The 72,089-nt window shown below is 42.9% G+C and overlaps 3 protein-coding genes across 5 annotated transcripts; 2 read left to right on the top strand and 1 right to left on the bottom strand.

Moving 5' to 3' along the window:
- Nucleotides 1-13,057: 13,057 nt before the first annotated feature.
- Nucleotides 13,058-18,126, bottom strand: ccnb3 (cyclin B3). Of its 2 annotated transcripts, none has more exons than XM_063900298.1 (11): nt 17,958-18,126; nt 17,642-17,793; nt 17,343-17,426; nt 16,031-16,312; nt 15,852-15,950; nt 15,620-15,712; nt 15,184-15,321; nt 14,801-14,956; nt 14,550-14,699; nt 13,735-13,865; nt 13,058-13,643 (listed from the first exon to the last, which is right to left on the bottom strand). In XM_063900298.1, the coding sequence occupies exons 2-11, from the start codon at nt 17,723-17,725 to the stop codon at nt 13,574-13,576; spliced, it is 1,287 nt and encodes a 428-aa protein (XP_063756368.1). In that variant the 5' UTR covers nt 17,726-17,793; nt 17,958-18,126; the 3' UTR covers nt 13,058-13,573. The 2 variants fall into 2 exon arrangements, with proteins under 2 accessions (XP_063756368.1, XP_063756369.1); XM_063900299.1 differs by having other exon boundaries at nt 17,642-17,764.
- A 2,419-nt stretch (nt 18,127-20,545) lies between these two features.
- si:dkey-171c9.3 (A-kinase anchor protein 11) lies at nt 20,546-24,280 on the top strand. 2 transcript variants are annotated; one of them, XM_063900326.1, is made up of 2 exons: nt 20,546-20,639; nt 22,932-24,280. In XM_063900326.1, exon 2 carries the CDS (start codon nt 23,081-23,083, stop codon nt 23,717-23,719), a length of 639 nt encoding a protein of 212 aa, XP_063756396.1. In that variant the 5' UTR covers nt 20,546-20,639; nt 22,932-23,080; the 3' UTR covers nt 23,720-24,280. The 2 variants fall into 2 exon arrangements, with proteins under 2 accessions (XP_063756396.1, XP_063756397.1); XM_063900327.1 differs by lacking the exon at nt 20,546-20,639 and adding an exon at nt 20,748-20,767.
- A 4,467-nt stretch (nt 24,281-28,747) lies between these two features.
- tnfsf10l (TNF superfamily member 10, like) lies at nt 28,748-69,356 on the top strand. The gene is made up of 7 exons (XM_063900903.1): nt 28,748-29,210; nt 47,801-47,953; nt 64,727-64,763; nt 64,862-64,969; nt 65,954-66,117; nt 66,284-66,394; nt 66,476-69,356. The coding sequence occupies exons 1-7, from the start codon at nt 28,989-28,991 to the stop codon at nt 66,659-66,661; spliced, it is 981 nt and encodes a 326-aa protein (XP_063756973.1). The 5' UTR covers nt 28,748-28,988; the 3' UTR covers nt 66,662-69,356.
- The last annotated feature ends 2,733 nt before the right edge of the window (nt 69,357-72,089 follow it).

The following is a 72,089-nucleotide window of genomic DNA, read 5'->3' as shown; positions in this document are numbered from 1 at the left end:
TGAAATGTGGTCATTGTTACCGAGGCAGTAAACAGCAGATGTTATTTGATCACACAAAGGGAAGAGCTCGATGATAGAGAACGACGTCAGTCCTGGTCCGGACCTTTTTAAGAACTATTTTTAAAATGTGTACGTCTGCACATGAAGACGTATTATCCAAATTCACCAAGGTGGAAAATGACCAACGAAACTGAAGATTATATTGTTCTGTAGTCCGTCAAACAATAGCATGTGAAAGATGAAACCCTTTAAACCAAGATGTTTGTAATGACGAAGGACTCTTCACTAGAAGCATCTTTCCAGTAACTTCAGAGGAACGCACACACACCAGAAAAGTTAGCCAGATCATTTTACATTGAAATACCAACAAACAAGGACTACACAAGCCAGGACTTCCAGGAAACAGTGGCTTCAAGCAGGTCTTAGAAACATAAAGAATATAAGACTAAATGGGGATAAACACGAGTCAATAAAGGAAGAAAAACAAGGCTTGAACACTAGCAGATATCCGACTGAAACCAGTGAATTGGACATGAATAGTTGGGACTAGAAGGACTAAACACCAGTCAACACTACACAAAAACCAGACTGGATCAATGAAAAGAAGGACCAAACACTTTGGAATATGAGACTAACAGCTAGCTTCCTCTTTACAAAACCAGTGCTACAACACAGGAACACATTGTCCTATAACTGGGAATATTGGTAGGTAATATTGGGTTCAATGGGGCGAAACATTAGCATCCCATCGGTTCCTTCAACAAAAAAATCGATAGGAATTCTCCATTGGATTCTGGGTTATCGTAGAGACTCAACTTTGAGCTTGTGTTAACCACACATCCTTATTTCAGGCGTTTAACAAAAAGACATCAAAAGAAAAGTCGAATTTGAGGCGAGAGAATAGGAAGTTGAAAAATGCAAACCCACATTCAGGTTTGAGGACTCTAGTAGGAGTACTAGAACTTGCAGAACTTTCCAAACCAGTGTCCCAGTAGCGGTGCACATCCCATTCCCTGTACTCTATTCAGGATGGTCTCATGAGAAGAAAAAAATGGCGTCTTCAGGGCATCAGATCCTTCCTATCCCTGCAGCAGAATCTGACTCTGAGTCACTGCTACAGCCTGTGTGTGTGTGTCTGTCTGTCTGTGTCTGTCTGTCTGTCTGTGTGTCTGTGTGTCTGTCTGTCTGTCTGTGTGCACATCTACATCTTTGCCTCAAATGTGCACTTTAAAGTAAAGTTGCATGTGTGAGATTGAACTGTGTTTTACACTTTCTTCTAACCCTCTCTTTGTGTCCTCAGCCATAGGCTAGCAAAACAAAAACTGCAGTCAGCATTTCATTTCTCAGTGAACCTGGCGAGTGTATATGTGTGTGTGTGTGTGTGTGTGTGTGTGTGTGTGTGTGTGTGTGTGTGTGTGTGTGTGTGTGTGTGTGTGTGTGTGTGTGTGTGTGTGTGTGTGTGTGTGTGTGTGTGTGAGAGAGAGAGAGAGAGAGAGAGAGAAAGGGTGTGTTTGAAAGACAGTGGAGTAAATTGCTTTAATCTTCCTCTGTGCAACCTCAGCTACAGTCCTGAGCAGGATACTGTTTGCAGTAAGACACAGACACACACACACACACACACACACACACCTCTTAATGTTGCTTTGTGATGAATCATACCGATGCATATTATCTACGTTACCGGAGTAGGGCTAAAGTGTTCAGGTATGCAAGCTGACTCAGAGACCTTTTAGCAAACACCCATTCAAGAAAGGCTCACACACAATTCATGCAAGCCTCTGCAGGGAATTAAACGGATTACGGTGCAGCTGACTTCCCCACACACACACATTTATGCCTCTGCGCTTTTGTTTTCTCCACTTAAAGGTACACACAATTCAAAAGCATTACTTTGTCATCGTAACATCCTCTTGTATCCATTCCGCTTCTTTGACTGCAGCTTTCATTTCGTTTCTTGCAATAAAGATAAATATATAGGGACGCAGATAGTGCAGACAATGCTCTGTAGCCCAGCAGACTAAAGACCATAAGGCAAAAGCATGTCAAATACTCCTCCAGTGTTTTTAAATTATACTCCCTACAGTTTATAACGAATCTTCTGACAGCAGCAAGTGAGGAAATCACACCGTGGAAACAGCCAACTAAACTTTTGATTTCCAGAAAGTCGTCCGATCGTTGGAATATTAATCCCCGTCACGACCCCTCTTCCAGTTCTCAAGCAGCCCTCTTCACCGCCCTTTCCCTGGCATTGCCTGTGTGATGGACAGGTTCATTAATCAGGGATGGAGATTCATATGCACGATGCACTACAGTCACTGGAAGTATTGCCCTACCGTTCTGGTTGCCCTTCATTTACATCGGAGTAGATTAACGTCTTCGTGATTGATTGACTGAAAGGGTATAATCGTGTGGTTCGCCAAATGACGTCTAGATACAACATTTGCCTACACACACACACACACCAAGACCATGGCTTACCACTTTGTTTTGGCACAATATCACAAATATATGATTACATGTTTTGTCTTTAATCCAGGGCAATGGTGTCGACTGACTTCAGTTATCCCCTGACTTTTCTGCTAGCTCCACCAGCAGGTCAAAGAACGAAAAGAAAAGAGCAAATCTAAGGATTCACTGTAAGGGTTTTAAATGAAGAAAATAGAGAACAGGAAGCCAGGAAGAAGAAGAAGAAGCAGCAGAAGTAGACAGGGAGGAAGAAGCATGTGAGAAGAAGAAGCAGCAGAAGTAGACAGGGAGGAAGAAGAAGAAGCAGAAGCAAGCGAGGAGAAGAAGAAGAAGAAGAAGAAGAAGCAAGCGAGGAGAAGAAGAAGAAGAAGAAGCAGCAGAAGTAGACAGGGAGGAAGAAGAAGAAGAAGAAGCAAGCGAGGAGAAGAAGAAGAAGAAGAAGAAGAAGAAGAAGAAGAAGAAGCAAGCGAGGAGAAGAAGAAGAAGAAGAAGAAGCAGCAGAAGTAGACAGGGAAAAAGCCAGGCAGACACCTTTTCTAACCACTATCCCCGTTTATCTCCACCTCAATGAAACCCTCAGATTTTAATCCTCCTCTTCCTCAAATTCATTTAGTTTATTCTCCTTTCCCACATTTCCTTGGCTTGTGTTTCAGTGTCAAATTAATCCACTTGCCTCTGTCTCTGTGCAGTCAGAAACCATCTCACACACACACACACACACACACACACACACACACACACACACACACCACACACACACACACACACACACACACTCTCTTTATTAAAACAGATAAGTGTCAGTCAGAAAAGGAGAAACCTCCCCGAGTCTCGCTTTTCCATTTATCGTGGAGAGAGGGAGATGGATAACATTTAATTCCCCGCTTCTGTGGAATTTGTGGCATGTTCCTGGAAAATCAATTTCATGTGAGATAAGACGGCTGCGGGGACGATTTAAGGGATTCAAAAGGAAATATTTCTTATGAATCTCATCTTTTAAAAACGCAGATCAGCGGCTGTGATATCGGATATTCTTTGGCGCCACACGGCTCTCGTTACTGACACTACTGGGGTTCACAGCATCAGAGGAAGCTGACTTCATTATTCCTCCCTAATGAATCAGATGTATATATATCCCCTCGAGTCAGGTCTTGACTAATTGGTCCAGAGGTTTTTAAACATTGGTTTCTCTGTCTTAGTTTGTGTCTTGCGTTGTCCACTCAACTACCTTTCATTTCCCATCTCTTCTACGGTTATATATGTTAATTCTGAGACATTTTAAGAATGTACTTTATACTCAAAGCACTCCACATATAATTGGAGTAGAGCTACATATTAATTCACTTTAATTTTAAGAGATTTTATGCAGTTATACAACCTTTCTTTGCCACTATAATGAATTTCTGTGCTGGTCAAATTTAAATGAAACCCACTAAAGTTTTGCCGTTTTCATTTTTTCCTCATTTTTCGCAGCAAAACAACCTGTAAAAATATAATCTGTGACATTTAAAGTTCACACAGGCGAACAATTTGGACTACTTTTTTAAAAAATGTACACACTAACCCTTTCAAAGACATGTTTCCTTTCCTAAACGTGTGGGTTTCAGTAGGAAAGACCCTTTTAGTCATTAAAAAGGCTTTGATATTTGCGCTTCAATTCATGCTAAAATGCTGCGTGAATGTACCTATACAGGTACCACTTTAAGAGGCAAATGAACTCCTGGACTATGGGTTAAGTCCTTTCCATCTCCTTCATTCATCCTGTAATCTTCCCCTCCTCCTTCTAAAGCACAGAAATCATCCTGTTGCTCTCCAGGAAGCTGTTCTCGTCCACAGATTTAGCTCTTCAATTTCATTCGTGTCTTTCTCAGCCTGCAAAGCGGAGGCTTCCTATTCATGTCTCTTGCTCTTTCTTTGGAAGGAATGAACACAAGAACACTCAATTATCTCCCAATTATTCCTTGAAATATCTGTTCCATGAACATCGTTGGGTTGAATAGTCGGTAGTGTGTGTGTATGTGTGTGTGTGTGTGTGTGTGTCTGATTGTTAGTCCTAAAATGACAGATGACTTCAAGCCATTTGATTTGAACCAATAGGATGCTTCCAATGCAGAGTTTGAAGGCAGGAGGTATCAGTGTGCATGCATGCACTGCAGACCATATTTTTGTTGTCAGCCAACTCACGTAGAATATCGACAGAGGATTGAGCGGCTTTTTATTTTTCCTCCCAGGAAAACTAAATGTGCTGCTGCGGGTGGAGCGGGGGTTAAGGCTTTGGAGACACTTAAACTGTTGTTGTATATTTGCTTCATTATTCATGTTATTGCATGCACCCCCCATGCACGCAGCAGTAAGCTGAAGCTGCAAAACTGTAATTTATGGGATGCATTAAAGAAATGTGAAAGCATATAAACTTCTGTGACATTTTGGCATGGATTTTATTTAATTTTACTGCCACCTTTTCCCTTTCAAGCTCCGTTGTGTGATGTGTTGCCCTCACCATATAACAATAAGAATCATTAGGTGTATTTATTGTTGCTTAATGTTAGAATAATTCAAGATACATTTAAAAAATAATTAGAGAAATATTTCTCTGAACACAAGAAGTTAAAGTAAAATAAAAAAATGAAAGATAAATAAAATAAAAACATTTAAATAAAAATAAATCATTAAAAAGTCCAATAAAGATCAAATCAAATAAAGACAAAATATATATAAATAAACATGAAACATAAATGTACAATATAAAACATGGTTGTGGTTATAAGATATTAGTGCTGAATTGCGCTTTTCCCAACTGGATGGTTCATAGCTCCAAACTTCCTGATCCTGTAGTCTCATTTCAACACTCAAATGTCCTTGTTATGCAAATTTCTGTCTCTCGTTATCCTCCCCATGTTTTAAAAAGGCTGACACTCATAACTCCGTCTTTATTCCCCTGTTCATTAGTTTGTGTTGTCAGCAGTTTCCTCGCTGCTCTTTAAACTTCCAATAACAGCGACTGTGTTTGTCTGCGGCTCACTGGATAAAGCCCAGCTCTGGAGAGGGTGTCTACGCTTCGTCTTACCTACTTCAAGCTTCTTGCACCGTTTGTCTGGCTGATTGTCGATGGATCAACACAATCACACGGTGAGCCATTACTGAAACGTACAGAATGTGAAACAATGGATCTTAAGGTTTGGAAATATGACTAATTTATGAGCGTTAGTGCTGAGCAGCTCGAGAGGTAGAAGTCAGAAGAGGATGAAATAATTCACGCTGACAAAGAAACACAACAGCGTCGAATCAAATATTGAAGAAAAGTCATTCATGTTACAGGAAAGTTTACAATACCTATAGAAAGCCTAAAATGTTTCAGAGTTTACAGATTATAGCTGTGTAAACTGGCTTTATCTCCAAATAAAATCCACACACACTACAGTGTCTGAACCCAAATGTACAGCAAACACTTTGTGGGTCAGACGCGAGTCGAGCACCGAGGCTTCGGGGACACGCATCACTCAGGAAGCTGATGTCACATATCAAACCGTTTGATGCTTTTATGTCCAAAAACTCAGGCACATCTGACAGCTGGCTGTGATGAACACTACTGAGGAAGACGGATGGAACAAAGGAGAGGAGGAAGAGCAGGGACAGGAAAGAACGAATTCCCAAAATGGAGCAGGAAATGGACGGTCGCAAGAGGCAGCTAAAAGGATAAATTACATAACAATTTACAGTATTAAAAAACTATGGGCAATTCTGTCAACTTTTTGGGGATTATGACACCAAAATGTAATTCTGCATCTATGGGCATAACTTTCAATTCCTTGTTGACAACGATAGAACAAGATTTTCCTCAATTAGGAGCTAAGGGTGCATCCCATTAAGTGCTGTTCCCAACCAACTAGTGGGGAGTTGGAGTTATGAGACCCTATAACAGGAAGTGTACATCGGCCCTGACCGAACCAGCTACATGACTGGGAACATGGATGTTTGGAAAGACAATTGAAGCCGGAGATGTCAACATTTTCCCCCTTGTGTTCCTCCAAGTTTCCCATCTTGCCACCTCCAGCAGCCCCTCTCGATGTGAAGAACCAGCAGAGGTCTTCTTCAATCGCTCAGCTCTTCACCCCGGCATGAAATCAGCCGTGCAGAGAAACCTCATTTCCGCTCATTTTTAAAAGCTGTGGTGTCATTGTTTCAGCCGCTGACCGTCAGAGAGAGTCAGGATGATGCTGACCTCTAAATCCAGGCTTGGTTCTCACTTTGAAGACATTTGGCACACGACCCCCTGCCTCATAATGTTGGAGAGACTTTTCCAAACATATTTTTGTTGCAAATCAACACAAACCACTCATGTGCACCAAAACCATGCAGCCAGAAGTTGATTCTCTCAGATGAGGATCCAAAATATTAGATTAAGCTTTGTTTAGCAGCATTTTTTTAGCAACATCTGTCTCTGTAACTCACCTTGAAACAAACAGAGCTCATTAGAAACAAAACACCTTCTAATATTGATAAGAACCCACTTTTCAGAATCTTTAAGGCGTCGTCTATCGGATATTTTTCTACCAATGCCTTCAGTATCATATCCCCTCACTTTCATTCACACTCACACAGGGTTTGAAATCCATCACGGTAGAGGCTGGAACACCAATTTATCCGGCCGCATCGGCAGAAAATAACCCAAAATTCAATTCAGCCACGAGACGGGGACACAGCTGCAATCACACCGGCGGCAAAATGATCCTGAACGGGTGGCAGCGGGCTTTATTACCCAGCCGTACACAGCCCCGATGGAAAACAATAGGTGAACGTTGATGAGGAGCATCCTGGGAATTTAAGTGAATCATGCATCACAGTGTTTGATATGTTTACATTGAAGACATTGTAATACATCAAGCTGAATCTGGAAATGCATCTGTATTCTTTGTTGTGATTTTAACAAGATCATTAACAAGCAAGGGTTTTACTCAGATAGGAAGAGAAATTGGAGGTGGATTAGTGTTGAATAAAAGTCAGTGGGAAGCATCTGAGGCGCTGCTTGAGGAAAGCAACGCATTTAGATTAAAGTGACTGGGAGGAAACAGTGTGAATAACTTGAATTGACGCTCAGTGGGATCCGAATGCGTTGCCAAGAGGAGGAACGTGCAGCACGACAAGTTCTGAAGGGACGAAAGAAGTCAGACGGAAATGTGCGATTACTTTTAGAAGAGTAAATCTCATTCTTTTGATCAGACAACACAGAAGAAAGGTCAATAATGTGCCAGAGTTTGGAGAGGCAATAAAACTGTCCCACGTTGAAGAGTGAAGATGAGGCTGGAAATGAAAGGGAGATGACAGTGGAGGGATCTGCACGGCTGGAATCACCTTTCAGAGGTGGTTACAGTACAGGCGGGGAGGAAGAGGAAGCACCGTGGTTGGGTGAAGAAGAGCGACAACAACAGATGAGATGAATGTCCAATTTACTTCAGAGAGTCCAGAATAACCTCTCTGCTCGCTCAAATATAGATCCATAGATGCAGTGAAATTTTGAAGCAATGTGTGTAACAGCTGTTGAAGCAACCTCTCAATGAACAGAGTGGTAGATAGCAAGGTAACGATAGCTCTGAGGGGAAATTAAAATGTGACAATTTTCCCTTTTAGGATATTTTTAACATGTAAAATGTATGAAATTTAAATAACAACATATAGGGGGCTTTTAAAAACATATTTGATGAGTGAGGAATAAAATAAGCTCAATACATAAGTTGTAGCTGGAATTGAAGCACTGACAAATATTAATATGCACAATATTTATTAAATGTACGTAATAGCATTTTAAGGCATTAAGTCTAAATCATTAAAAGGTAAAAGAGTCTAAAGTGAAAGCTGACATATCTGCAACAACATTGAGTGCAGTGTTTATTGAACCAAATGCTCACGATCAGGAGGTATATCATACTTAATAAAAACCTGTGTTTACAATCCTCATAAATGCATAACCAAACTCAGTATTGTTTCAGTGTTCTTATTTCAGATCTAGCCTAAGTTACAAAAAGGTCAGGAAATGATCCTCTTTCAGCTTCCTGTAGTCTTCGTTTTACACACACAGCAGCATTGAAGTGACCTTTTACAGATATTGCTGTACTTTAAACTGCTGTGTGTCTTCTGATGTATTTATTGGCTCTGCAGCCTCGGCCCCTGCATCATAATCATGCTACTCTAAAACGTTTGGCGCACGCACACAATCAAAACGACCGGGAGCAACAGCAGCCAAGAATCCAAGAAGCTCCAATGTTTTGGCTCATCCATTTTTTCCCCCGACAGGGTGAGGATGCCCTTTCCTCTCCGTGCAGCTGGGGAATGCTAATGGAGACTAGCAGGGCCAAGACAATGAGCCAGACACACACACACACACACACACACACAAGCAGAGCCAGAACACAGAGTATCCGTGGACGCATATACAGATGCATGGAGACGCACAATGAGAGACAACCGCTGGGGTCTAGCTTTTGTTTTGTGACACTACAGTCCAAGAAATGGTGACAACAGGAAGCGAGGGGACAAAAACAAAATGAGTCACTTCTATCGACAGATTGCAGAGTATTGACATCACCTCAGGCCATTTATCAGACTTCACACAGTTCTCCCTCTGGGAACAAAAGCGTGTGCAGGTTTCTTTTTAACTGGGCTCAGCCCATTAAATAACAGACGTGTCTCTCGGAGGTCTGCACAGATAAAGAGGACGCTCAGATCTCACTAATCAGTCAAGGTCTTTGCCGGTTACAAAGAGAGAGGACTGCACACAGAGAGGGAAATAAAACTCAACAATTATCAGTTTGAGCCGCTGGGTTCAGAACAAGTTGAAAGGTATTATAGAGCTGTGTTCGTAAATGGTTTTCGAGCAACAGGAAGTCAGAGACAGATGAAGCTCCTGACTTCCTTTATAGGCCAAAAAACATCCCTGAGCACAGTGTGAGCTTCTCTTCAAATATTCATCAAGGTTGGAGAGATTACTTTAAAAAAGGGAGAAGAATTGATACCTAAAATAAGTTTCACTCAAGCCCAAATGAAAATGCACTTCAGTTAAAAGAAACGTTCAAGCATACAATAATGGTGTAAAATAGATATTTATGCTTAAAAAAAAGAGGAATTCTGTCAGAATATAAGCCTAAATAACACCATAGGCTACATTGATCCCAAAGTAGATTAAATTAAAACAATTGTTACCTAAAAATAAGTTCACTCAAACTCAAGTAAAATGATTACAGATTTACATGTATAAAAGGTGGGAAAAAATGTATGCTATAATGTTGTAAAATAGACATATTAATGTAAAAAAAAAATAATAAAATACATTTATGCTTCAAAATAAAATGGAAATGTCAAAATTAGAGTCTACACATCACACCGAAGATGTGTCAAAACTAGGTTGACGAGTTGATTGCAGAGCAGCTCCCATCAAAAAAAACACTGATAAAACTGGACAAAAAATACTCAATAGGCCTACTGATAAACAATAGCCTAAAAATAACTATTAATATACATGTATTTGAATACAGGGACTGTGAACACAAGTCATTATCAATGTTATAACCTGTTGCCTCAGTGTTACCTTATTCAAATGAACTATAAATGCGACAACTCATAATTAAGCAGACATTTGTTCACAGACAATACAGAAAAGGGACACCATGGCAGGTGCAAACACATAAATAAACAGCCCGACACGTGTTATACAACCAAGAGCAGAACAAAGCATTACAATAGAGATGTAAGCCGATTAAAAAGACTCAAAAACACACACAGGCGCATCCAGCAGCCTGGAGGCCATTTTGGGATGTAAGGCCTAGAGTTCTCCTTGTGTTCTCCAGTTGTACTGGTCTTTTATCCCCAGATAAAATATATCCAGTCCAATGTGTCCCTTGAAGAGTTTAAACAGACCTCACGTCTCCATCTGAAGGTAAAAAGTTCCGCAGGAGGTTCCCCACCATGGCCATGTTATTAGCATGTTAGCACGTTAGCATGCTACCTAGCCGCAGCCGTTGGTAGCATCGTTTACGAGTGTGCGTTTGATTTGTGACACTTGGACAGGTGGTGCTTTAAATCACTGCTTAAATATGCTTTATACAAACTAGCTTTTACCTTTTCTATGCCTGGGTACAATAATACTAACCAGTAGCATAACGTGGTTAGCCTTCATTAGCCTGTAGCATGTAAACAGCAGAAGCAGGACAGACAGGTGAACACACAGACAGGTAATCAGACTTACCTGCAGCTTCTTCTCCGACGCAGCTGCTAATTATCGCATTCCTTTCTTCCTACAAATACATTTACTTTATAACCTTAAATGTAGTGAATAACAACTTCCTTATATCTACCCTTGATATCCATTGCTGCAAGTATGTGGGAAATATTTCTCAAGCCAAATGAAATATGGCAACTTCAATATGAGTGTTTATCTGTAAATCCACTTTTCTGATTGCTTTCTTCAACAGAAAAAATTGTGGAGCCAGTTACACACTCATGACTCTGCATGAAGTCTGAACCATAATAGTAGCATCGGAGCTCAGTAGAAATAAACAGACCCAAGTAAATGCTTCAAAAGTACATTTACAGAGACTCGGAAAGCCTTCATGTGACTGTGACTTAATTAGAAAAATGGAAAATCCCCCAAAACAAACTCTCTCTTTTTCCTGAGTTCAGAGCCTTGAGCAGCAGCTGCACCTCAGAAGTGAGAACTGAAGCTTAAATAGTGAAGTGAAAACCCTTTCCCCAGCATGCCGCTGATCAATAGTTCATATACAGCATTGCAACGCCAGTTCTGGCCGGGCAGAATGGGCACTATCTCCACCGACACACTTTAATCAGACTGAGTTATTAGGATCTGTAGCCCTAAATGAACTGAGGAACAACACACACACACACACACACACACACACACACACACACACACACACACACACACACACACACACACACACACACACACACACACACACACACACACACACACACACACACACACACAGATGGATCCCTGCCAATTCAATTCAGGGGCCATCATCTGGAATAAACACCCCACTGCTGCATCTGCGCCTGGAGACTTCTGAGCCCATTTTTGCTCTGTTATTCACTCAGTCAATTAAAGTGATTGATAGGCTGCTGTGTATGTGTGTGTGTGTGTGTGTGTGTGTGTGTGTGTGAGAGAGAGACAGCAGTCTATGACGTGTGCAGCTCATATTCAGGGTCACTATATGGTTTCTCCATCTTCCTATTCATATATTCCTATTAAATATCTCATCAATGCTAAATTGTAGAGACGTGGTCCAGATGTTCGGTGGTCTGCTGAACATCTGTGCAGGTAAATAAGTAAACCTTCCTTTCTCCAGACCTTTGAGTGTTAAAGGAGATGTTTCAGGGAAGTAAAAATGACCTTAAACCCTTCAAAATGGCTAGAAAAAACAACTACATGGGCCCAAATGTTGTATTTCAATTATTACCTTAAATAACGAGCATTTCCAGAAGAAGAGCTGCAAACAGTTATTCATTTAAGAGCCGATATGCTACTTTAACAGTTATAAAGTCAAATGCAGATGCAGAGCAGTGTGCAGAGGAGCGTAATGCAATGTCAGGATGTTGTGGATCAAGGATAAAGTGGCTCCATCGTGGCCACATATAGCTGAATGCAAAACCGTTGAAGTGTCTAATTCACTGTGGAAAGTTATTCTGGGAAATGTAGGAGGTGGGTAGAAAACATGTCTGTAAGCAAACATCTAGTGAAGCATACTTCGTGGTGGTGAAAGGGAAACTTTAAGCAGTTGTGTTGAAGTTTAATCCGATGACACAAAATCAATGTCCTCCTCTCTCTCCCCCCGACTCTCAGACTGTCACTCGGCAGGTTTCTGTGGACGGGCAGCAGGAGGATTTAGGAATCAGAGCTGTCATCTGGTCAACGTATTGATCTGTACAAATCTGTGAAGGGGAGTTGGCAACGGCTGGCACCGCTGACTGTCAGCCGGGGATTTCAGAGGGAAAGCCTCAAGAGAAAGTGTAACTTCCAGTAGGAGTTCATCAAAGTTTGGCTAAAAATGTCTTTAAAAATGTTATGGAACAGAGTTAAAGATGGCCCCTGAGTTTACCTGCTTTATTTTTCTCTTCCATTTACTGAGTGAGAAGGCCCTTTTAACACCTTGAAATCCCCTGATAAATCATATAGTGACACCTTTTATGAATCGATAAACAACCAGCTACTTAAGATGCACAACGAGGATTAGCTTTAAGAACTGACTGAAATGCAGGGATCTTATCCATCTACATTTAATCAAAACCCTCAGTCCTTTATTCAAGAGTAAGATTAGATTTCAGTGGAGTTAAGACTTTTACTTCCAACTATTCTGTCTTGAAAAAGTCAACAATAAAGCTTCGGGGGGTTAGGGAACAGTATTAACAACATGGTTTGAGTAGAATTGCAAGAGAATTTGAAGAGAAGGAGATCTGATGGTAGAAATATTTCAAGTGTGAGTTTGTAGGGTTATCACACGGAGCATTACTGACCTCCAGTGGCCACACTCCGGTATTACTCCCATTACATTTGACAGAAATTATTAAATAAATCCAGCAATTATATCAAACACATAACAAAATCATGTCTTTATTTTAAGAGTGCGAATTGACAGCCATTTAAAGAATAGCACAGCATCATCCGGTCGTCTTTTATACAAATAATTAGCACAGGGACAAACATGATACACACTGTACAATGCCTGGAAATACACACAACTGCCAACTCTAACAACTTATAAAAAACACGCAGTTTCTCAAACTCAGCATCATCTTAAAACGGACTTTTAAAATTACTCACAAAAATGGCTGTTTTTGTTGCTTATAAAAACCTATAAAATGAATGCCAAAACTACAGGATTGCAGCGCTTAAATGCCATTATTAACAACCGTAACGTCGCACACATGAGGACTATGTCCATCAGAAACCGGAATTTATATAAAATATAAAAAAAGACAAGTGAAGACGACACGTATAAATATTACACATATTAACAACTATGTACAGGGTTGGAGGGAACCTTTTTTAAATACTTTCACTCACTGGCAAGATTTTATTTTTGAGGTGGGCGGCGTCTCATTGAGATAAACCTTCCTCCAGGATGTCGGCGCTGACCAAAGGAAGGGATGCAACCTCGAAAAACACCCTGAGAAAATAAAGAAAGGATTAATAATGTGAATATTTGAGGATATAAAGCATATTTCTCATTAGAGCTGTGCTGGTGTATTTGAACCTACTTGTGTGAGTATTTGTTCCTGATGGCCTTCAGTTTGTCGTCCGGAGGCGCTAACAGCATCTCGTACAGTTTCCTGACGACGGGCGACAAATCTGACGTCTTGTACCCGGAGTGGAACTGCAGGATGGGACACTGCGGGGACAAGACACGCATCAGTATGCAGCCATGTTGGATCCTTAGAGCGACTAAAGTATCTGCAGGTTCTCAAACATCATTTCTAACTTAGAGCAGATCCTGGAGTCAGCGCGGGAACACAAATGAAATTACCCGCAGCACCGGTAACTCACATTCACACGGGAAAAACAATTTGCATTTAAATTGAACGGCGGAGGATTGTTCTCCGTAGAGCTGCAGTGTGTTCATCGTGCAGGACGGGGAATATAGCCAGCCAGAAAGTTCAGATAGAGCTAACTAATCACCACAGAAACTAAATCGAGTTACGGTCCTTTTGTGCTTTTAGAAGACGGACATAAATGCAAACTTTGTGCAAATTATAACTAGTTATTTATACAGTTCATTTTCTATGTTCTAACTGACTTTTTACCCCTAAATTAAATGCAGTTTGTTATATTGGACTATATAAATTAATCTGATTCCTGGTAAGCAACTGTGTGCCAATTCCATTATTGTGGAATATTTTTATTTATTTATTATTAATTTTAAAAGCATTTGAGACAGAAATGCTTATACCAAATCATAATGCTGGAAGTGGACCCTGAATCTGCCAGAAACATCCAATTAACAGCTAAAGCCATGACAATTAAAGAGGAGTTTGAAGAACAGCTGAAGTGAACAGGAGTGTTTTAATAAACCCACCCATCCTCCCAGGTCTTTGGTGATGAGCGCCAGCAGCAGGCAGGCGGAGGCGAGCAGCGAGCCTCTCTCCGCCACCAGCTCCATCTCCATCAGACTCATCTCACAGAAGAACCGCGCCAGGGTCAGCGTGTCCATCCCCGCGTTCACACACTGCAGAGAGAGAGAGAGAGCACCACACAAACACTCAGGTTAGCGAGGAGCAAGCTGATGTCTTTGCCAGTTGAGGGAAGAGATGGAAACATCACACACACCTTGGCATAGCGTCTGAGGAAGCGGTATGGAATGGGGATGCTGATGTCGAAGGACAGCGCCTGCAGGATGTTGGCCTCCATGGAGATGAGCTCCTCCCTCTTGTAGGCGTCGTCGCAGATGTAGAGGAAGTCGTCGACGCAGGGGGGACTGCGCTCCTGCAGGGCGGTCAGAATAAAGCATTACACACGTGCAAACTCCCTCCCTTATTGTATTTGGGATATTCAAAGTCCTGGGGTTAATTCTGCGAGCATGGCATGTTCGACTTCCTCGATTATTTGAATTGCATTCCATGTTAGCTTCATTCTTTCCAAATCAAACCCACTGGGCATGCTAGATAAACTTTTTCATATATATTTATGAGTAAATACTTGTGTGTTTTTACCTCAAACTTGGAGGCGATGAGCATGGTGGTGGAGCCGACCAGCTGCAGCAGCTCCCTGTGGACGGGGGTCTTGGACAGGTAGTGGTCCGTCATCTTCACAGCCAGGTACAGGGTCTCATGGTACAGCTCAAAGTTCTCCTGCTCACACACACACACACACAGTCAGGTCAAATAATGCACAAACAGGAGAGAAATGAAACTGGAGAAGCAGCATGTGTGAGATGAAGACACACACACTGTTTTGATGTCACTTGGTTTCTGGCCTCCAGCTGAGTGGGGAATGATGTTTGTAATTACACGCTTAAATCTGCAGTTTATTTGAACCCCATGCAGTTTAAAGAGTATGATTTTACTTTGCTTTTTCAAACAGATTCCCTCACTCACTTCCCCATTTGTTATTCCTGCAGGTGCACAATACTTTAGCAGGAAAACTCACCTGTACTTCCACCAGCCAGTCGATCAGGATGGCCCTCATCTCTGTGTTGAGGCTGGGCTGACTGGGCATGTAGTCACAGATGACAAACTTCTCCTGCATACCATGAAACACGAGGGGGGGGGGGGGGGGTTACCTTTTGCATTCAGGCTTTGATCCCAAGAAGAAGACCTTTCAGAGCCAAAAGCTACTTCAAATTCTCAAAATGTGAGTGTAGCTTGCACTGTTTACTCACCTCTCTCTGTTTGAGGTAGTCGAAGATGTCCTTGGCGTACTCGGGAGACATGTAACAGTCTTCAGAGTTCTCCGAGTCGATGTCAAACTCCTCTGGGATCTGAAGATCAGAGAACAGTTGAGTGAGCTGACCCATTACAGACATGTGTACAGGTCCAAAGCTTCTCTGAGTCCCCTCACTTGTTGTTTCTGGAGGTGTGCCGGCACCTCCTGGGCAGTGGGGGGCGCAGTAGCAGCAGCCTCCAGCTCTTCTACTGGAGCTGCTGCATCCTCCTGCTGCTCCTTCTCTTCATAAGTCTGCTCTTCCTTCACCACCAACGTCCCCTCGGAGCTCTCGGGCAACGATGATTCCAGGTTGGCATGATTCTTCGACGACACGGAGGTAGCGCTTGTTTTCTTCACCTGCTTCTTCCCCGCATTCTTCTTCTTCCTCCCTGGGAGGCTGAGCGTGACCTTATGAGCCTGGGAACAGTCAAGGAGATGTTAGGAGAGTTAAAGTCTCTCAAAAAGCGTCCTTCTTTAGGATGAAATATCACAACTTTGGGCATCCCTGACTGGGTCCGCTTCACAGATGCCAAAACCGGGCTGTAAATCTCACAACGTGGAGCTGGTTTCACACCGAGGTGAGGTGCAGAGAGCATCGATTCACACCACAGTGGAGAACTACCGCCAGCACAGTGACACCTTCATTCAAAACCCACGGATGCAGTGTCACTCTCCCACTAAACACACACTCCAGGTGAAGTGAATACAGAGTGTGATAAATCCATTTTGAGCCGCGCTGACACACTTAACCACCTGATGAGTGCCGCAATGGTTGGATTTGATGTAGAGCAGAGGGACACTTTCAGCTACAAATATGACATACAAGTCTCAGTCAGGAGTAAATTCCATATGTGAGCAGTACAGATTGGTGGTGGAGTTAGATGACTAAATTCCATGCATCACAGTCAGACACAATGATGGAAGAGGGGTGAGTTTTTTCCTTCACATAAAAATGGCTTTTCTGCCCTTGTATTTAAAGAAAAACAATCGATCCTGGACGGTTTATGAAGAGATATTCTGCAGAACTACAGACAGGGAACGTGTGTAAGTAAGAGCTCTGCTGAAAATCTGATCCGATTCTTTGTATTTAAAAGTACTATCCAAGTCAGAAGTGACTGAATGCAGCATTTCCAAACCTTTTTCAATGTTTAGCGCTGACACAAGACAGTAAAACCTCCTGTATTCCTGCTACTGTTTGAGTTTGTGGGCGAAAACAACATGTTAAATATCATCTGAGTGTGTTTATTACAAGAGCACTGTATTTTCGTATTAAAAAAGAAATACTTGGGTGTAGAGAGGTTGACCAAAGGCCTGTTTCACCCATGCACCATAACAGATTACTCTTGCAACTGTATGATGCACAAAGTGGGAAAGACAGTCTTGAATGCAGAGCTTCCTTCGTTTTGAATGCTGTCTCTCCACCTCAAACCTGGAAGACCAGACTTACATTTGTAATGTCAATGAAAGCAGTCCTCTTCTTTGGGGCTCCATGGGGAGGGGATGAGGCCCTCTTCACCTGGGGGCCCTCCTCCTGCAACACACAAACACACAGGGGACTATAAGCACAGGAGCACATCCCGTGCATGCACACATCAGATATTGGATTTGCATTTCACGTCATTTAAAAAATTGCCCTGCAGGAGTCATGCAAACTGCAGGAAACATCTGCTGCGATGCTGGCTTTGTTTACAGCCTCTCTCCTGCAGGAAAGAGGGTTATTTAAGCAAATACAGATGCACATTTTACCTGGTTTTCACTCGTTGTTGCATTCAGTTTGGGTATCTTTGTCCCAGCAGTCACTGCGGGTTTCTTCCCCCTTACTACCGGCATGGCTGAACCTTTATCCGAACAAACTCTGCACCGTTTGAACTGCCAAATACAAAAAAAGGCGGGTTGGTCTGAAAAGAGAAAATAAGGCGGCATTCAGTGCAATGTTTAATATTGAACCGTCAGAGGAAAAAGCTGCAAACCCGGTTTAGCTTAACACAGCCTATGCAATTCTGTGTTTACCGGGTGGGGTTTCCACACGTGACTAGGCGTCTAAATTATAGTTGTATCTTACCGTGTTTAACAATTCCGTCTCGTGTGGATTCAGTGGCTTTGTTTAAAAGCAATAAGCACCGCAAACAGCTTCTTTATCTCTTGTAAATAGTCCAGGTTTGCTGTAGTCCTTCAGGGGCGAGAGCTCAAACAAAAGTGATTCAGCTGACGATCCAAATCTGCTGCGCTTCTTTCTCATTGGCTGGAATTTGAGCGGGTGGACCAATCAGATACTCGCTAGGGATGCCGTTTCGAAGAAGCGTTGGTTTTGTAGTAACAGTTCCGCCCGACGATTGTTTTGTCTATCAAACGTTAAGAAATATATCATTATAAACGTATATATTCCCATATTATATTTTACATATTTTATAAAGTAATATCTTGGAAAATTAGAAGGATGAATTCTCCATTTAAAAGTGAGTTTATGAAGAACCCCGCCCTCCTAGCTTCATTGAAAACAAATCGAACGAACCCTAGTGGATTTTCAAACATCCTAACAACCCATAGCATTTTAAACCGCAGAGATTTTAATGATGTTTCCCCCATGATTGAAGCAACTGATGGGGATTATCTCAAACCAGACATACACGTGAAGTGACATATATATGTAAATAAACAAGTGCAGTCATGCATTTATTTTTTTGTAGCGTAATTGTACTTTACTTTGCATGAACTGATCTTAATGCTTTATTAAATATATACCCTGCAGGAGTAATAGAAATGATCTGCACACTAGCACACACAAATACACAACAGAACATGCATGCACTGTTAAATAATAATACCCCTTACCCCGCGTTTTTTAGAACCAACACATTTAAAGATGTAAAAACCCGCAGAAATGATGGTTTAAATGTAATATCTTATAATGCCCTGGGCAGGAAATGTATTGTTTTACAGCATTTTCCCTAAGATGACTTCCTTTTCCTTTGATTGCATTTCTGTTACCATTTAAAAAAAGGAGATCTCAATGCTCCGATCTGTTAAATGTGCATTCACAACCCTTCCAGTACAGATGATCAATACATGAATACCCAATTATTTTAAGCAAAAGAGTCCACAAGGCATCCCATTTTAAACCGCAACTGATCGTTTCCCACTTTAATAAGACATTAAGTGTTCTATTTTGTTATGTGCCCTTGTGTGATGCAGGTCTAGCATGTAATAACTTTTCTTAGGAAAGCCACAGGGGGATGAAATGACCCTTAAAATCTATTTAAATGATCACGTTGAGCAATGAGCTCACTGACACTCGGACAAGTATTTCCTGATCTGGAGCAGAAGGAGCACGGCGGGCCTACTGGGGCCTCAGCAACACACAGTTACTGCAGCAACAGTTTGGATAACAGAGTCAGAACACTGTGCAACCAGAGCGCAGGGTCAGGATGGACACTGGGGGGAAGCTGGCAGCTAACGCCCGTCCAGCAGCCAGCAGTGAGGGAGATTCAGCTGTGGTACTCGTCTGAGTCATGGGAATAAAGGTTATTAAGCGTAACTCGAACAAAAGATGATTTTTATGATTGTTTTCGGACATTAGATAGATTCGGAGGATGAAACCCTCATTATTTTACATACATGCACACAGCAGAGCACACACAGTGAAATTGGTCCTCTGCATTTAACCCATCCTAGTACTAGGAGCAGTGGGCAGCTATCGTGCAGCGCCCGGGGAGCAATGGGGAGGGGGGATTGGAGGTGTCCGGTGCCTTGCTCAAGGGCACCACAGCAGGGCCTAGGAGGTGAACTGGGACCTCTCCAAGTAGCAGTCCACTTTCCAAATTTCAAGTCTGAACCTTTTTTGTCTACATTGGTACAAACAGCAATACTATGTAGAAACATCACATACATAAGGATAGTTATTCACACACATTTAAAGGCCCTTTATTTGCACTATAGTTACTTCACATGTTTAAACTTTAAGTACATTCAGCTGATAATGCTTTTGCACTTTTACTTAAGTAAGATTTCACATGCAGGACATCTGAATCCTTCTTCCACCTCTGCTTGCGCAACAAAACGAGTCCCTGGGCCCTTTTAAAAAAGTCAACCCCACGATCTCTTTATTGGAACATCTCAATACCTGCAGCGTTTGAGGCCCGCAGAACATACCGTCCCATAATGAAGTCTTCAGAGGGACATGTCATCTTACAACACCGCTCTATTTCACCTCCACTCCCCGTTTACCTCATCCGAAGCGCTTCCACATGAGAGCAGCTTGTTATACGTCTCCATCAGAGCTGTGCTGAATTGCTTCATAACGCTCAGGATTTGCTGTTCACCAGGTGGGGTTTGGGCTTTACATAAAGGGCGTCATGGACGTAACTCATCTCAGAGAAGAGCACACACACATGATCAGCTGTCATGCAATTGAAACTGGAGTCAAACCACACAGGACATACACTACAAATTATTTTTGGTGAAGTTACCGGTGTGAATGTGTGGCGCCTTACTTTCTCCTTCGTCATTTTGCGAAGCGTACACTTGTCATTTCCTATAAAGGTATACAGCTGCAACACACACACACACACACACACACACACACACACACACACACACACACACACACACACACACACACACACACACACACACACACACACACACACACAGGACGTGGGTGAGCTCATCTGTCAAAGCATTTCCGTATGAACTCATTCGCACCACAGACAGTAAACGGTGAACTGTCGCCCCTTCTTACCAGCTGGTGAGTTAATCTACAGGCATTAAAAGCGTCCTGGTGTTTCCTGTATCTCGGTTTTTGGGTACATTTATGTAACGCTTGGCTCTAATCTCACCCGCTTGGCCCTGGAGATGCCTTCTCTGTCTTTCCAGGTATCACAGTAAATCAGCAGTTGCCCTTTTCTTATGGGTCATACTTCATTTATCTGAATGTTTTATGAAGCAAGTTTATATCTGAGCCTCTTTTTGGGTCGGAAACCTTTAAATATTTGACTGTTTCGTGCTATCTGTCCAATTTTTGGTGGCTTAACTCTTTCCGTGCATTATAAAACAAGTGAAGATGATAGAATGGGAAGACTTCTTGGTGTTTTATTTTATTAATCCCAAAAAGGGATTACAAGACTCTAAATACTCCCACCCAGAAGGCTATCTCTGTGGATTTGGATGGGTGTGGAGGAAACACGGTGTATTAAAAGGGTCAACTGAGGCTCCATTGTGTTGGAGCTTTTTGTATAAACTGGGTCGGATGTTGGAGAGAGCGAGGTGTGTCGGGTCGTACCATTATAATCAAAGATGTTTAAAGAAGCCTGTCTTTGCCCATCAGGATATCCGACCGCCAATGGAACACATTCTTTATTTTAGCTGTAATTTGTTCCACATCTGTGCTTCATTCTCTATCTTGTCCTCCTCTCTGGGCTCTGACCGTATTGAACCGTGATCCACTCATGGCAGCCTTGTCCTGTGACACGTCGTATAAAGTTTGTCACACAATGGGACTGCAGTGGATTCATCGGGAGCGCCATTTGCTTTGGCTGTACTGAGAGGGTTTCTTGGAGAGGAGGGAGAAACTGTCTGAGTGTGTTTGGCTAACAGAGGAAACCATTACCACATGGAGTGTGGTCATAAGAAAATCCTGATTTGAGTCCAATTTAAAAAATATATATTTGTATCTGCATCAAATTATCGTTAACCAGGGTAAATGTAACCATTACTTTCATCGCAAAATGACCTCAAATTAACCAGATTAAGTCCTTTCACATCACATTCAGTCAACTACAGTAGTACTTTTAGAACCAGAGAGGTAGATAAGGAAGTTGTTCAGTGTCACATTACTGTCTGCCTCGTCTGCTTCTCTACACTGTAGGAAGTATATTTGTGAGTAACAGTATGTCTTTACAAAAACATCTTGTGTTTCAGAAGTTATTTGAAGCTCCTGTGGTATTTCTAAAGATGGATCATCTTGATTCAAGAAATAAATCACATTTTAATTGGAAAATCACAAACTAACATGAGAAAACGGACAACCTTTGAGCATTTGGTAACACAACCTTTCCTAATCCTGGTAAAGTATAGTTCAAAATAAGTTACCCAGATAATTAATAGATCCGATTTATCTAAATATCCCTCAAGAAATCTTACTTACCCCGCACATTTTCACCTTTATTGGCTGATTTTGTTTTACATAAGCAAAAACATCTTATTTTGTGACTAGATTTTGGAGCAGCATTTTTTCCATGTAAAATACAACCAACTTATCAACCTCGATATGAAGTTGAGTTAGGAGGTTTGTGAATCAGAGCCATGGAGAGCAGTGGTAGCACTGAGTTTCCAAGATATTTCAAAAATAAAAACAGTTCACTGTCAGCTTATTCTTTTAGATAAACTCTGCTTCAGACGAACACAGACCCTTTTTCTAACCATCAGTACGAAGCGTTGTCTGATCATGCTGTTGAAATGCAGATGTGTTCATCCATTTCTCCACTTGAAATGTACACAGCTTTATGTGTATTAAATACAGATGCAAAAACAAGGTTAGAGGAAGAAAGGTCAGGTAGACGCTCCGGACCCCAGAACAGTTTTTGCGCCAATTCAGAAAATAAAGACTTCCTGCTTGTGACTTCCTGTGGCTGTGGTTCGAGGCCTCAATCTGACTTTCCATCTGAGGCCCTCGAAGGGAACTTTCTGCTCGGTCTTTGCTGTGTTTTCAGGCCTGATTACTCTCTCTTTTTTGCCATTTTCTTATACAAACACTCATCTCCTTTGTAGCTTATCTTCCCCTTCTCTAATCTGAAACAGGTGAGGAATGTATGAATAGACTAAAGGGAAAACCCTGCACCATTTAGGGGGTATATTTATGTTCTGCCTGGCTATGACTAAACATGTTGGCACGCACGCATGTAATTTAAATAAATGAGCTAATCATAGAAAGTAGGCAACGGTTCAAACCATCTTTGGACTCTTTCTGGTACTTTTGAGCTCCAGAAAATGCAATCATTTAACTTCAATTTCACTAAAAGTATTGCTCTCATCCATACAGGATCCGATGCAGGCAGTGAGTGCAGATCTAAGGGTGCCAAAGCCCACTCCGGGGGACCTCAAGAGAAGCAGCCTAAACATCGGGGTTCTTGAAGAGTTCGCCCAAAACATGGCCGGGAACATAATCCGGTCTTTTGTGAGCCAAGTGAAATGGTGGAGCTCGAGGAGGAGGACTGCATGTCGTCCTCAGCGGGGGTCGATCCGAGAGAAGTTTGTAGAAACATCGAGGACCACCGAGGTTGTTCCGAGAGATCAACTGGGGTGAAGGTGTATGGCAGACACGTTAAGAATCCGTCTTTATTGAATGAATCCACAATGACAGAAGGAGACCCCCAGCCTTGTTGCCCGCCTCTGTCCCAGTCCGGGCTGCCCGTCGTGGGCTCCCTCGACTACCCCGACGCCCCTCCGACCACGCCTCTCCTCCCAGAGCTGGAAAGGAACCGACAAAGTTTCGACAGGAAGCTCAAAGGAGGCTTGGCGAACGTTTTCCTGCCTTCGCCTCCTCCCACTACCCCCAAGTTCAAAGACTCGGACCCCAACGAGGTGGAGTTGATGGAGCATCTGATGCACTCGCTGTCCACGGAGGACTTGGCGAGAGAGTACTTGGCAGCAGGAGCTCAACATGGAGCCGAGATGGAGGCTTTTGCGGAGGCTCTTTCATGCGGCATCATTGACTGGATGTTGAGCGGAGAAAAGATGGCCGACGATAATGATCTGCATGTGCTCGCCCAACAACTGGCCGAAACCATCATCACCTCCTCCCTTGATGAAGCTAAAACACTTGTGTAGTATTTTAATGTGGTTTATGGCGTAGAAACACACACACAATGTGATTTACTGCGATGATATTGTTCTTATTTCCATATGTAGTTCAGGTATAGCTCATCCAGGTTGGAGTTGGAGTGAAATATAGCCTTTATTTATGACCTAAACGGAGCAGAGATCCAACAAAAAGATGCTTTACTCGTCGTTAAAACTAAATCTGACACAGCTGTAGATTATAGAGGCTACAGGGTAATGGTTTTCAGTCCAAGATGAATAAAAAATTAAGAAAAAGAACATTGGGAGGGAAACTCTTAAGAGGTGTTTATGTACTTTTGACTCAGATCCAAAAACTATAACCATAAATGTCCTGTAGATGGCGTCACAGGAGTAATGGGCCTGAGTTTCTATAGGTCACTGAGGCTCACCTTGGGTATTACCTATCAACTATTGGATATAAACTATAGTATGGTATACGATAAACAAACTGCTTTAAATACTCAAGCCAGATCTCTGAATGTGTCTTGTAAATAGCTCTTTTTGTTTGCTCGTAAATACTGAGAATAAAGACTTTATCTTTGAACTTTATTGCGCTTATAATGAAAATGCATCCCCCACCACAAAGGGAACCGCTTTATAATTGATGCCGGGAAGTTATTAGGTTATTTCTCCTTGTCATCCTCTTAAAAAAACCCTTCCTGGATCCAGTGATTCATCCTCCCCTGGACGGAGCTGAATGGTGGCATTCGGGGTGAAAAATTGGCTGAAAGAAACTCTCTTCCTGACTGAGATGAGAGCAGAAAAGAGGAGCCATTGAGACTCGTTTGATTCAAGCTTGCCACAAAACAGTCATAAAAAATGCCAAAATCAATGACAGAAATGCTTTTGAATAAAGGGTGTTTATGTCATCTGTTATTGCAGACACTTTTAAGATGGGAGATAATGTTTGCTAGTTTATGTTTGCATGAACGTGCAGATAGTCAGTGTTGCGCAATCGGTAGTGTGTGTCACTGATGGCTCAATCTGGGCGGGACAACAAAAGGACAAACAAGTAAACGAATAACATCTGTATACAAAGGCTGCAATCCATTTAGACTACAGACACAGAACAAGATCGTATTTATGGTATGTATGGCTGTTGATTGACTCACAGCTTGGCTCCACAATGACCCCTCTTCGATGGTCCAGAGAGGATGACTCCTGCAGCATTAAGTGAGCCCTAAAAGTTTCCTCTTGCAACATCATGAGGTTCACATTTGCGGTTTTTAAGTGAAATGTCTCAATGACTGTCGGTCGGATTGCCACGGATAATTTGACACAGACGCCTCATGATTTGTAATCATTTTGGGGATGCATTAGCCCTTAATCTGGAGCCATCGCTGGATCAAAATGTTGACGTTAGAGAAGACAAAATGTTCTGTTTGGTTGCTAATTAGCATCTGTTAGCTAAATAAAAACTAACTGGGTGTTAACAGAGGGAGAAGCATGAAATATGATCCAGGAAGTCCATTAAAGATCCTGGATTTCAAAGCTTTTTCGACCCCAAAACATTCTGGAAACTCCTTGAACTTGTCCAACAGAAATGAAACACGTTCCCTCTCATAGCTGTTTAAATATTAAGTGAAATGAGTCTTCTGCAGGTGAGAAAAGTGAGTATTTTTTTAGCTGAATTCCACAAAGCCTAGCTGTTAATTTCAGCCTCACGTGCACACAATCAGAGCCCCACACACACACACGTTGCCCGGGCCACAGTGTGTGTGATATTCCCTCTGGGTCCGATACATGATACGTCAAGGAATGCTTACACTGGACTCTCCGCTCCCAACGCTGATCACCATTATGTTTTCTCACCGCAGGGACGCTCACCGGCCGACACACTCACACACACACACACACTCACACACACACACACACACACGTGCACACAGATAAACTGCAGGGCTCGGTGGACAGCTGGGGAGTCAGAGGACACACACACACACACACACACACACACACACACACACACACACACACACACACACATCTGGAGAAACGCTTGTTGTGATGTCAGGTGGTTGGCTGCCAAGAAAAAAAAGAGCAAGACTGAGGGAGGAGGCATGATGACAAGATGTAGAGCAGAGGGTTTCTATATCCCATAATAATCACTTTAATGGAGCTAGGGAGGAGGGGGACATTACACCAACTACATATCCTGTTTGCAAGAGTACAAAGTCATTTTGAATTGGGTTTTGGCTAATCTCTGGTACATTTACTCAATCTTTTCGCACATTTTCTTGGACTTTTTCCTAGTTTTTTTCAACATTTTTCAGACATTAGAGGTTTTTGTTGATTGAAATAACAGAATAAGAACCAAGCATTTGATACCATACAACTTGTAGCAATGTACTGTAAGCTGTAAATGTTTTATATTTAACATTTTAACAGTTTTTGGGTGGCTTTTTGGCTTTGGGAGCAGCACAACATCCCCATAGTTTCACCTTAAAAAGTCGTTTTAAGCAGAAATGTGACGTAGCAGCATTAGCATTAGCTTTATCCTTGTTCTTGTGTCTGTTTTCTGGCTCTAACCGGCTCTCTTGCTCTTTAGCGTCTCAATACTCCATGGTGTTCACCAGCTTTGTCTTTCGGCTGATGATTAAGGGATTTGCAGGACAGTTGTGGGCCATAAAAGCTCAAATAATGAGCAGAAATACACTAAACCCCTCCATAAAGCTGAGGTTTGCAACATATTTCTACAGTACATGAAATCTTTTGATCCCATTAAAAAATGTAGATCAGAGCAACTTGTATTGCAAAATACTGGTTTCGAAGGCAGGACATTCAATTTCTCAATAATCCAGCGGGGGGTTGAAGTATTTCTTGCATAATTTCAGCTTTTTGTTTCCTCTCAAGCACGCATATTAGTCAACCTGCTTTTTAGATTGCTCAGCTTCTCCATATCATATTAGGGAGTGTCATCATTTGTCCTTTGTGTTGTTGTCCTCCACAGCATTTTGATGACACTTAAGTTCATTTTTTAAAAGTTTTAGCTTCTCCTAATTGTACTTTGTTATGTTGAACCTTAGGGAAAGTAGTGCCCTTCTTTTAATTTGCATTTTTTCCCCCGTAAGCAGTGTGTCTCCCCAACTGATGCTGTTTCAGCTTCCAGTTTTTAATGTTACAGGAGCCAGAAAAGAAGCGTGTTTCTTCGCCTGACTTTTCATACGTAATAAAATAGCAGATCGTGACGGACATTTGACCCTGGTCTCATACTCCTTTACCTTCAGTGTATCTGGCTACTGCGTTTAAAGGCTTAATTTTAGGGTACCTTTGGCTACTGGCTCTAAAATCGTAAATCTGAATGAGGTGGGATTAGCGACTCAACTTTTCTGTTTCAGGAATGACTCACAAGAGACTTTACACTTCTACCTTTGTTAAAAATGACGGCAATTACCACTTTTACCACCTTTACTCAGCGTTATACATGCTAATACTTGCCTATTTGCACCAGGCATACCAACATCTCTGGCTTTGACCCCTCTGTTTCTCTCATTCAGGAGGAAAACCTTGAGTGGTTTGATGATATCATCTGGAAAACTTGCGACTACAAACCAATTCAAGTCAGTATTACCTCCTTTGCACCCCTCACTGGGATTCATTATGCAAGTGTTTGGCTCGAGGCATCAGTGCAGGTGAACTTAGTGACCTCGAGATGTTGAAATATCCTCCAGACAAAGACCTTGTGACAGAATCTGCCCTCGAGGAGTCTGCCTCAGACCTGAAACAAATTCTAGCGGAAATATGTGACTCTCCTTTCACCTGAAATTGTGTTTATTTCAGTCCACATTTCGTCGTCTTGTTCCGCTGCTGTCAGAGGAACATGTGGCGTTCACATCTGGTGCGGGCCCCCAGGTGGATTACAGTGCAGTTTTTCTGCTCGAGGGGGGCTTGACTTGGGACCCTTTTGTCTGGAGCGCACCAACGGAAACAAAGGAAAGGCTGTTGTTCGGTCCACTGGATTCAACAGTGGGCTGACCACGAGATTTATCACACCGTTGCTTGCTATCTCGGGGCAGGTTTAGACAATTTGAAAGCGTCACAACCATGCAAAATGATCCAAAGTTTAAAATAAGTGGGGTCAGAGAAGCAGCAATTATCCCCCTGACCAAATGTAACACCCCAGCCGGATTTGGCTTCACAGCTGGAGTCAGGACCTCATATTTCATCTGTCTTTGTGGCTTTCTCTGGTAATAACTCTCTCTGCCAGAGGAGGGAGACCAAAGCTCCTCATTCCCAGCTCTATATGTGTCCAAAGTATTTGCAGATTTAACAGCAGCCATTCATCTTTTCCTTTCTTAGAGCTGAAGTGTAAACACTGAGTCCGCCTGAGAAAATACTGTTCTGTATCTAGAGACTCCGCGCTATGCATTACTGTGATTTAATACAGGATAGAGGCAATACAATCTATAGGTAGTCATTTCCCTGTGAGGTCTCATCTTTGTGTTCCCACAGCTCGGGAAGTTGGAGAGCTTTAATTTGACTACTTAGCAAATAAAATCCTAAAAAAAAACACTCATATTGTTCTTTCTTCTGCCTCTTTTTTATATTTTTCAGACTTAAAAAAAAAAGTATAAATATATATAATAATAATAAAGCAAATAAAAGTCATTTAACAAAAGACTTTACATTTGTGCCAAAGGAAAATGAGTCAAATAGAGTTGAAATGCAGACTAAGAATGCTTTTTTTAAACATTATTTTTAATTTGAAAGCAAATAAAATCTGTTAAGTGTCTCTTTCTTACTCGTCCTTATTTTTTCAGATTTTTTAAACACATTTGCATGGGTTTTAAAGTCGAGCAGTACAGTAAATCAAATGAAGAGTCATTCGACAAAAATTCGACACATTGTTCCTATCCCTTTTTAAGAAAGAGAGAGTGGGGGAGAGAGAGAGAGAGAGAGAGAGAGAGAGAGAGAGAGAGAGAGAGAGAGAGAGAGAGAGAGAGAGAGAGAGAGCATTCCTCCATAGCTCCAGGGTGATGAAAAGGTTAAGCCTGCCCCCTCTCTGCTGCTCTCTCTCGGTTTCAGCCCAGCAGTCTATCGCTGCCTCCTCCAGCAGCAGTACCACAGTCAGATCCGAGCTCCCGGTCGGTCTCTCCTCTCTCCTGGCTGCTCGGGCTGCACCACATGCCTTTCTAGTCCCCCCCACCCCCCCCCACCACCCCGGACGCATGGAAATCTAACTTTTGCTCACTTGTGGAGGGCTGTGTGTGTTTTGCTGCTCCCTCGGTTTGATGTCTGCTCATGCGTCGGGAATGCCATGGCCACTCCGAGCGCACAGCAGCAGCACCAGGATTATTTCAGGTCTGTGAGCAGCGAGTCCACCACCTACATGATGGTGCCGGCCGCCGGGCCCAGCGCGCCCCGGCGCCGGGAAGCACCCTCCAAGACCTGGGTAGCGATGGTGGTGATCGTGGTGGTGGTGCTGCAGATAGCCTCCACCACCGGGCTCTTCCTCTACCTGAACATGTCCATATCGCAGGTAAGGAAAGACGCTGTATTTCATTGGGGAGTTTGGATCACAGCTGCATTTTATATTGTGCATTTCTGGAAGAAGTTTCTGACATGTTCTCTGCCTGAACATGTCCATTTACGATGTAATCCTGCAGAAAAGTCGCTGTTTCGTATTTAAATGGACTTTAAAATCACAGCTGAATGTCGCATATGCACCTTAAATGTTTTATGGATGGTATAAAAACACAGCACATTTCAAATATAAGTGCTTTTGGATGAAGTGAAACGTTTGTTAGTGTAGTAAATCATTTATTTTAGAAGTTTTGGCGAAGTTTCTAACTGGGAAAGCAGCTTTTCCTGGCAGGACTTTTAACAAGGAAATCTGGATTTTATAAGAGAGAAAATTAGCCGTCTGTCTGTCTGTCTGATCGGCAGCGTTTATCTAGCTAAATGGCTCACAATTGCGTGCTTTAATGTACATACTGTAGCTATTTGGGCAGAAATAGTCCGTAGATTGCTTTGCAGCAGGTTACAGATGTCATGTGTAGAGGTGAAATACGCAATTGGGGTAATAACCCCCCTGGGGATTCATTTAAAACCATTGTATCCCCTGGAATTAGGTGATACTACTGTGCCTGTTGCTAGTTTTCAGCTGTCCAGACCTTTAAAAGCGACTATTACATATCCTACAATCTTTGGAGTGTTTTCCTGCTGCTGTCACCTCTGAGTGAGTGCGACGTGCTGTCATTGAGATGTTGTTCAGTGAGTCCCAGCAGGGGAAAGTACACACACTGACTAGTTAACTCAGCGACTTTCAAAGCGTGTCTTCATCTGTGTTGTATTATGTTGAGTGTGGAGAGGCAGAGAAAACCTGGGAGAGCTCCAGTATTACATCTCGTCCTTCCTCTGGTAGGGATCTGGTGTAAGGCATGGTGATTTAAAAGGCACACACACTACTGAATCCTAACGTGAGGTCGACAGGATATGGAAAACCTGCAGGGATGAAGGTTGAATCTGATGTATGAATGTCTGAATTCCAGCGAGAGGCCTCCTTAAACTGTAACGCGACTCCTTTTCTATTGGGGCGAGAGGAAACTGCTTCACTGTGCATCTCCACATGAGAGGCATCTCTGGCACACTTTTCCTTGGCTGACAACGCTAAATGTCCTCTGGAGAGTAAGCAGACATCTGAGTTTCCGTAATGCTCTCACAGCTACAATCTTCCATCACACAGCAGGTATACAGGTCCTGTTTGAAGCTCGCTGCTCCTTTCATGTAGAGAAGATGGATATTCATCAGGGGCTCAGTGTGAGGGGCACATGTTTGGAGAGGAGAGGATCACATCTGGGCTTTTCTGACGGGCCAGATGAAGGAAATGAGCGATAAGTGGAAACTAGGGATGATTCAGAGTCTTTTGAGTAGAAATATCATATTGGGAGGCTTATTCTAAATGATCACGTACAAAGGAATACAAAATATACTTTCCTTTGAGCCTTGGCTTGTCATATTGCTGGAGTCGGTTTCGATCGGATGACACATTTCATTTTAAGCCTTTATGAACCCATAATGATGGTGACTCAGTGCATGCCACCGGGAAACAACCGTCCAGGTATCCTCTGTTGACTACCCGTCATTGTTTTTATCTTCAAGTGCAGATGTGGTTTAAATAGAGTTAAGGAGTGGAAACATAGCTACAAATGGCTTAACATACCAGAAATACAAGTTGTTCTTTATGAAATGATCGATGACTGTCCGTTAAAACCCTATTTGAAGTGCTTTTTGGAGATAGCAATAGCAAGGACACGTCTGGCTTGGATCATCGGAGGAACATTTGGACATGTTATATTAACAGATAGAGGATGAAAACTGATTTAAATCAAACGCTTTGTATCCACATTGTGTCAGGAGAACCGGCAGATCTTATCACCATTGGTTCCTTATCTTTATGGCCTTCTTGTCGTGAGAGGTAAAGGATATCAAAGGAAGCAACGATCCAGTCCCAGCAGATCAGCCGTACAGACGTCTGTTTAAACTTTATGGGTCGGAGAATAACTTCATATATCTGTTTATTAGGACGTTTAAAGTCTTAGCCACAGCTTTGAGTCTGCAGCCTCGCCCCAAAGTGAAAAACACAGAGCTGAGTATCAGCATGAGGGGGAATCCCCCGGTTCTCATGCAGAAGGCCGGCTATTTTTAATCTGGAAACAGGCCCTTCTTTTGAATCGACCCATGCCAGCCCGGTGAAGACAAAAAGACGGTCGGGACAATGAACAACGGCACAATGAGGAACGCTCCGGTGTCGCCTCAGTGCTTCGGCATTCACAAACAAACACACACACACACACACACACACACACACATGCACACACACACACACACACACACACACACACACACACACACACACACACACACACACACATACACACACACACAAACACACATGTAAACAGAAGCTGCTGCCTCGGCTGATTTGTGATGGGGTGTTTACGTTATACATAAATATGCTTTGTGTCGGTGAATGTCAAACAGGACGGAGGTTGACGTGGACAAGCTTTCCTCAGAGGAAATAAGTGAGGACCTTTTCAAATATCTTTTAAAAAATGTATTTCCTCTTGCCTTTAAGTGTGTTTTAACAATCTAAATGGTTTTGGAGGCGAAAAAAACAATTCAAATGAACATTTTGGGATATTGGACGGTAATATTTTGGATATTTGGGCTTTAGGAAACTGTAATGGAGCTTCATTTCTTATTGTTTTGCACATTTTACCAAGAAATACATCGATAAATGCAGGAAATAATCTACAGCGTCATTAACAAAGGAAAAAGTCAGTCTCAGCAACCATACATACGTCTTTCTTCTGTGTGACTTCTTTAAATTTCAGATCTGGGGAGTGTGTGTGTGTGTGTGTGTGTGTGTGTGTGTCTGTGTGTGTGTGTGTGTGTGTGTGTGAGAGAGAGAGAGATTGGCATTCCATTCCCTACACTTCACTGGTCCGCTCTATTATTGTTTGGCTTCCCAGATCTGACCACCCTTACATGCAACAAACCCCCTGGAGTGTGTGTGTGTGTGTGTGTGGGGGGGGGGGGTGTGCATGTGTGTGGTCTGTTCACACAAAGGAAGTGTGAGCTCGTCAGGGTGTGTGTAGACAAGTGTGTGACCCCAGAAATGTCCACTTCTCGTCTGTTATCGTGTGATTTAAGTGTGTTTTTATATTTATGATCCTTGTTATATCCACGGAGCGAAACCAAGCACAGACAGATTAGGAAAAGCCTCAGAAATTTGTGCTGTTGGCGCAGAAACCCAGGAGTAATTTCAGTGTCGTAGATCAGAATCACAGGCAGATTTTTAGATTGAATTAGAGGAGTTCAGCAGCAACAGGTTAAAGGTCAAAGACTTGGAAGTAGATTAGGTAATCAGGGGCATTTAGCAGGCATATTGAAGACCCTCAGCTCCTAACCACCATGACATTAAATCTCAAAAGCCCCAAAGGCAACAGAGTCCTGAGGTCCAGTTCCTTGAAAAGAGGATTTTTCAACACTTATTCCATAATCCAAAAGTTGAATTTCCAACTCACAACAAGTCCTGGAACAACTTGTGGTCATGTCACCGTTGAAAAAGCAGAAAAGCAATCTGTTAAAAAGCTCGATTTCTTTGTGGTGTTTTTTCTGTCTGATAAAGATCCAGAGGGGAATCATGAGGAGAGATATTGGCGTCTAATACGCACCACATGTCCCTCAGAGAGAATCTAAACAGGGACCTCTTGGCATCATGGCGAGCGTCTCCAACACAAGGCCACATATTGCTTGAATTGAAAGAGCTGGCGTTGCATAACCTCGTCTATTTTTGGTAGGGTTTTACTCCACTTGACATCCACTCCTAATCAAAGGAGCGTGTGAGCCACAATAAAAGCTCCTTCAATTAATCACATTGTTACCTGGTAGAAATTTTAAGTATTTTCCATCCACTCACACACACACACACACACACACACAGCATTTCGTCCCTCCCTGTGTGGCCTCAGCTGTTGTTGCCAAGAAATGTTCTGCCGCTCGGTCCTATAGCGCAGTATAGAACGGTATAGACGGCTCCACGCTGTATATTTACCCCCCCGGGTTTCACACTGGATCGGGTTTTACTGGTGAAGGTGGAGGTCAGCGTCCGAGAATCAATGGATGACATAACAAGGGAATATGTGTGTGTGCGTGTCGTCCACACACAGGTGCACACACACATGTTTATGATCAGAAACCAATTAAGAGATAAATCGAATCCTTCAGAGCAAATATTTTGATTTAATTCAAAGCACCTAATATAGTTATGTAAACCTCCCCTCACCACACTCCTTTGCCAAGATACATACTCCCCCCCCTCCATCACATCTTCCTCTCCCTGTCTTTTCACCTCCTGCCCCCCCCCGCTAACTGCTCTGTGTGTGTGTGTGTGTGTGTGTGTGTGTGTGTGTGTGTGTGTGTGTGTGTGTTATGGTTCGAGTCTTGGAATCGAGTTACAGTCAGTTTTAGGGCTCGAGGGGATGGACAAATATTTCAGGAGTGACACAAGCACTTTTTTTTTTGTTCTTTTATGAGGTAGAAGTTGAAAAGTTGACTCATTCTTTGGCAGAAGAGTTTGTGTGTGTGTGTGTGTGTGTGTGTGTGTGTGTGTGTGTGTGTGTGTGTGTGTGTGTGTGTGTGTGTGTGTGTGTGTGTGTGTGTGTGTGTGTGTGTATGTGTGTGTGTGTGTCTAAACAGGCCCTGGGCATGTCTCCATGGTTGTGTGAGGTGTTTACGTGGGTGTAACGCTCAAAATGAACAGATTGTGAGAAAAGCAAGAGGCTTAAATGAACATCATTGTAAACACACGTACGTAGTGATGGGAGGAGCTGGAAGACAGTTTTTTGGCGGCGCTTTAAGCCTCGTGTCCTCAGGAGTAAACGAAGAAGACAAGGCCAACACGACGTCAACGGAGTCATATCTGAGTAACAGACGTGTTGGACAAAGCACGCAAAAGATCCGGCCATTTGTGTCTCAATTATTGTTCGAACAATTCCCTAATCATTCCTGAAAGTAGTTATATTTACCCTCCGAAAAAGCTCCTTTTGCCTGGACTCAGAAATTCATTTGTAAAGGTAGGAACAAAGAATACCAATATCTTTAAACTCTTCATGGACTCCACGGTACCATATTTCCAAGTCGACGCAAGTGTCCAAACACATCAGCTTCAGTTTCCATGAACCGTGACATCTAGAATATTCCTTATTTTAAATAAATGGTTTGGATGTTGGCAGGGAACAGGCAGACCCGTATGTGATACTGTAGCACGGTGTTGGTTTTATTTTCTGAAGCCTTAAAGCAACATAAAAGGGCAGGCTGAGGGGAAAGTCAAGAATTTAAGAAGCTAGAGTTTAACAAAACATGGCGTTTATTTTACGACAAAAAGCCGTAAAAACCTTATATTTTGAAAACTACAAAGTGTACTTAGGTGTAGGTACAGAATAAATTAGGTGTAGGTACAGATTAAACCATATATACTATTACAAAATATAGAGCTTCATTAGTTAAGGTGCTGGTAAGTGGAATTTGTCTCCTTTCCCACTTCAATCAGACATTCAGAGGAACCAAAATACACACTCTTTTTTTGTGCTCCAAAATCGATCAGTTTTCTGTAAAGATGTTTCAGCTCTTTTGTGTTTAGCCATATAAGCTATGCATCATCTTTTTGCTCCTGTTTCCCTCTCTAAACCTGAACTTGGGACAAGATTTCTAGCCACAAAAATGAAGCACCCCATTAAAGTCTTCATCTGTCATTAATGTGACAAAACGCCCCACAAATCAGATGAAGTCGAAGGAGATAAAAGATTCAAGTGCTTCCCCTATAAAGAGAGATACTATGTGTGGGTTCAGAGAAGAGAGGAGTGTGTGTGGCTATGCATGTTATCTGATGGGGTACAGATATGCAGCCCTACCACACACACACACTCACACGACCTTGGTTTCACAGCTTGACACGTGAAAACAGGATATTTGCGTTCCCGCGTTGGAATGCTCATTAGGATGTGACTACAGCTGTTTGTGTGTGTGTGTGTGTGCGTGTGTGTGTGTGTGTGTGTGTGTGTGGTATCACTTTGTTTGCTCAGTCAACAGAGCTACAAACTGCTGATAAATGCCATTCATAGGACTTTTAGGTTGCTAATAGAGGAGCTACATCTGGTCATCAGAGCTGATCCCTCGGGTGCACCTGGGTTATTGTGTTGGTCACTATCTGTCTGATCACACACCGTAACAATTGAACACATTTTCCCGTCTAATTCATCAGTTTCTTGGTTTAAAATGTCAGAAAAAAACATTCAAGAAGCTGAAAAAGGTGATTTTTTTTAACAATAGTCACAGGGGATTGGTTAATTGTTCAACTATGAAAACAAAGTTGTGGTTGAATAATCAGGAACAGTGGGACATTAAAAAGAAAGGACACACCCTATCAGCTTTCCGACCTTTAATCAGTCCAGAATTACAATGAATTCACATAAAAATGATTATATCAGTGATATAATACTTCCCCCATGGTCCGAAACGATTAACAATGTGGTTTTGATGAACCTGAATGTGAGTTCCCTGGCACGGGATAAGAGTCCAATTACTTTTTAGTACGTGTTTGTTAAATAATACAGACTTCGGGGCAAATGGATGAGCTTTTACCCACATATGACGTCTTGTCACCAGATGGATAAAGGTTTAATGTATATTGAATTGGAGAATGAAAGTTCCCCACCCCTGCAACGAGACATCCTTCCCTTCACGTACATCCGTTTTTGATCAATTTCAGGTGTGCCCTGTAAAATCTCCCATCACGGGAAAACAAATCCTTTCCATACTTTCTATAAGTGTGTCGTATCAAAGGAAAGGTAGGAGAAAAACAGCTGGAACAAGCCCATTCGAGCCATAAATAGACCTTGAGTTAGGTAGGGGGTCGACAAGAGAAGGGGAATTAAGATATGTTTAAGGGAAAGTCGGGCTTTTAAGTGGATTGTTCTCGAGCAAATTCCATAACAAGTGGAGTAATTGAATGCATCACTCCTTTCAAATGTCCAAATAATGAGAAAGAGAAACTTATATAGGGTTATTTGAAAGCCTTTGATCTTCCATTGTCCCCACATAAGCTGACAAAGGTGGATTGATTAATTGATGAACAAAAAAAGCAATTTCGATTCCAGATTCTCACTTAAAAAGGTTGTAATTTTAGGACTTTTCACTCTGTTTGACATTGGATTCTACCATCAATCTTATCCCGCTTAATTGACCACCAAAGGCTAATTGCTAGTGAAAATACACTGGTTTTGTAATGCTCCTTGAAGGCTGATTGTGTGTGTTTATGCAGGCATAATGCATGTGGCTTTTCTCCTCAAAATATGTCTTGAGTTTGCAAGAAATATATGCCTCCTGATACGCCAGTGGTTTATTGGACGGAGGGTTCTGGGTTGGTCTTACATGATCTAACCCTGGGAATGGGCAAACTTTGTCCTGGCAGCAGAAGGAGGGCTTGTTAGTGTCAACTCCAATGATTTCCTGCCTCACACACACACACACACAGACACACACACACACACACACACACTTGGTGCTCCTCTGAACTCTCCGTAACAGGACCCTCCTGCAGTTCTGTCAGCTCTCATTGCCGTACCAATTAAACAACTCCTTTCTCCGCTGTCTTTTAATCTCTCCCATCTTTTTCTATCTTTCCACCCACTCGTGTACAACAACTGCTCCTTAGATCTCAGTGTTGGCCGTCCTTTTGTCCGTCTGACTGGAGAACAAGACTGTGGTTTTTGGCTTTAAATGAAAGATCTATCCTTGCTTTTATAGATCTAAAAACCACAGACAAACCAAAGAAACTGCATAAGTGATGTTCCACTTCCTCAGCTCCAGCCTGAAGCTATTTTTTTGACTTACTGTCTCACAAAAATCTCGCTGAATAAGGTTCTTGGACATGTGCGAATGCAGGTCATCCGTGAATCAATGAATCAAGTACTTAGCACGGATTTGGCTTTGTCTGCAGCTGCCGAATGGAAAATGCCGTAATAAGAACAACTCTGGGAAAAGAGGGGGAATCATGAACCTGTCAGGCAGCCTGCCTTCAGGCGGTGTTGTGTTTTTGGTAGGAGTTTTGTCTGGTAAGAGTTAGAGGATAGCAGCATTTAGAGAGCAGATTACAGCACCATGAGTTACTGTCAAGTAACTTAAACTTTGGATGAACTTTTTGCCTTGATATCGACTGATATTCAACTGAAATCACGGCTGAGTTGGCCCGGATCTAAATGTAATAAACTTCCCAGAGACGGCATACTGTACTTGTTTTAGACCAAAAGGACAGAAGTCACGTTTCCAGAAATAGCTCCTTGGCTGTCTTGGAGATAGAAATCTTTCACGAAGGTTAGGGCAACATGAGCCTGATGTGGGATTGTGTTTCTGTGCTGACTGAAAAGAAAAGATCTCAGGCCTTTGCTGCTTGCAAAATATTATGAATAGGAGGGATCGGCGGAGAAACATCTAGAGATTGTGAGTGAGAGAGGTTGGATCGTGCTTGTTTTAGGGTTTTTATCTCCTGTTTCTGCAGGGGTATCTGGACCAAAATACTCAGAAAAAAGAGTCTACAGCCAATGGTTAAGTTAGTAGACATTCATCCTAAGGAGGCATGCATATCCGTACCAAATTCCATGCCAATCCAGCCAATGGTTGGTGAGATATTTAACCAGTGGGCGTGCCATTGCTATACCTAGAAGCGGCTGGCATGGCGCAGTGTTTCCAGAATCTGAGAGGAAAGGACAACCCGCATCTAAGACATTGATTAACTTCCTGCTCTAGATTCTCAGAAAGCTTAAGGTATTCGTAAACAACATAACAGCGGCAATGAAATCCCCATCCATTTGAATAAGAACCGGTTCTCCCGCCTTTAAGAGTTGGCAATCGACGAGCTGGCAGCGAAGGCAGCATCATAAAATATTAATGATGTTGCTCAACATGCTTTACAAATGCATGGTGATTGTTTTGATTGAAAGGCAACCACAGAAAACAGGCTTTATGTGGTGTGATGCTCTTGTGGCTTTGAACTAACTGAAATGACTAACACATGACGAAGGCGACTTTGAATCCTGAAGAAAAATGTGTGTATCGATCCTCCTGGGAAACATAATTGAAGGGACTGCTACACCATGCACTCAATCAGCCGTTTACTGACTGTTTTACTATGTTTTTTGGAAGGAAACACAGAAAAAAGTATGCTTTAAGTCTGAGCTCATTTCTCAGTAAGCAATCTGCTTCCATTTCAAGGATTTGGAGCCCCCTTTGACCTGTTATCACGTCCTTAAAGTCTGTAATACTGGCACAAATAATAGTTGTTCACACGCTTAATTACAGTGGGTAAAGTGTAGATTTCTAGATTTTGAAAGAGTGTTTGGTAAAGAAAAGGAGTTCCTTGACATCCATTGTTATTTGAGCTAAAGTTAGGGAGTTGTGTCTTGGATGAAAGAGTGTAGTGACCCTGAAGGCAATTGTGTTTATACTGCAAAACCAGTAGCTACACAAACACATAGGAAGGATGTAATTGCACATCCAAAGTAAGAAGGTATTCAAAAGCTCATAATTTTAACCCTGAGCTAAAAAGATTAATGTACTCCTTAGCCTTTGGGTGTTTTCCCTCCCTTTCTTGTTCAGCCCTTTTCTAACAATAACCCTAAAAATAATCCGTACCTTTGTCTTCAAAATACCCTCAGCGGTCATTCAAAATGCCCACTTTCTTTTTTCGTCTGGACCCCACCAGAGAACGGCTACAATGAACAAGAACACTTGAGTCATACTTACTCACCAGCAAACTCAGACACAGTGAGTCACAGTGCCCACCCATGCTGGACCTGCCCACCCACAGACACCAGGAGGACCCCACAGCAGCAGCAGGAGGATGACCTAATCGACCACTGCTTCATTTAGTCAGTGTGATAGTAGTCCGGTCGAGTGTTTGTATTTGTCTTACCAATTTTCTGAGAGTTTGTAGAATCTGAAGAGGTGAAATTGCATGAAGGAGACTTGCTAAGTGTCTAATGGGATCGAGAAAGCTGATATGATGTCCCGCTCTTTCATTTGGATCAGTTGTCTTTGAAGTGGAGACATAGAAGTGTATATAGATCTCAAAATGCATGAAATTGACCAATTGAGCCATACCTAGACATATCAGACATATCTAGTTAAGGAGGTCTTTGTGTTCCAGTCATCACTCACTGGTAAATATTTAACATGGACCACACAAACAAAAGCCCTCCAGTATGTAGAAATTGACGCCAGGTGTAAACACGCCTTTGTGTGGTGTTATTTACAAAGCATTAAACATAATTACAAGTGGCATTCACTATTAACTCGGTGCAATATGTGCCAGTTGTCCACCACAGACCACCTTAGAAGATCCAGGCCTGCTGGGGATCCATTTGGTCGTCTCCACTGCTTATTTATCTTCCTTTTAAATCTCTCTCCATCACATCAACTCAGTCACCCCGGGCATCTTCATCGGTATGTGTGCACAGGTGACTCAAGACAAAGTGGAAAGTCCTGACCTCTTCTTGCTCTTGTGTTTTATTTGTCTCTTTCCGGTTCTGAACCACGTTACGAGGAACTTCGCCCTTGGAACGAGAGGGAAAGTTTACGGGTAGCTCACAGACCCATAAACAAAGTTACATAATCACCAAGATAAGTTGAACTCTTTTTATCTGAACATTGTTGATGAAGTTAAAACGAAAGAGAGAAAGAAATTACCGGAATATCAGCAGCAGGTCCACCCTCTTTCAAAGCTTATTTGAACTGGAGAGAATCCAAAAGAGCAAAATGGACAAAGAGAGGTCAGAGTTCCTCACGCAAAGACAGGGAGTGGCTTTCTGCTATATTTAACACATAAATGCACACACGCACACACGTTGCACGCATAGATTTGCATCGTAATACCCGTTGGATCGCTTGCAGCATTCCTCAGAAGCTAACTTGGTTACACACACACACACACACACACACACACACACCCACACGTCACAAATGAAGTACGTAGGAAGTTTCTGATTTGTGGGTTTATCAGAAAAAGCACTGATTTGATTTTGAAATGGTGAGCCAAGAAAGAACCCACCCGACCACGGGGGCAAATAAATCCAATCATTTGATCTAACCCCCGATGCCCTTCTAGTCGACTATTAATTTTTATTAGAGCCATTTTATCTTTAATACGTCTGGTGAGAAAAATACTTTCATTTTACAACGACTTTTAAAGCTAACGGTTGTGTGTGTAAGCTATTATCGTCATCATTAATGCCCAAAGAGCAAGAAATCAACAGTTCAAAGACACAGGATTGGGGAGTGATGTCATTGTAACACAATAAAAAAAAGGGTTTACTGGGAACTGTTTTGGTTGAAATTGTAATGGCGGTCATGAAATGGTAATCAGCTGCAGAGCGGGGACGGTTGGGGCGTGGTCACACGGGGAAATTAAGCAGAAAAGATTAAAGAAAAGCAACAAAAGATCCAATTTTACCTTAAATGTCCTAAACTGGGATCAATAAAGTACTTCTTATCTTATCATGCAAGTCTCTCCATGCCCTCGCCCCCCAGTTCTTGACAGACCTCCTCCACCTCCACCCCGGAGTCTGTTCACCACGGCCTTTGACCCCCAACCCATCACAGTCCCCCTGCTTCCACTCCCACTGCTATTTATTTATTTTACTTCATTATTTGCCCTTTTTGTTTGTCCTTACACCTTGAAAGGCGCTATAAAAAAGACATCTATTATTATTATAATTGTCGTTCAAAATGAAGACTCTTGCACTGTTGCATTCTGGGAGTAAGTGTCATCTGAATCCTGTAAATGCCTCCTTACCGTCATGCATGAGCCACTTGTTGTTTAGCAGCTTTACTCTCTGTTTCAGGAGTAGCGTCTATGCATCGTAAGGCACCTGCTGCTGTTATCTGGGCAAATTGACAAAGACCAAACATACACATTCCCAGATGACTGGCGTTTCAAGGAAAGACAAGCGAGCCTTTGAGAAGGGGGGGGGGAATAGGAGGTAGAGAGGGAGGAAGTGGAGGATCAGTTTGGGTGGTTTTTAATCACCTTAGGCCAGAGCCAGGACGGTCCTCATGTTTCACGATGATCCGAGATTAAACAAAGCCTTTTTATGCATCCCAGCATTATGAGCAGTTACTGTTGTTAGTTATTGGTACAGTCTCTTCCTTTGATAACGGCTCCGTCTTTGTCTACAGCGTGGCTCCATGAAGCAAAGTGAAACTGGCATGTGAGGCCAGGCCGGGACGCATGAGGTTTCCTGAACCCATGTTGGATACTGTGGTTTCTATTCCCCAATCCTCTAATGATCGCGCCTTTGGCTCAGATTTAAAAAATACTCCCTTGAAAGCAGTATGTGTGTGTGTGTGTGTGTGTGTGTGTGTGTGTGTGTGTGTGTGTGTGTGTGCTCCGGCAGTGGGGGAGTGTCTGTCTTTTCACAGCAGACAAAAACTTGGCCCTTGCTGAGATATGAGGTACCCACTAATCAAAATAAATCCCTTTGTGTTTGTCCTCGTAAATACCTTTTTTTTTTTCCTTCATAAGGGAGGCAATCAAAAAGCTCTTGCTGTGATGGAGTGCAGAGAAAGCCGTTGGTCATTAAGTGTAGCGGGGATGAACCGGCTTTAAGGGAATCAATCAGAGCTGGCGACGCGTTGGCCGTCTGCCAGAAGCCCCTGCGGCGCTGGAGGCGTGATCAATCGCGCACACATGCACTTACATTACATACCTGAACAAAACACGCATACAAACCCAATGCACGCATAGAAACACACACACACAGACACAGACACACACACACACACACACACATGCTGTCAAATAAAACTTTAAATGGACTCGTTCAGACCCTTGCACACACACACACACACACTGCACACAGTTACCAGGAGCTTGTGTGTTCATGCAAACACTGGAGACCCGGTGCAGGTTTTTGTAACGATCGCTCAGGGGCACCTTACACAGAAAGTGGAGATGAAGAGCCAAACACAGTCTCACCTGAACAGGAAAACAGTTGTAGCTTAAATGCTAAGGTCGTAAATCACCAACACAGCTACTTCATAATAAACATATCGGGTTTGCAGACTCACACCACATAAATTCCCATCCAACTGGACTAGATCGGGATAAAACGACCAGTTGGATTAAATACACCAAAGGTAATTTCATTTGGGAACAACAAATGTGGGTTGGATAAATAAAAAGGGTTTCCAGAATGCCAAATGTGCAGAAATGACAGTTTTAGGACTCAATCAATGCCCTGGCTCTCACACACCCTTTTATTTTAGGGCAGAATTAGACATTTTTAACCCAGGCTCCAAATTGGGGGTAGGAGTTAGGCTTAGGAGCCTGAAAACAAATACAAAATGTAATAAGAAATGTAGAGAAAAATGCCCCGGCTCTCTGCTTGATTCCATGTATTTTTCACACTTTAGGGCAGAATGACACACTTTTAACCCCACAAATAGACTCCAAATTGTGGGCAAAAAGTCCTGAGGGGAGCCTTAGACTTAGGAGCCTGAAAATGAATAAAAAAGGGGGACAATCGCACACTTATAACCCAGAAATAGACTCCAAATTGGGGGAGAATGTGCGATATTTGCCTTAAAATGACAAGAAAATGTACTAGGGAGGCACATGGGGGTCTCCCCTCTTATTTGAGGGGAGAATTACAGTATTGTTTTACCCAGGAAAAGACTCCAAATGTTGTTTCCCCCTGGTTTGATCCTTCTTCCCGACACATGGAGTTTAGGTTTCTTTCTTTGGACTCACAGCCTTGTCGTACAGCATATGCACTCGCAGCAGAGCCTCCTCCCCGCAGCACAGTGTAACTCAACATAATGAACCACGTCTCGGTGTGTGTATCTCCCCGTCTGTGTGTTTGGGTAAAGAGAGATTTATGTGCCTCTGCTAACAAGCTCTCAGCTGTTATTTCACCCCACCCCCCCCCCCACCCTGCTCTTCTCTTTGTCTTTTCTCTGTTTCACCACAGAGCAAAGAGAAAGTGTACTGAAACACAGCCAACTCTCTGCCTCTCCTTACCTCCTGTGCCAACTGTTCATCCAAACACACTTCCCCCCCCCACACACACACACACACACACACACACACACACACCACACACACACACACACACACACACACACACACACACACACACACACACACACACACACACACACACACACACACACACACACACACACACACACACACACACACACACAAACTGGTCCAGACCTCTGGCCTGCGGGATTTGAGTTACGTGGCCACCTTCTCCTCTTCCTAATCCCTTCAAATGAGAGTTGTGGACTGCCAAGGAACTCCCAGACCAGCACACACACACACACACACACACACACACACACACACACACACACACACACACACACACATAATTGTAGCCGAGTTTCCAAGTGGCCCTCTGAGATATTCTTTTCAGGGTTTGGTGTCCAGCGAGCAAACACACACTGTTGCACATACACACTGAGGGCAGGCCACACACACACACACACACACACACACACACACACACACATACACACACACACACACAGGGAGGGAACAGTGAAGCATTGTTCGGAGCTTCCTGAGAGAGTCAGCATCAGGATCACAGGAGCTCTGTCAGCCCGGACCCTTCCTCTCTCTCTCTGGAGCTCCTGCCATCACACACACACACCATGTGCTCTGGATGAGATGGCATGAAAATGTGTGTGTTAGCGATGGTTCCCTAAAGGCAGACCAACAGGGACGTAGTTATGATCTATGAGTCAAATATTAGGTCCAAGGCCCTAAAATGTGTTCTTGAGAAAATCGTTCTAATATTTTGCTTCTTTTGGCTCCAAAAGTCTTGCAGTTCATCGCCAAACAGCTTTGTCTGGAGGTGTGACGTGAGAATACAAAAACTGTTGTTTTCTGCTATAGTAGGGAGTTAAGGAACATGCAAATGGTTGATTCTGGACGTTAAATGACATCACAATGCGTTAAAACTGTGTAAATACTGAAAACAAACTCCCAAAAATGCATGAAAAACACTAAACATCGTTTGGTTATGATACTCATACGTACTTACGGTAATTTGTGAATTGTTTTTCACCTGTTAGCTAAATAACCACGAACAAAACAACACAATTGTGCGATAAAACAACATGGCCGCCTAAACCGGAGGCTTTTGAATCACCTTGAAGCTCCTCCGGTCTGTCGGTAGGTAAAATAAATGGCGGTAAACGAGATACCTTGAAGACCAAAGTCACACACACTCAGCTAACCTTCTTCTCAAACACAACGGAGAGTAACCTCAGATCTGGCTGAATGTTTTTAGCATGTGTGTGTTAGCCTGCTGACCCGGCCCCATGGACTCATTACGTACAAGTTAGCCCTCTAAAAAATACGCCACTCGAGGGACGAGTTACAGAGACGAGAATGTAACAGTTATTGGACGTAAAAATAAGAGTAGATCATGGATTACAACTCTACTGAAAGAATTACAAGTACTTGATCAAGTTTTTGTCTCAGAGGGGATGTTTCTGTTCCTGCTGAGTCATGAAGATCCCCCGGTTGATAGCGAGTGTTGCAATTTTCAGAGTGGAGTCCGGAGGAGAAACTGCTGTCAGAGGAGAGAGAGTGGGAGAGAGGGGGGGAGGGTCTTCCTCCTCTCACTGTTGATGCTAAAAACCTGTGGAGCAGTTCATCTCCGGAGGCTTGCATGTCTGTACTGGCCTCTCTTACATTTTCCTCTCTGCTTTCCAATGCCTCAAAGTTAAAGAAATATCTGATCCTTGGTCTTTCAAAAAAGGGTTTGATATTGTTAGGATGCAGAGTTTTGGTTTTCAGGGCTTGGTAGGATTGGACGGTAGATGAAAAGCTAGGAATATTGGTGCAGACTTTCACTTTCAGAGTCGAGTGGGTGTGCTTTGCTGTTGCATACAGACACAGAGAGGCTAAACTTAATGTAAGTTGACATCAAAATGTGCTTCTATGAGAAGACTGAAGCACATCGACAACTATTGGTCTCAAAATGCCAATTGCTCGAAGAGTTTGATCGCTCCGGACATTTCCAACACCAAAAAGCCTGCTTCTCCCACCAATACACAACAGATAACAGCCTCTCTCACGGTCTATACTTGGCTGGAAGTCTCCCTGAAGTCGGGGAGGAGTGTCTGATGCTCCTCTGCATAGCTTGGTTTAGCCTCTGGCCTCGTCTCCCTAAACTAACGGAGCAGAAACGTGTCTCCTAATCTTGTTCTGAGCTCAGTGCAGTGATGTGAAACAGGCTTTATCTCCTCACTACTGTGGACTCACACACACACCCACCCACACACACACACACACAAACACACACAAATGAAAGCCCTATTAAGTCAAACCCTTTTATTCTCACATGAGACACTCCTTAATAGCAATTAATCCTCCGTGCACAACGAAAGCAGGGATGTGTTTTGGCAGAAGCGCCGGGGAGAAACGACGTCGACTTTCACTCCATTTGTCTCTCCGATCCGCTCATCCGTGTTTGAACCTCCCCAAAACGCCTGCCAGTGTTAGCTGTCATCACACACTGACTCATTAAAAGACCGTCTGTGCCAAGTCAGCAGTTTTTTTAACGGTGAAGAGAACTGATTGTATGCAGATGATTTATTACTCGGTGTATTGTACTTTGTCTTCGCTCGTTGCAACACTGAAGGGCAATAAAGAGTGTATGGTTCGGAATCCTTAGGTTGGAAAGTAACCTTAGATCAATGCAAATACTGTGTGTGCAATACTGTGCATCCCAAACATGATAAGCTTCTAGATTATGATGCATTTTATACGTTAAAGTAATCAAGTGGATATAGAATCAGCTTCACCTCAACCAGAAACTGCCTTAATATGCTTAAATGTCAGTAATAATAATCCAATATTATTCGCTTTAGCTCTTAAACTTGGGCTCATGTGAATAACTAGATATATTTATATGTAGTTGTGCATGCTTTTACTTCCATACTTTTACTTTTTACTTTTAAATGCAAGACCTTTACACCCACTGGAGTTCTTTTTAAGTGTTGTTATTGCATCTTCAGTAAACTTTAATACCTTCAATTGTTCCTCGGGGACAAACGTGTCTTGAATTTGAATCGATTTCCTAAACCAGTGGAGAATGCATCTTTAAATGGGGCTATAAGGGTGGTGGATTGTTCCATCCATTGTTAATCTTTGCCCAAATTAAATTTACGATCCCAGGTGCAGAAGCATCTCTTTGCCAAAAAGGAAGGTATAAATCCTAACGTCAGACTGTAAAAAAAGGTACATTTTTCAATGTTAGGTCGTTTGCCTGTCTTGTGTTTTTATGAGGACGGATCAAACACTGCTAATAAATTCTGCAGTTTAGCAATATTTGGAGAATAGAAGGTTCAGTTTATGCAGCTTTGTATATATTTGACCTTATTTGACGTTGATCTGGAGCTTTATACTCTGATGTTTACCCACTGGAACAATAACAAGTGTACGTGAGTCACCATTTCAGGACTATGCAACAAGTTCAGACGTCTGTCATGTGACCTAGTTAGCTTTTCCCGTAAGCACCCCGTCTATCCCGCTTGGTTTGAACCAATATACACACTCATGCGTCAACTTGAACTGTATCGCAGAGACAAAGAAGGACGTAAAGAAAGAAGAAGGACAAAGGAAAGCAGCAGAAACCCAGAGAAAGAGAAGAGCGTTAGAAAAGTGAGGTCAAGCGGAGAGACATTAATAAAAATAAAGAACGGGGGTGAGGGAGTGCAGCTCTGTAATCTCGCTCTCCTCATCACTGCTTGTTATAAAGTCATTAGCTGGGCTTTCAGACCGTGACTCTTACAACCTCCCTGAAGGACACACACACACACACACTTACATGCATGTTCCTAAAGCCTCTCTTTACATCAGTTCCCAAAGACCGACCCGTGCTGCCCCAAAGAAATCAGCCTTCAGATTGAAGCCAAACAGGAGGCGTAGCATAAGAGGAATGAAACAATTCCCCCCCCCCCTTTTTTCTCCTGAGAGGAATCAGCGTAGTTTACTCTTATTGGATGTCTCGATTAGGATGCACCATGTTTGTCCAGCAGGAAGTCCTCAGTAAGGCCGTGCATGCTGAGGCTGGCGGTGTTTACGTTGAGGTGTTTTGGGAATTGTGCAGAAATAAATGGCACAGCATGGAGAGAGAAAATAAAACAGAAACAAGCTGCAAGAGGAAGCAGAACTAGAATGCATTTACAGAAAGCAGACCCCTGCAAAAGGCCCATGCTGCTTCCATTTGCTTTTTTGGATGGTCTCTCTGCGTAAAATCGTTATTCGACTTTGCCGTGATCTTTAAGTCTATGGAAACATATGGGTTGTATTGTAATGCTCAGAGCAGTCAAACAACACATCTGCATTGGCTTGTTGTTCCCAGTTGACGGTGCATTCATTGGACTATTTCAATTGTTGACCCCGATAATGCCACATCTGGCAGAGATTCGGTCAGTGATTTCACCCTGGCAGTTAACATCTGTCTTGTTTTTTTTCTAATGTGTTTGTAGGTGCGTAGCCAGGGTGTGACAGAGGAGCTGAAGTGCCTGAGCTTGCTGAACCTGAACCTGGATAAAGACCAGGACATCCCCGAGCAGCTGGCACAGCTCTTCGGAGAGCCGTGCATCAAACTTGCCGAAGGCATCAAAGCGTACATCTCCAAGGTAAGGAACAGAAGTAAACAACGACAGAGGAGTTTCAGCTTCTGTATCTGACTTGGACAAAGAAATCCTACTATTGTTTTTAATGGTGAATAACTTCTTAGGTTTTTCAGTATTGGTATGAGTCCGGTCTCCAGTAAAGACGGTCAAACAGTTTAGCAGGAGCTGAGAGCTTTATCTAGTCTGGATTCAATCAATGTAGTTGAAGCAAGACATGTTTCATTGTAGCTGTTTTGTAAATAAAATGCACAACCCGTCATGACAAATAAAAAGTGTGGAAGTATTTCAAATATGCAACGTCACAAAAGGTAAGAAGGTCATTTCTTTCATGCATAATGCTTATACTTTACTGATGAAATCCAGACTCTAATCTTGAATCCCTTAATGATATATTCTGGATATTAACTGAGCTCTGTGTGGCGGTCTCTGCTGACCCCCGGGGTTAGAGAACAGATGGCAGGCGGTGTTACAGTGAGCAGCAGAAACACATGTGGGGGACTGATTGGGAGGGAATTTGTCATCGAGGAGGAGAATTCTTCAGCCGTGACGATGTAAGACTCGCCATATGAATGCGGTTCAGTTATTCGGGGCATGTGTGTTGCATTAAACACATTGAGATGGACAATGCAACAGAGTCCATTTTAGTTTTATTAAACACTGCATCTGATAACCTTAAGGTCTGTTCTATCCCATCAATCATCAAGTATGACACCTCATTTTTCTCCAGCTGCTCAACCTGTTCTCTGCAGACGAACCTTTATAGCTCACAGTCGACACAAAAGCATTTAACTCTGAAACAAATAGGATCTCCAATTGGAATTTGTGAAAAATGCTGGTTATTTTGTTGATTTTGAGCGCCTTTGGGAGGCTGTGTGGGGTGGAAGTTATAGTGCAGAGATTAATTCAAGTGTTTACGGCTTTGTAGATAAGCTCGACCTTCAACCCCACTGTGGGCGAGAGTAAACACGTCTGTTTCTGGCTGTCAACAATACCTCACAAAGCCATCAATAACTGATAAACCTCAGTGAATACCAACTACTGAGGGCTTTTGGCTTCATGTTGACATTTATGTGATCCAACTTGTGTTTCATGAGGCCAGCCCGGGTGTCTGTGTGTGTGCCAAGTGTTTGGTTTGAACCTGCTTGTTTTTTCCAGTAGTCTTATCTGCAAAACCGCTTCATAAACCAGTGCCAAACATCAGTCAAAAACATTTCCAATAAAGGTGTACGTACTCCCACTTGCAGATGACACAGATTTCAGGTGTTACCATAAACCTTGAGCAACTGCTAAATGAAAAACACGCGCACAACACGCCCCCTCAATAGTCTGTGTTTTCGATTTTATAGAGGGAGTGTGAATTCAGAATACTGAACTGAACGTGTCAGAGTCGTGTTGTGGAGTATCTTGAGGTTGTTGGGTCCTGTCTGCAATCGGGCAGCAGGAAGGGGTCTTTTCCCCCAAATCTGCTAAATCTGGCACCAATTTACAAATACTTGGCAAGTGGAAAGTCAAGGCCAAAATCAAGTGTGAACTGGCTATTTTTTGCCTCCATGGCAGCGCCGATTGGTCAGGAATCTGTCCCTTTCACCTTAAGCATCCTCTTTGTATCACGTGTCTCCTCTTTGTAAACCCCCCACAACTACAAACCTCTCTGTCTGAGTATTATCCTCAGAGCCTTGAGGATGAAGACAGCCAGAAGAATGACGTCATGGTTCAGATCAGAGCCAAGAAGACAGAGTAGTAGGCAGATAGTAGTGCCCCAAATGTAGGCTTTGAGGTGGTTGAGTCAAAGTGTCCTTGAGAAACCCCCAGATAGCTCCCAATTATGCACAACATAGAACAACGTCAGCCAATTTGGACCAAAATGGTGATTATATGATGCCTCTCCAGATGTAAAGGTTTATAAACATCTGGTCTTACTTGGCTTAGATGATCAAGTGGTTTGTTTGCACCAAGACGGGAATGGACGGGTCACACTTCTCTCAGTACTTATGCTAAGTCAGCATGAAAATACTCCAGGAGGCTGTGGTACGCTTGCTCACACACCCACACACACATATTTACGAGCCCACTCCAGTGAGTCACTCAATTGCTATAAGTCATCTTCCTGCAGACATAGCCAAGAGGACTTCTCCCGCTCCCTCTGGAAGTCTGGACGCTCACAGCAGTAGATCTTCAGCCCCCTCGTTTCCTCCTCCCTAACCACCGTCCGTCTTTCCTTCCCTGGTTTAATCCTCTCACCTCTTCACCCTCCTCTTTCTCTGTGCTCTACTTGTACGATACAATCGGAAAGCGCCGCTCCATGCCCCTGTGCTCCTCAGTGGACGGGAACAGGAATGTCTAGTTTTCCTCGGCCGCGGACAAACCATGTAAACAAATTAACATCCAATTACTTTAGTCCCAAACATTCACACATGAAGTACTCTCAAGCTAATCTGAGTCCCGGTCTCTTTTTCCGACTCGTGCTGCTGGAATGAGAAAAGGCAAACCAGTCTGGAGGAAAGTATTTCAACCCATATCGGCTCCAGTGGAGCGTCTTCTTGGCTAGATTGTGGTTTCATTTAGTGACTCCTCCGAGCAGCTTTTTGCACAACAACACCGTGTTGTTCTCTTTGTCAGCTTGCATTTAGAAGAGAGTGGTTGAGTTGAAAGGCTACCATTATGGTGCTGGCAGACCAAGTAGGCGCCATCTCTTTCCTTATAATTTCCCCTTCATTTTACACAGATGAGTACTGAGAGAGGATGGCATTTATACGGTTTGAATTACACCCGTTTTTATAAAGTTTAACCGTGCATGAAGTATGAAGCAATCATGATCTAGAAGCAGAGCATTTACAGCTTAAAAACCTCTTAGCAAATTATCAGCCAAGCTTTTTAAATTACAACGGGACAGAAGTTGCCGACAGGTCTGAGAAGGAGCTCAAGATGTTTGCGTACTAAAAGAGAAAGGGCGCTGAGGCCTACTGAACGTCCTTTATGGAAGCTGGCAACTGCAGCAGCTGTTAAACTGGCTGCCGGTGGGAGATAACTGGTTCCTTTCAGAGGCAACGATTGATTTGCTGAGGCTGGTAACTTGAATGTTCTGGGAGACTGAATTTCAGGCTCCCTGACTGGCATTTAACTAGCGTTTCCTGGCTGGTTCATTCCACTTCTTGGTTGGTATCTGAGCACCGTAGGAAACTGAGTAACCTCGCTCCAAAGAAAAGGCCTGACAGTGGCTGAATTAGTCGTGTTTTCTGGACCATAGACCATTAGGTCACAGGTTGAAATCTCGGGATGGGGAAAAGGGGTTTTGAGGTGACGTTTATGTGCTTTCTTGCCAAGAGATATAGTGTGTAAGAAGATCGATATAAAAGCTGGGGTCAGGGGGAAACAGTTGAGCCTGGCTCTGTGAAAAGGTACAAAAGATCATTCAACCAGCAGTTTCTAAACTCACCAACAATTGGGTTAGTTATTCCATTCAATAACCAAGGGTTTTGTTCGTTTTTATGCCTCATGTTTAGCTTTTAGTGTTTGCTCCAAGAGACAATCAATCAGCAATGTCGGAAAAACCCAGAACATATTTTAGTATATTCCATGGCAGAACAAAAGCACTATTATAAATCCTGTCCGACCCAAGCCACTTGTAAAGTCCTGCTGGTTCAGAATACGAGATTGCACGCCAGCTATGCGGCTCACACCCCATGTGCAGCCAGGATCATGGAAACGTAGAAGCGTTTCCTTTCAAGTTGAGAGGAAAACGAAGAAAAACGGTTTTAGTTCTGGTTCATAAATTGATGGATCGATGGTCCAACACGAAAAATAAGTAGCATTTTTCTACAATGAATAAAAAAACGATGCACCGTGTTTGTGCTCCAATCCGAAACAGATGTGAGGATCAGGATTGGATGCATGACTTTAATACAGATGATGACTGCGAGAGGGGCTGAGGATAAAGAATGAGGTGCAGAGACAAGAATGCTAAGCTAATAAAGACAGAAGAGTAGACAGGAGGAGCATTAGTGCAGTTTTGGCTGCAGTTTATCTCCTGGAAAATATTATCAAATGTATGTTGGCTCTGCATGCACATACTGTATCCAGTGTCCATACACTTTATGGGTTCACTGAGTGAGCACTGACAGTAATGATGTGAGAAATATGCGTAAGATGAGGATGCTAATGGTGGTGTTGGCATGAGCTGATGAGGAGGGTGATAAAGGAGGAGAGATGGAAGCGTCCTGAAAGATGTGCCGGTCAAACGCCAGTGAGGAAATAAATAAAACAGGGCGTTAAATTAAATTAAAAAAGTGAAATGTACAAAAATGTAAAGTATGCATGATATAAAGCTCATGTGGTAAACTCTGGGTGACAACCAGTTGAGTTTTAAGCCTCGCCATATGGACGATCTGTCTCCTTTGGTGTCTTCTCCTAGCATTTTTATATGAACACATTTACCGTTATTGCATCACACAGGCATTCACTGAACACGAGACAAGCTGGCGAAACAGCGGTGCAGAGGAAGGGTCGACGCTGTAGCACCGGGGGATTTAGGATGGTATGTGTGAAACTAAGCTCAGGCATTGAAGTCGTAAGCTCTCAGCCGCCCTGAAGTCACTCTGGTTGGACCGGCTACCCTCTGGTTTAGGAGACAGCGCTGAGATGACCACCAATACATCGGCTCTCAGCTTCCAGTGCGGTGATGGATACCGCTGCAGGGTCGAGGGTTAACACATCCACGGCAGGAATTCCTATTACCGCTCGATCAAATGCTCCCAGCTGTGCCGTGGGTATCTTTAACCATCAGTCAGAGCAGTGAGAGGGAAAATGAAAGCTGCATGACTCTACACGTCTGACTTTCAATTTCTTTCGGGGTCTTTGGCAGAGATTGCCGTCGATCCGCTTTGATTGTTTTCCAGAAATGTGTTTGATTTACGACGTTTAACAAATGTAGTGCAGACAACTGTATGTGTCTCGATGCTACAGTGAACAGTAGTTATTCTGTTTGAAGAAGAAGAGTGTTTTCCTTTCCTCCTGTGAGGGTCAGAGGTTAAAAAACCTAAGGAAAAACACAGGATTTACCTTTGCTTTTAGGGAGGCCGGGGTGGGACGAAGCTTAGATAAGCCGCTCTTGGATTTATGGATTCAGTGAGTAGACATTCTCTGCCTCATAGAAAGAAAATGATCATTATTTTGTGAGGAAGTTGCTTAAAAAACCTCTCTTTCACCAGCTGTTTGTGCTAAGACACAAAAGTGAGAACAACAGAGTTCAAGTTTTTTGTCGGCCTTAGAAAACTGGGGAAAAAAACGCTCTTTTTGGTCAATTCAAAAGCTGTGCGTGAGCTTTTTTTTTCTAAAACCGAAGGTCACTTGGTCTAAAGCTCGACCGGCCTCTCTTTGTCTCACACAGATTGCATTGTGGGCGCCATATCTCTAAAATCTGACTCCGTGTCGAAGCGATGATGTCATAGCGAACATTTGGCTTTTCATTGCTGATTTGAAACAGCTGTTTTGACATCACTGGACGTCTGTGGGTAGAGAGAGAGACACACACACACACACACACACACACACACACACACACACACAGCAAGCTTCAAAAAGACAGCAGTGCACCATGCAGCTCGAGTGGTAAATTGATCTTTGACTCGAATTTACCCACCCTGAGCTCCGTAATGAAGGGAGGCACAGTATCACAATCATCAAACGGAGCAGATGATTGGCAAGAGAAAGTTCACTGGGCTTATTGCCGTCTGTCTCTTGTTTGGCGCATGAAAGACCTCGGTGTTTTCCAAATTACTGCTGAAATGGTGTTAGATTTGCACTGATGCGACCCCGTACTCAACACACTCTGATAGATGTCAAAATGCATAACGAACTAGTCTGAGATCAATTAAAATCAATCAACAATTAGCAATGCCTTTTAAAGAGCCCATTGATGACCCAGTTGAGCCAAGGTTGAAGGGAAACACTGACAGTGGTTTTATTGTGTAGTGCACAAACATAATAAGTGTCTTTCTCGGCTCGTTCCTTCTCCATCTTACTCTAAAAGAGACTGAAGAGGACCAACTCTATTCTATGCGACTGCCTCCTGACCCTGACCCTAGGTCCACAAACCGATGGCGTCTTGCCACCCTTTACGTGTACGGATGCTCCACTCTTCTATTACCCAAAGTCAACTCATTCTAGGCAAGAAAAAAGCAGGTTTTTGTCTCACACTTGCTCCTTTAGTGCTGGCTTTTGTGTCTAAAACGACGAGACGTGCATCACCACAGGACTTCAAGGATAAGCAGGTCTTTTTTTCATTATGCTAACTCCTTCTTCAACTGGTGTTAATCTTCTACCTCTAAAAATTCTCACTTTTTGTCTCCACCTTTTCTTTTATCTTTTGATTTTCTTTTCAAACTTCAGATTTTTTTCCTAAAAAGAAATCTGACTTTTTTTTTCTAAATTTCGACTTTTAAAAATGTCCCACTATTCCCCCCCCCCCTTCTTCATGTGGCCCTAATCACCTTCTTTTAAAAAATCACTCTTTTTGTCTGCCGATCTTTCTTCCTTTTGATTTTGGGGCGGTGGTGGCGAAGTCCATAGGGGGTTGGCCTGGGAACTGGAAGGTCACCAGTTCAAGTCCCCGAAAGACCAAGTGCCACCGTGGTGTCCCTGAGCAAGACACTGGTTACCTACACTGCTCCCCGGGCGCCGTACATAATGGCAGCCCACTGCTCCTAACACTGAGATGGGTCAAATGCAGAGACCGCATTTCGTTGTCCTAGTACTTGTACTCTGTGCAATGACAATAAAGTTGAATCATCTTCATTTTCTTTTCAAACTTCTGATTTTTTTTCAACATTTTCCAACTATTTCTTCAAAATGATCCCTTTGTTCCTAAAACATCTGACTTTTTTTTCCAATGTTACACTTGTTTTGGACTCGGACACCACCTTGAGATAGAAAGATCTAGTAATCCCTATAGTAGTTGTTCTCGGTTTGGACGGCTTTGAGTTGTAACCAGAATTAATCAGAAGGTCATCTCACTCCAGGCTAATGACAACCGTAGCAACACGGTTATTTAGACGAACGCATGCCAAAGAAACAATCAGCCTCCGGGCAGCAGTTGCTTATCTTGCTCTGCTCTACAGTGCGCTATTGAATAGCAAATGTCAGTCATTGACATGCTGTGTACACACACACACCCACAGAGGGGTGGGGGGGGGGTGCAGTGTTAGTGATTTCCAGCTGATACACAAACACAAAAGGCCTCTGTGTCTGGCGTCGACCACCCTCCCTCTCCTCATTCATCCCTCAGTTCCTGCCCCCCCCCCCCAACAAAAAACTCCTCAATGCACTTCCTTTAGCTTCCTAACATCAGGGGTTTGTTTGATACAGAACACAAGAAGCTTCAGTGCTGTCACGACACATGTATTAAACGCCGGACTCATCTGCTCTTTGGGGGATTTCCAGAACTGTTGAAGGCACACACACACACACACAGCTTTTTGAAACTCATATAGTAAAGCTTTCCTCACGCACCTGTGCTGCTTTACCTCATTCCAAACTTCACTCTTACTTAAAGCCCGATGTGACGCTTCTTCCCTACATCAACACTTTCCTCCACCTATCATGTTTGGAACAAGTATCGGAGGGATGGAGATGTACCAACAGCAGTTGGACGCTGCCCCGGCAGGTAGCTGGTTGTGAGATTTATTGCCTGTTCTGATATTGGCTGTCCAACGTTCATCTCATCTCTCTTGCAAGTACGGCAAAACAACACCGTGTCCACGGGTGCGTTTGTCCAGATAGCGTCCAATGAACTGGGTAGGTTTTGGCATCCTATAATGTTTAAATAAAGTTGGTTTGTCTGCAGACCGTATGACCCATAATGAGTTTGATGAGGAGAATAATACTTGTATGGCAACACATTAACTTTTGATGCGCTTAAAAAGTAAAATAACACGGAATTCTGAGAGGTCATTGTAACGTGTTGGATGAGTGTGTGCAGGTTTACTGTTTCATATCACACACACAATTGAGCTGTTGTGCAATGGCGGAGAGTCAGGGAGTCTCATTGTCACATGTAAACCTTTCCAAGACTTGGAAAAGCTTTTAAAAAATCGTATTTATTTATCTATTTATTCAGATGTGAAAAGCTCCTGTGGGTTTTGTCTTCCTACACTGTTTTATAATAATTCCTCGATGGTTATATCATTGTATTCTTCAGCCAGAACCTCTATTTTCTAGGTTAAATGTTCCCTTAATAAGCCTCTAAGCCCTCGGGGAAACAGTGTCCATGTCCCCAGCACAAGCACATTTCTACATGGTGCATCTACAGACCAAATATTGTTGAACGGGTGCTTTTAACTTTCTGGCTCGGAGCTCCAGTTAAAATCCCAACAGTGGGTCCATTGGGACGAACAAGCCCATCATTGTCCATTACGAAACAAGCGACCTTGAAAGCCACATTTGGATGAATTCATGGTTCCATTAAACGCGATCAAGGAGGTTTTTGTCGATTAGTCTTTTATTGCGTCACGTCTAAGGCGGGAATAAAGTCCCTACGGTTCGCCCAGGATGTGCTTCTTTGAGTCCTTGAACCATCGTCTCTTGACCATGTTTCCCCTCAGCCTTTCGTTCCCTAGCTGTGCGACGGACCAAAGCTGCTGTCAGAATGAAAAATAAGTCGTACCAGTTGGCCTAAACATAACTGTGAGATAAAAGGATTTAATGAAGTCATCGCTGTGTAAGCAGAGGGTCTGAAACTCCGCTGCGTTTGATAAATGGCTCCTGTTTTGTCAGCGTAAACAGCAAGCGGTTGAGGCTCACCACCTTGCAGGGCTTTGGAAATAGTGTACAACAGACTGATAGCGAAGGAAATCTCTCTCGATGATCACTCAAAAGCACAAGAATGTGGGTGATACGTGGACCCTGGATTCCTCTTATCGCTTCATTCTGCTTTTTGGAGACAGTTTTATGATGTCAGAATAAAAACGGCGCCAGATTGCAAAGTTGAATCCAAAAGGAAGATATGGAAATGGCTGAAACTGGAGCAGAACAAACACCAGACAGACAAACGAGCATGCTGTGGTCGGGGCATCTTTGAATTTTGATGTTACAAACCACAAAGGACACATCCTTCTCCTTCTGCCTCTTTTTTAGTATAGTAAAGAGGAACTGCGGTCTTTAGAGACGATCCGGAGTAAAAACCACAGACTGGCGGATCTGGGCCAAAGCTAAAAAACAACCTGCTAGATGAGGCAGATGGAAATGTTGGACATTACCGAGCATTAAGACAAGTTCATGAAATATACTCTGCAGATGAGCCAGGGCATACGGTTTATTTTGGGGCGTTTTCTAGACTGGGAAATGGAGAATATCTTCAAAAAGTACTGCAGCGATTTGAAAGCGCTTCCTCAAAGCAAAGCGTCTGGACGGTAGATATGTTGATCCAAGTATAGCAGCTCCTTTAAAACCCTAAATCAGCTGCTTTGCATGTGCAACACACTGACTTTGGGACATAAAAGTACTAAAATTGCCCAACTTATCCTACAGTAGGATCTTATTCAGCACATGCTTTGCGCTAAACCAGTCCTCCTCTGATGATGTCACCATGTGTGTGATGCAAATTCTTATCTTGATCATTCCTGGAAGAGCTACCTGCCTTTAAGAGTGTCAGCAAAGTCCTCCGAGAACAATAAAAAGGGAGTTATGAGGGAAATCACGTAGGCCAATAACACCACGCATGCAAGCATTTGGGATGTTCTTGTTTTCATATCATCCAAATCCAAACCAGCAATGTCCTAATGAAGTACTTCCAGGATTCCCAGAAACCAAACCTCAAAAATAAATGATTATTCCCAAGTGATATTTCCAATTATGTCAACCCTGCTTCTTGGCTTTCCTGATTTGTTGCATAGTGATAGTGTGGAGAGAGAGGGGATGATGTGCAGCAAACGGCCCGTGTGCATGCAATCATTTGATCTAGGTTTGCATCATTGCACACCTGAAAACACCGGTGACATCAAGGCACGTTTACAGACACCTAACGACGTACCCATACAGGTTTCTGCTCATGTGAAACAAAACTTAAAACACCGAGAGATAAAGGATAAGAAGACTGTAAAACAGCCCCGCGTCTGGCCTGGTTGCATGCTGTTTGGAGGGAGAGAGATTAAGGGTGACAGGGAATAAGTGCACAGTCAGCTGTGTACAAACTGCGTCCTCGACTTCAGTTTTCCTGTAGAGGAACGGCGGAGAAGTGACGGGCAGAGAGCCAAGCTAATGACCCTGGAGTCTCATCCATGTGAACCCCATACAGCAATAAAGAGTGATATCAATCTGTTGGTTCCTGGCTTCCTCAAAGTGTTTGTGAGGCAGGAAACTCCCACACTCACAGACTGTAGAGGTGGGGTTATCAGCGGCCGGCATCGGGTCGGCCACTGGTGCATTACCTGTCACAAACGTTCCCTCTGCGGTGCAACGATAGCCCGCTAATCAGCAACTCCTGTTTGGTTGCACCGGTAAATCACAGTCAGACTCCACAACTCTGAGGTTATTATGCAGCATCAGATCCATGTGCCTCAGGACGTTCATGCACTTCATGTGCAATTAGACAACCGAGCTGTTCAGAGTCGCTTCAAATAAGTGAAGCGAGATAAACTACACGGATGCAAAAATGTAAACTGTTTCATTATGATTCTGTGAGCATTTGTGGTGGTTTGTATGCCACGTTTTAGGTCCAATTGGTGTACATTCTTGTGGCTTTCATTGCCTTTTATCCATTTAACTGTCGCTACAGAAGCGAGATATTAAAGGGAGTGAAGTCTACTCTAAAGTAATTAACAACTATTTGTCTTCATTGGTTAATCGAGCAATAAACACTTGCTTTATCCAATCAAGCCCCTCCTTCTTTTCTATTATAATAAATGGTTTGAAATACGTTCATGCATCACATGTTACGCAATGATACAACTGGGCTTTTCAGAGTTGCTTAAAATAAGTGAAACGAGAGAAAACACGATCGCTTTACTGATGCATTAATGCAATAAGGACTTCCTGTCAATGTTCCTTGCCTTTCCATTGTGGGTTTTCTAATTAACAACTATTGTTTTCATTGGTTAATTCATTGGCTATAAACCCTTAATGCTTTATCCAATTAAGCCCGTCGTTGCTTCTCTCACTTTTGTATTATAACAAATGGAAGATATTCACGGTTTTAAAACTCATTCATGCATCATATGTCTGAGCTTTTCAGAATCTCTTCAAATAAGTGAAACTCGAGAGAAAGAAAAATGTGATTGGTTGCTTTATGATTTCGGGAGCATTTATGGTGCTTTTAGGTCCAATGAGAGTACATTTTCGTGGCTTTCATTGCTTGTTTATCTATTTAACTGTCCTTTGTGAGTTGGATATTGTTATAGAGGTAATAATAATAATAGATTCAATATATATAGCGACTTTCAAGGGACCCAAGGCCGCTTTCCATGTTGTAAGGACAGACAAACCAACAGGTAGGGCAAATAAAAGAGCAAAAAGAAATATGAGATCCAATTTGTTCCAGTTTTCTTATTTCATATTATGTTATTGTTGGTGGAAAAGTTCCAACAACAACTCGATTAATTGCACTTTAATCAACACCACTGAATCTCCCTGAGACCCTGTGCTTCCTGTATCGGACACACCAAACCTTTCATCGGTGCAGACGTGCGCATCGAGAACTACCTGATGGTTCAATTCTCAATGGGGCTTACCCTGTCAGGCATGAGTTAGTGCTCTGGCTCAGGGTTGGTGGGGGGGGGAGCGGGGAGATTGAGAAGGGAAAGAGATTGCATTCGCTGAGGTGTTTGGTTTAAATTAAAACAAATATGCAAACCCCTCGGAGCCTCCCGACTGGAAATATTTTTAATTTGCGCCGTTATCACTTCTGGGGCGGCTGCCAGCTTCCTTCTCTTTCTCCAAAGGAGCAGAACAGCTAATAAAAAGCTTTGTTTACATTCCATTTTCCTCCAAATCGACACACCAATCTGGCTTTACACAAACACAGAGTTACTTATTAATCATCAGCGCAGCTTTAAGGAGCGACACCAGCCCTTTGGACCGGCTAACAGGCACATATTATGACTCCATCTCTCGTGCACATGCTGCACAACATGTCCTTAAACCACCAAATCTGGACAACACACACACACACACACACACAGTGAGGAATGAGTGGCCTCTTAGAGCAGATTAGGGTTGATAAGAGTTGCAGTACTACACACACACACACACACACACACACACACACACACAAACACACAAACACACACACACACACACACACACACACACACACACACACACACACACACACACACACACACACACACACACACACACACACACACACACACACACACACACACACACACACTCTCTGCCAGTCCAGGCCTGTCGGGGTCGAGCAGCATATTAAAGTATTGGGTTGCAGCTCCGGCTAATCTTCAGAAGAAGCGCTCCTTCATGTGCATACTTGTCCCTCTTTTCCGCTCTCAATCCACCTCTTTCAGTCCGGCTTTTTTCCAAGCTTGTCCACTCTGACTCTCCTCTGTGTTTCCCCCCCGACTCACTCCTCTTCTTCTCTTGTTTCCCATAATTGTCCGTCATCTTTCGCTCTCAGGATTTCTCCCGTTTTTTCCCACCGACTTCAGCATGTTTGCACCAAACCAGCTCGATATTTTAAAGCCTAAACTGGGAGATAAGAGGAATAAGAGAAGAAGTTTATCCGTTGACTTGAGGAGATTATTTTGAGTCTGCCAACTTCATCCAATGAAAGATATAATGTTCTGTTGCAGATTTAAAGGTAAAACACCTGCTGTGACTTCAGTGTTTTTGGAGGAGAGCATGTAGTGGATAAAACCTGCCAGAAGGCACTCGTCAACATTTCTTTTCTCCCCCGTTTCTCTTACTCACGCCTCTTTTTTTCCCCGTAGCTTTTGGCCAGACGAAGTATGACGTGACGAAACTGTGTGTTGTTATAAACAGGGTGAGAGAGGAGAGTTCAGAGTGTGTTTGTTGTTGCTGTTATTGCAGCTGGGCGAGGTTTTTAAGACTTAACATGCTACCATAAAGCCCAGAGAAACACAGACAGACAGACAGACACACACACACACACACACAGTCGGTCTAGCCACGCACACAGACGAGGTCACACAGAGTTAATTTAAACTCTGAGACTTGTCACATCAGAGGTTAAAGCTGATATTCTGGAGACAGAAGCAGTGTGGTCTTTTGCAGAAACCACTGAGACACACACTTACACACCAGTTAGCGCAGAAACACATAAATATGACCCCCTCCCCGGTGGTAAAAAAAAGCAGCGTTAGGAGCATGTTACTCCTCATTACTCCATGGCAAGGTCAGAAGTCTGATAGGAAATGCAATATGGAGTAGTACTTCATATTTAGTGAAGGTGTATGTTAAGTATGTCTAATCATATTGCATTTGCAAATTCAGTCAAAATAATCTCAATTCTTACCAAATTCTGCAGCCATGATGTTCGGTGCTTCACTGAGTGGCAGCTTCATGCAGTTTCTGATTGGTAGTTCACTTTAAAAGAGGGTTCAACTGGGCTCTGTGCTTAGAGCTGGCGGCCCACATGCACGGTCCGCTGTCAAGTACACGGGTTAACCAACGGCGGTGTCATCCCCCTCTATCTCCCCCCTTTCAACACTGCATCTCTAATAGAAAACAGTAAAGAAAGGAAGGCATGAACAAATCTAGGATACTTCTGTTAAGGAAAACACTCAGGATGGTTTGAAGTGTGAGAGAAACACACATTTAGGACAAGAGTAAAGCTGCAAATTGTGTTAAAAGAGGTCATTTTGAGCACCCATTGAACTACAGTAAAGAAAGGAAGGTGTGAACCAACAATCTATGATGCTTTATGTAAAAAAAAGCCTCAGGAGGATTGAAATTTAAAAAAGCTGCATAGCCTCTGAGTAAAGTGAACAGAGGTCAGGCTGGAGCCCCACAGGCGTGCATGCCATGCGGTCTTTCTACTGACCTCTGCAGCCCCTCCCTCAGAGGTGCATCGAAGCCCTTTAGCTGGAGGTTAATGTCATTTATAATGGGGGTGGCTTGAAGTAGAAGTTCACTTATGGTTCACCTCTATAGCGTTTGAAGAGGAGAGTGTTCAGGGGACATCTGGTCTGTCCGTTATGCCTTGGATGACTGTAAAGAATACAGGTTTACTGAGACGCTGCTCTTTTCCAAATAAACGTCTCGGCGTCGGACACACGATAACTCTCCTCTCCGGGTTTTAAATGCTCCTAAAATGCGGAGGAAGTTGTATTTGCTCTGGTCTGCAACACAGCCTGCTGAGTCATCCTTTTATTGCCGAATCGCCCATCTGATTCCCCCTTTTCCACATTAGTAATCCAAGTAATTTGACGTTTAACGTTGACTTTTTATGGAGCTATAAAAATCTACTAATCCGATTTCCCACCGCCCACATCCGATTAAATCAAACCGTTACAGGGTCGTCATCTTGACATTGGTTTTATTCAACGCATGCTGTTGTCATTAGCTAATTGCACCGTCAAAACGAAGCCCTTATTATCAGAGATTATCCCGTGATGTTCGACCTCTCATTTAAAAAAAGGTCTAATAACTTCAAGCTGGATTCATCCAATCAGGAGGAGGTGGTAGATTCCTTTGTCTCACGCTGAAAAGACACCTGTTTCTAAATCTGACGGATGTGTGTGAGCTGCTGGGAATACAGTATGTTACACACACACACACACACACACACACACACTGTTGAACTCATAAAGCCAACGCTGTGATAAGCATCAAATTATACTTAAAGTACCAAAAGTAAAACAAACTTAATAAATCATGATTTATTATAAAATACTTTCTAATAAATCATGATTTATTCATTAATATATATATATATTATTTATTCTTATTATTTATATATACTTTAATATATTTTCAGTTGTTTTACATATTTCTACACATTTGTTTATCGTCTTTTTCATATTTTTTTAATATTTCTGTACTATTTTTATGGAGAAATGTCATGACTTGTTTCCCCTCTCTTTGCAGCCATTTGTTTTTGATCCTCGTGAAAAACAGGCGATGATTTATCATGAATGAAAACGTAATCGATTGCAGACAGGCTTTTGTGTTTTATCTTAGCTGGGTTTCTTCTTCTCATCCAGAAAAAAACAAACAACAATTCTCAAATTGTCACATCTCCTGTAATGTACTGTATCTGTGATTAACCTCCAAGCAGGTTTTCTCTCAGTCTATTCATATCCGATGACGAACGATGTGGCGTTCACCTTTAAAAACACACACTGACAGAAAAGCAGGAGTGAAACATAACTTATGCACAGCTGATTTCACTCCTTAACCAGCCAATAGTTTCCCATGTGCAAAAAGGACAACAAATTAAAAGCATGCCACCACCCCGACGACTGACCAGAGAGCTCCCAGTGGGAAGAAACCCCCTCCCCGCCTCTTCTTTAAAAACCTTTCTCTCGTTCGACTGCAGCCACATGCGGGGCGGAAACCTGGTGGCAATTTTCTCTCTTTTAACTGTTTGTGTGTGGGGGTGATTCTCTGCTCCTCAGGACTCCAGGAACGTGAGGCAGAGACACGCCTAGGGAGTATAAAGGGTACAAAAGGGCCCCCCCCCCAAGCATGCATTCACACACACTCCAAACCCCTGAGCGATCAAGTCCAATTTGCAGGTTAGGCTGAGCGTTGGATGCAGGAGGAGCCGGCCCCCGCTGCCAAGAATAACACCACAGTTTAAGGCTTGAATGACCATTAGAAACACGGTGGAAATTAATCATCTTTAGGATTTTGTGGCATTTTTCTGCCCATTAATTAGGGAGATTTATACCATAGGGGGTTTCCAGTGCCATGCTTCAGGGACTTTGGACATGTGGTTAAACCTGTGACCTTCAGGTGAGCGCGCAGAGGAGGAGGGACGGGTTGCAGAAGGAAAAACAAGACAGAGAGGGTCAATAATGTAAGCATGAATGAAGGGTGATGAAGTGACAATGCCTGGAAGAAAGAGACATGATGTTAAAGAAGACTTAACTGAAACCATGTTTAAAAAGGGCCGACTGAAGCCTGATTTACAAAGAGAAGTTATTGAGTGGGTGAGAAAGTGCAAATTGCGTGTGGACGTCTTTATTCCTACGGCCTCGCTGCGTCTACATCTGGCGGAGAAACAGAGTCAGGAGGAGAGGACATGTTGAGTTAATGACTGTGATGATAGGAGGAGAAAGGAGATGTGGCCTTGTCTTCTGACTTCAAACCAAAATTATAAAAAGGTCTTTTTAAAATGCGATCATTGACTCTGACACTGGTGTTGACAGACACTGCCGTCCCACAATGCAATGCAAAACAGAGAGGGAGGCGCTTCTGAAAACATGGGAGTGAATGAAGAAAGCTTTTTGTAGTTTTCCTGCAGATGTTTTGGTTATTTTGGAGTGTACTGCAGAAGCTGTGCATTATGTGTACACATTACTATTACATAAGCATGATTACACGTTATAGGGGTCCTTTTCTGCTCATGTTCAGGTGCATAATTGTAGTTGTTTCCTCTCCTGGGACATGTCTCCATGCTTTAATGTTCAAAAAGCTCTTTATTTCTCTCATACTGCCTGTGCTGCAGCTCCTCTTTCTACCCTCTGTCTGAAACCAGAGCCCAGTCTGCTCTGATTGGTTACCTATGTTGTGAGATGTCCCGCCCCTTAGCCTATCATCAGCCTCTAAGTGACCACCATGTCTCTCACTTTCTTTCAGGTGACAGAAAACATCATCTCCAAACAAACCTTCATAGGTGAGTGTCTCTCACACACACACAGACAGACACAAACACACACACATTACTCCGGACCCTCTTTCATCCTCTCTCTCTTTCTCTCTTTTACCCGTCAGAAGCGAGAACCATGCCTCGCTCCTTCAACAACTCAGGGTCAAAGTTCATGACCTCGGTGACCCAGAGGCCATCTGCGCACTTGACCCTCCGAGACACGAGCTCTCAAGGTGAGACGGTTTTTTTTTTGTCGGTCGTTACCCCGTTAAAACTTTATGACGAGGGATTATTTTTAACTGTGTGTGTGTGTGTGTGTGTGTGTGTGTGTGTGTGTGTGTTAATGTACGTCAAGGTCAGAGGTTTACTATTTTAGTTTTCTGACTACTTGGAACACATTCTTTTTTGTGGTGCCAGGTAATACAACCATAAATAACAAGGGCACTAAAGATTACTTATCTCCTGGCATGTGTGTCGCTCCCTCTTAGATTAGGGAACACGCTGCCTGAATATACTCTACCTGTATTAAGTAAATCCCATAATATTTAATATAAAGGAAAGCTGAGGACTTCAGAGTTTCTGTCCGAGGATCAAATCCCGTTTTTATGCTTTAAGGCCATTTTCCTGCACACATTCCTCCGTAATCTCCATAATGTGAGTGTTTAGTCGAACATTAAAGGATTGGGTTTCCTCGAGTCCGAGTGATTCTTCTAATGAACATCACTTCCTGCCGAGCCCGTGTTAAACAAAAAAAAAGTTGGAATGTGTTTTGCGTGTTTGTCTGATCCAGACCTGTGTATCGTTTCATCTGAGAGTGCCGTGCAAACTGCAGGGTGTTGACAATCTGGCAAAGGCCGGCTTATGTTATTTCCATCCAGCTGACAAAGGGCAAGGATGGTGTGTGTGTGTGTGTGTGTGTGGGTGTGTGTGTGTGTGTGTGTAGAGAAGGAGGAAGAGAGGGTGAGGTTCACACATTCAGCCTGGTATTCTCAGAAGGAAGACTATGAGGCTTGAAAAACAAAACATTTCCCCACAAATGAGAAAGACACAATGGTATTTAGGTCAAAGTACAGCATTTAGATGCCACGTAGAACAAAGACGTAGACGTAATACGAGCAATCATCTCCTCTTATTAAATAATACTAAAGGCATGAAGGTTCCTGTTGACCGGGGAAGAAAAGCTGGAGACGTGTTTTCAATTCGTTCTCCTCCCACAGGGTTCCCTCCCTACCAGATCCCCACGCCGGGTCTGCACCAGTCCTGTCGCCATGTGGTGCGCACGTGGGCCAATCAGAGCTTCGGAGCTCACCTGCACAACATGACGCTGTCCAATGGGAAGCTGAGGGTGCCTCAGGACGGGCGGTACTACCTGTACTCACAGGTAATCCTACTGTACTGTCAGGAGGAAACCAGCCTTATGGACGAGCCTTAGAGATGAGCCTTAGCGACCAGCCCAGCCACGAGCCTTAGCGACAACCTTAGCTCCAGAAAAGTCAATGTTTTCATTTCTCTCTCCCACCTCTCTCCCTCCTCTCTCCTGCCTCCAGGTGTATTTCCGTTACCCATCCCCGGCAGCCAGTGACGGAGACCAGCGCAGCGTCAGCCACCAGCTGGTTCAGTGCGTCTACAAGAAGACCTCCTACCCAAGCCCCATACAGGTACACCCTCCCTCATACTGAGCATATCCTCCCTCTACAGTACAGACTTCTAAATACTTTCTACCTGTCTCTCGTGTGCAGCTCCTGAAGGGGGTGGGGACAAAGTGCTGGGCTCCAGACGCAGAGTACGCCCTGCACTCCGTCTACCAGGGAGGCCTGTTTGAACTGAGGGCCGGCGACGAGCTCTTCGTCTCCGTCTCTTCCCCGACCATGGTGAACGCCGACGACTCATCCAGCTACTTTGGCGCCTTCCGCCTCGACCTCTGAGGAAGGGAGAGACAAACAGACGGTGGAGACATTAGGGAGCCTTTGAGTTTGGATCCTCACAGTTTGGGTACACTGGAGGATGGGAGGCTTCGCTTGAGTCAAAAACAAGGATATGTGTCTTCCTTACTCTCCATTAAGCCAAACTGAACTTTTCAGACTAAGATAAATGTGCAATCACGCAAAATAAATGTGAGGATTTCTGTTCATAGATGTCAAAAAGAGACAGAAAAAAAATCTTACCAGCCCAAAGAATTCGGCCGTCCAAAACAACACACGAGTCGCCCACATCTGCAGCCTTTATGTGGGAAGATATCAGCCCCTCGAGACCGAAGAATGTACACACGATAAAAACTCAATCCTCTGCGTCGTGAAGAAGGACTACAGCAGTAGGAAGTCAACAAAACCAAAGCAAAGATGTGGAATAAGGAGAGAACTGTACATATGAATGAGGTTTATACAAAGAACTGCGGTGATTTTAACGTGTATTTTTTACCTAGACTGGACTTCAAACCACTTGCTGAGGACTTTTCTACACCACTAGTGGATTTTATGCAAAGACATTTTTTTTTAGCAGGCAGAAAAAATGATTGTTTTCTTTGTACTGGATACAGTAACAGGACTGTAAGGAGCAACATGGAGTGCCTTATTAGACAGAGCCTAGAGAGGAGGAGGAGGAGGAGGAAATGTTGTAAAAGGACTGAGGAATGAGCCCAGCAGAAGATGAAAGGGGAGAAGAGAAGAGGAAGAGGAAGAGGGAGGTATGCAGCCCGACCAGTCGGTGTTGTTGATTCCTCTTCAGTCGTTCTCCCCTTTCACTTTCCCTCGCTCTCTTTTCTTGTAAAGAATTTTAAATATCTCGTCTTTCTTGTCTACCTTGTGAAGCTGCATTCAGTTTTGTTTTAAAGATCAGCTAAGCGACCGAATCAAAGCCAAAAACGCACACAGTATGGGAACACTAGGCGAGTTGCACACACACGTTCACTGAGGGGGTTTTCAGATCATTTAACACTTGTTTTCACATTAGCATAAGAGCCATGTTTTTACTGGGTGGTAGGAGGAAAAATCCTCACTGAAATGTAATTAAAAATACCTTCAGTTAACAGTTCTGACCTGCAAATGAATCAAATGTAAAATAATTCCACTATTATTTAAAGAAATCTTCTGTAAAATTAAAATATTTCACTTTTTTTTCTCTTTTCGTGCAAAGCTAAGCTAACCCAGCTTCATATTTAACACAGATTTCAAAGATCGGTATGAAACTCATTTAACTCCAAGCAAAGCAGCATGTTAAGTGTCAAACTATTCCTTAAATATGCAACCACCAGCCACTCATTAGTTGACAAACAGATGAGATTTATCAACACTGTCATAGTTAGCCAGTTAAAGCTAACCGCTAACAAGAAGACAAAGTCATTTGGGGTTTCCAGATACAGCTGTTGACCAACAAATGAAAACCAGTCTTGTGGAAACACTGATCCATGCACAGGGACACATGCAAACATTTTGCCCTGATTCTGAACGGAAACACACAATAAAAAGTACCCAAACAGTTCAGCAAGAGAACACGGAAAGGTGTATTTTGGGAAAGCACAGATTCAGTAATACGACGCAGACGCACATCAAATATTTGGAAGTAGCGAGAGAGGCTGTGCAGACACAAACCATGCACCGACTAGCACAGACTCAACCCTGCACGCCTCGTCTCTGGCTCCAACATGTACACACACACACACACAAAAGGAGATAAACACACAAACCACTTACACACACAACATCCAGGCAGACACACACATCATGCAGTGTCACATCCAGTGTAAGAGACACACACTAATTTCTCAACACTGTCTTCCCTCCCTGTGCCATCTGGTAGTTGTCAGAGAGGCATGCAGGGGGTGTGTGTGTGTGTGTGTGTGTGCGTGCGTGTGTGCGTGTTTGTTCAAAGGGCTCGGTTCACATGGATTATTCATTAAAGATGAGGTTAAACTGAAGCATATGTCTTTGTTTGTTTACCTTAACATTGGTTTTCCCTGAAAGGTTACACACACACACACACACACACACACACACACACACACACACACACACACACACACACACACACACACACACACACACACACACACACACACACACACACACACACACACACACACACACACACACACACACACACACACACACACACACACACACACACACACACACACACACACACACACACACACTCCAGGCTAATCACTGGGGTTCACACCTACCTGTGTGTATGTGCACAGTCACGTTATACTGTTGGTTTGTGAGGGGAGCTAAGAAAACACAACAACACACTCAGCTTATTTTACACAAAATCGAAGGCAAATTTCATTTAGTCTGATTGCTGTTTTAGCAGATTTCTTTGCAGGGTGGCGGCATGCACCTGATCACGTTTCTGTGGGTCTATCTCTCGGCCCGCCAACGCTCCATCACATCACACCCTCCCTCTGTAAACTCAGTCTGTTTATTATCCAGGGTTCACTCCGACACGAGCAGATCACCGCCACACCTCCAGCGATGATATCACAACAGCGTTAAAGAGAAATTCTGCTGTGTGTGTGTGTGTGCGTGCGTGTGTGTGTGTGTGTGTGTACAGGACAGTTTTGTAGCTGTGAACATGTTTGGCACATTGTTGCTGAGGAAATAAACAAATCTTTGAACCTTCCCTGTGTTTGTGGAGATCTTACAATGTGGATATGTGATGCAAAGAGACATTCAACTTAAACTGTAGGCACAAAAATGAGTGCACGGTGCAGTGAGTTGTAAAACTGGAATGAAATTGGTCGAAAAAGTTAAAGAATCATTAGGCTTTTAGTCCTAAAATAATCGAGTTGAAATGTAAAAGATGAGCTAAAATTGGATGAAAAGTAAAAGCATTTTTGAAAATAAAGATCATCAAATAATCAAGATTTGAAATGTGAAAAAACTGATAAAATTAGAGGAAAAGTGAAATACTTTTTAGTCATAAAATAATCAAGACTTAAATTGTTAAAAATAGGCTAAAATCGGGTGGAAAGCAAAGCATTTTTGGACGTTAAAATCACAAAGAAATCACAAGTTGTAATGTTAAAACTGGGCTAATATTGTTTCAAAAGTTTAAGTATTTTTATACATTTAATCCTAAAATAATCAAGACTTAAATAAAAATGAGGCTAAATTGGTGAAAAGTGAAAGCAGTTTTAGCCATCGAGGCTGCTTCTATAACTAGATTTAGGTAGTTATGAACTTCATATATATATATATATATATAATCTAAGTCAGTTGTTTACAACCTGGGGGTCAGAACCCCTCCAATGCGTCACTTCAAAATCAAAAGGGGTTAAAATGATAAAATGGAAGGAATGTGAGAAAAGTGTTTTGTTTTGGGGGATTTCCTCAAGTGTTTTGGAGGTTAAATTCACTGTAAGTTCAGAGGAGTTTTGTTAATCTTCAAGACATTTGACCTTCATTTCAACAACTGAAAGCCCGCCAGGATGCGTTAACTCTCCTGAAGACAGTGAAAGCACCACGCTGTCTCTCGTCTGCAGCCATCCGCTGACCTCTGACCTTCCTGTGCAGCAGCGGGCCCCTGAAGATAAGACAATATTTCCTGTGAGCCGAGAAGAATCTCAGTGTAGTCAATAATAATTGGCCCTGGCTGTGTTGGAATTCAGTCCACAGATCAAGTTTCTTTTGCGGGGAACAACAACTCGTGCCTCCCGCTGCTTCGTTAATTTGTTTTGTTTCGCGTTGATCTGTTGTTAATAAGCAGAGCGAGTCTTCCTCCGAACACTGAAGCAACACAACCCTTCACTTCATATGTGATGGCAAATAAATAAGTCCTTTAGCGTCCCGCTCTGTTTATGATCAAACACATGAAGTGCGGGGCCATTGTCACCCAGAATCATACTAACAATCAGAGACATTTAAATTAAACGCCACAAAGACTGAAGCTCATTATGGAGCGAGTTGGGTTTTATTCATAGCGTTGCACGGTGTTCAAATCCATCAGTGATGTGGTACATCAAATTTTAAAAAGACAAAACTGGAATGATTTTCTATTCGATGCAATTGAGTCCAACTTGAGACACAAACATTGATGCTTTAGTTGGTCTTTTATGGGGACGTTTAAGCTATTTCCTGATCAGATATCTGCAAATGAACGCACATATATATACTTGTTCTAAAGATAATGTCTGATATGTTCCTTGTTTGCATTTTAGCCTCGGATTTGCCAGTTTTTTCGCTCCACATGGACCGTTTACATGCATTCAATTAGAGCTTGCTCAGCCGTGATTGTTCAATACTACTCAGACAGAAACCAGTATGCATCTTGTATGCTTTCCGACAGATTCTGCACTCATATTCAGACATTTGTTTAGAGATTAAGGAACATATGCATGTGTAAAACTGTTATAGATGTACACATTCTCAAATTACTCAATACAACGTTTAAATTAGGTAGACTTAAGACACCAAAAGCGTCCTGACTGCAGCAAAGTCTCCACAAGTAATCCCACAGGAACAGGAGGGACAATTCAAAACCCCACACCACAATCTGAAGGGAGTCGAAACCCAGTGACGTTTCTTGTTGCCCGTTACTGTCGGCCAAAAGCAAACGTACGAAGCCAAGACGATCCATTTAGAGTTGAGTGAAGAGTGCTGCTCTTAAAACATGCTTGTCGCAAAGAAAAACAACTCATTCGCCGGTTAAAACCCGATTGGCTCGACTAAACAGCCTCTAGGAATGACATCTATATGGGTGGTGTGTGTGTGTGTGTGTGTGTGTGTGTGTGTGTGTGTGTGTGTGCTGTGAATCCAACACCAGACCATAAACCAGCACTGTTGAACTTGGCAGCTCTGTTCACGTGATTGAATAATTCCAATGTTCCTTATTTATTTGAGATACTCTCCTCTGTGTGTGTGTGTGTGTGTGTGTGTGTGTGTGTGTGTGTGTGTGTGTGTGTGTGTGTGTGTGTGTGTGTGTGTGTGTGTGTGTACGTGTGTACGTGTGTACGTGTGTATGGCGCACAAAAGGGGGTTTCCATTTCTTCACTTTGAGATTGCCAGGCAGCGAGTTGGACACAGTGTCCATCATTTGTTCCCCATTATATCTGCCCGGAAGAAACGGAGCAGTTACCGTGAACCACTTTCAGATAAATCAGCTCCGAGAGCGGCTTCCAGATCCAAGATCCACGCTGTGTGTATATACTCCAGAAGCAGTGTGGTTTGTTGAATGTAATTATATATTTCCAAAGACAATAAATCACAAGCTCTGTTTGAGTTTTGACGGACTGGTTGTCCAAGAGCAACACTTTCTTTGGGTTATTTTTCAGAGAAGCTGGAGAAACGCTCCCAATATCCACTGCTGGCTCCCGTTAGTGAAGCCGAGAGAGTTCTGCGTAACATTTGACCTGTT

The sequence above is a fragment of the Eleginops maclovinus genome, chromosome 14, assembly GCF_036324505.1.
Source record: "Eleginops maclovinus isolate JMC-PN-2008 ecotype Puerto Natales chromosome 14, JC_Emac_rtc_rv5, whole genome shotgun sequence".
Classification (NCBI taxonomy): Eukaryota; Metazoa; Chordata; class Actinopteri; order Perciformes; family Eleginopidae; genus Eleginops; species Eleginops maclovinus.
The sequence above is the reverse complement of the archived record's forward strand: the minus strand, read 5'-3'. Positions and strand labels throughout refer to the sequence as shown.

What these genes read in the sequence shown, in the direction of transcription:
- tnfsf10l (XM_063900903.1), top strand. Translation starts at nt 28,989, where the DNA reads ATGGCCACTCCGAGCGCACAGCAGCAGCACCAGGATTATTTCAGGTCT. An exon ending in TCAAAGCGTACATCTCCAAG is followed by an intron (nt 47,954 to 64,726) that starts GTAAGGAACAGA and finishes ACTTTCTTTCAG; the next exon opens with GTGACAGAAAACATCATCTC. An exon ending in CCGAGACACGAGCTCTCAAG is followed by an intron (nt 64,970 to 65,953) that starts GTGAGACGGTTT and finishes CTCCTCCCACAG; the next exon opens with GGTTCCCTCCCTACCAGATC.
- ccnb3 (XM_063900298.1), bottom strand. Translation starts at nt 17,725, where the DNA reads ATGCCGGTAGTAAGGGGGAAGAAACCCGCAGTGACTGCTGGGACAAAG. An exon ending in CAACAACGAGTGAAAACCAG is followed by an intron (nt 17,427 to 17,641) that starts GTAAAATGTGCA and finishes TGTGTGTTGCAG; the next exon opens with GAGGAGGGCCCCCAGGTGAA. An exon ending in ACTACCTCAAACAGAGAGAG is followed by an intron (nt 15,713 to 15,851) that starts GTGAGTAAACAG and finishes CATGGTATGCAG; the next exon opens with GAGAAGTTTGTCATCTGTGA.
- si:dkey-171c9.3 (XM_063900326.1), top strand. Translation starts at nt 23,081, where the DNA reads ATGGTGGAGCTCGAGGAGGAGGACTGCATGTCGTCCTCAGCGGGGGTC.